The 72,089-nt window shown below is 39.2% G+C and overlaps 2 protein-coding genes across 3 annotated transcripts in view; both read right to left on the bottom strand.

Annotated features, from left to right (window-relative positions):
- The window catches only part of elovl6 (ELOVL fatty acid elongase 6), a 21,547-nt gene extending 10,397 nt beyond the window's left edge, over window positions 1-11,150 (bottom strand). The window contains exon 1 of the mRNA XM_082556144.1: window positions 10,875-11,150. Within this exon, the coding sequence (XP_082412270.1) occupies window positions 10,875-10,957 (83 nt within the window). The 5' untranslated portion in view covers window positions 10,958-11,150. The remainder of the gene's footprint in view (window positions 1-10,874) is intronic.
- Window positions 11,151-33,277: 22,127 nt separating this feature from the next.
- pitx2 (paired-like homeodomain 2) lies at window positions 33,278-43,303 on the bottom strand. Of its 2 annotated transcripts, XM_082556209.1 has the most exons (4): window positions 42,797-43,303; window positions 40,343-40,412; window positions 35,749-35,948; window positions 33,278-34,911 (listed from the first exon to the last, which is right to left on the bottom strand). In XM_082556209.1, the coding sequence occupies exons 2-4, from the start codon at window positions 40,386-40,388 to the stop codon at window positions 34,354-34,356; spliced, it is 804 nt and encodes a 267-aa protein (XP_082412335.1). In that variant the 5' UTR covers window positions 40,389-40,412; window positions 42,797-43,303; the 3' UTR covers window positions 33,278-34,353. The 2 variants fall into 2 exon arrangements, with proteins under 2 accessions (XP_082412335.1, XP_082412334.1); XM_082556208.1 differs by lacking the exons at window positions 40,343-40,412; window positions 42,797-43,303 and adding an exon at window positions 36,409-36,959.
- Window positions 43,304-72,089: the final 28,786 nt, after the last annotated feature.

Below are 72,089 nucleotides of genomic sequence, written 5' to 3'. Positions count from 1 at the left end.
AAAAAATATCGAGATATATATCTTATATCGCCATCCAGCTAAAAAATATCGAGATATGAATTTTGGGTCATATCGCCCAGCCCTAATTTTTATCGAGTGGAAGAAAAGTTGGCGTTCATCCTCCAGCTTTACTGTGCATCAAAACATTTTTTAACAGATTTCTGCACACCCAAATCGGTTCGAGGTCAGTAAGCACAACCAGAATTCATACATAAGGCACACTCGATTTTTGAGAAAATTAAAAGATTTTAAGTTTGCCTTATAGTGTGGAAAATACGTTATACAGAAGAAAAGAATATATCGCGATATATATCGTTACCGCACATGCTTCAAATTATATCGCGATATGGATTTTAGGCCATATCGCCCAGCCCTACTGGACATATCGTTTTCAGGGGAAGAAATGTTTGACTCTTATCATCCCCACAGACACAGCGGCCAGGGAATCAGAATGACATCATTACAAAAAGGCCATGAGTAAGTGTGGTTATCCCAGCTGGACATTTGTCAAAGCTGGGAAAGCACCTACAGAATGCTCCAGGCGATCCAGGAGAGAAGAAAGACAACTGCTGCCTAAATGAAAACCTTTAACAGAACAGCTGAGACGCATTTTGTCAAAACACGGTGTCTGTAGCTTTCAAACCCCATGACACACTATGCCAACAATTGGTCCACCTGACGGATCGGATCCTCTTGCACAAACAGAATAATATAGTGTACGTGGTGAAATGCCAGGAAGATTGCTGTGAATTACACATCGGGGAAACCAAACCACCTCTGGATAAGCAGATAGCACAACACCGAAGAGCTACCTCATCATCACTCTTTCAATGACGATGGTATGCACATCCTGACAAAAAGCAACACTGGTTTGAGTGGGGAGTCAAGGAGGCCATTTACAACCATCTCTAAGGATATATGTTTCACCATCTTACAGTACTGTGATTACAGCCATTCCCCCAACTGTAATGGTAATGCACAGACATTTCCATTGATGAATGGTAATGAGAATTAGCACAATAATGATCATGACTAATTGCAAGGCCCATTGGTAGTCATTGGTGGTAGTTTTGGTTATTATTAAAAAATATTATTTATAAGGTTGGAAAAAGCTGCAGTCACGCATCCTGTCACTCCATTGATGGTTGCAAACATGTTTCAAAAGCAAAATGCAGATTTTCTTGGTTCATTAATGTTAAATGTGAAATGCAAAATTAAAGTTTTGAAAAGAGTGAGAACAAAGATTTAGTAATGATTCTTCCACCTAACCAAAACTCACTGCACTCTTTCTCTGTTCTTAGTGCTCTCTTTCAACCAGCAGGTGACAAATATAGCACTAGCATGCAACTTTTTCAGTAAGTTGCTTGCTAGTGCATGCTTGAATGAAGACATAAGGGATGCTTGGCAATGCTCACAATGCCATCTACATACCACCTAAATATAAAGTATTGAAATCCACACAACACAAATTTAAAACAGGATAATCACTTACTTAAACCAATGTGTACTTTGTTTTAATAACGTCAAGCCAACAAACAAGTTACATTTTGAAAATAAATTTAGAGCCTAAGGACCAACTATTGCAACAGATTACTTCATCATCAGCAAAGAATTTTACATTTTATCTATTTATTTTTAATAATTAATTAAATTAATATTTAGCTTATATTTGTTTTGGCTCAAACACCAGTATGATGACCAAGAAGTCTACTGCATAATAATTTAGTTTGTAAACACTAAAGAACAATTATACTCTGTGGGACAGACATGGGCTGCTGGAGACAACACAAGAAAGTAGTAGCCATAGTGTTAGATCTTCGAAATCTGACTGAAGTCCACCTTAAGGGTGCATGCACAGTTGGTGCTCTGGAGTCTCCACTAACACGTCCACACTGTCACAAATAGCGATCAGAGACAGTCAGGTGATGTTCACTCAGAGCCTCGCACTGATCATGTGATGATGAAACTTTCATAGAAACTACAGTAGCCTCATGATGATTGTCCACGTCCAGTACACTGGCAAACCGTAGGCACCCACTGAGAATCCATTTACAAGTAGATCGCATCTGTTGGAGGCAGTATTCAAAGCATGTGGTTCAACCTGTTTGTGGGCAACTCTTTCATCGTTTTTAGTCCTTCAGCCAGCTGCAAAGTCCTACATACAAAGACCCAGTATTACTAACAATCAAGTGTCCACTGCAGTCACCATTTGTGATTTTCATTTCTTAATCTTTGGAGTTATTATCTTTGCTGTCCCTTCTCTCTTGTCCAACAATCAGCATTCGACCTACACAGTGTCATCCACATATGCATAGGCTGAAAACCCCTGTTCATAGGCTCTCCATAAGCAAATTCCTATGCAAATGATCACAACGGCAGTACCATAAAACAAGCCCAGCACTACCCTTGAGGAAGACTGTTTCCTCAACCCATTAGAGAATGCTCTACACTCAATTTGCTTAAGGCAAAGGTTAAAAACTGGTTATGGACAAATCAAGTGTGTGATCATGTATGAGTTGTATAGTTTTAATGTTTTATTTGGGAACAGAATGGTGTGTATGTGTAATTTTGGTGATGGAGTTTTTATTATGAATGAATGATGAATTTTTATGAATTATTATGTCTATTTTTTATGGTTAAGGACAACAGATGGAAATTAGCCCTTGGCTATAATCTGGTATGTTTACATTCATGTAATTTTTTTTTTTTTACATTTATGTTCATTAACATGCACTGTCCTAAATAAAATAAATTAAAAAAGATGGCCAAATGTTAGCTGAATAAGAAAATTCTTATTTTGCCAAAATGTAATTACTTGGTTGGCTGCAGGGAAAAAAAACCAAAATAAATAGCCTAATGTTAGCCATGTAGCACAGCTACTCACCCTCACATTAGAACCTGTCATGAGTGATTTGTTGCTGCTTTCGCTCATGTTTTTAAGACCTGACTCACGTTGTGCATGTGCTTGTAAAGATCACCGTATATATTTTAAGACTCCTTATTACAGTTTTCTGTTCAGTTCTCTCTTAAGTTTCCTCAGTCCTCGAAGTACGTCATAATGCCTCCCAAAATATAATTTAATAAATAAATTAAGATAGTAAACTGCACAAGGTAAAAACTACTTGTGCAATATATTAAAGGGTTGTGGCAAATGGCCTGACTCTGCTGTTTGCCAAAGTGGGCCGAGGCAGCACAAATAAAAAACTACAAAGTCAGAGCTCTTTTGGGAAGGATCAGCATGAAGCAGTAACAGAATCAGCAGAGATTTCTTTCTTGCAGCAAGGCTGGCAGCTGCATTCATCTAAATGAGCACAAGAAGCACTAGCTTAGAGGTAAAAAACATTAAAATAAGGTGAAATCTATGACTGCAGAGCCGGCTCTCTATGTAAAACTGTGCACACTGAGTGTAGTCTACAAGAGCTGCTCAGTCAAATCAGGAAAGCATCACACTCCCTCTCCCTCTGGTGCGTAACCATTATTACAGCTTCAGACGCTGGGCGTTGGCTCATTTTTCACTGCTGCCAAATGATGAACAAAAGTTTAAAAAGGGAATTTAATTTTGAGAGAATACTGATGATGGAGCCAACAAAGCACAGCTCCAGAGATGTCCTCTGACACTACAGTCTCACAATATTATCACCACCATAAAGGTTCAAATGAAAATGGTCTTTTAGCCTGTAAAAGTTGAGTAGTCTAACTTCAAACATGACAAACGGAGAGCCAAGCCATCCAGCCCAAATTACAGTTTTATAGCAAACAATTCGTTCTAGACATCAAGTTGAAGTATGCCAGCATATCCTACCACCTTATGGTTTTGGTTTTGTTGACTTATGTACTAACTTCTTTAGTACATTGCACATTATAATAAGAATGTTGATCCCATTGGCCATCCCCTCCCCCACTGACAGTGTCGTATAAAGCTGCTGGATAACCTGCTGTGAAACTTGGATCTGTATTAGCTTGTCCAGGAGATTTCATGTCTTATGTAATCCTGTGCTTGCAGTCTGAGGATGAGTCTGCATGCCTGTGACACTGAGCTGGTGTCTAACTGTGTGTGTGTGTATGCTATGTCACAAAGACATATACAACTATATACACACAGCAGAACTGTGTATCTGTGCGCACACTTCCAATATTTTAGTTTAGTTCAGGACAGTTAACTCCTTGGCAGTACTTTCTGTATCCTATAGAGAGTAAAAGGAGTAACTTTGTCAAAGAGCAGACAAGCAGAAAAAGAGAAAAAAAAGAAAAAATACCGCAAGTTGCAGTGAATATAATCTAACTATGTTACATAATAACCAGTCATCATCCAAGAATCACTGAGATGCACTTACAGGTCACTTAGCAGCATGTACAAAAGTCAAAGTTACTTTAAGAAGTTTGTGCATGAAGTATTAACATTTGTTGTGCAATAATTGACATTATCACACAACAATCACGCTGAAGCTGTGATTGTCATTACATAATTGACAAAAGTTGTAGGATTTATAAATTAATTAATTAATTATTAAGTAGCACTGATTTGTTTTTTTTTAAAGAAAGGATGGCTTTAAAACCTTTAGTCTGAGAATTGCATCACCAGTATGTTATCTATGTGCCCAAACTTTGTTTTCATTGGAACGCACATCATCAAGTACAACGTGAAAAAGACACACACTCTTGTAACTACAGTGAGAAGAAATGTAGTCCAACTGCATTCATTCCATATTGACTCATGTATGTAACTACTCAAGAAAAACTGCAATTCACCAGAGGAAATGGGGAAACAAAAAGTCCACCAACTAAAAACAAATGTAAGTGCCGTTTTGAAAAGATTTTCCAAACGATTGTAAAAAGTAAAAAACTGAAAATTCTGTAGAAATATATTTTTGTGTTAGTGGTTTATAATTTGGGCTTAATGTGTTATTTCCTAAATGTACATTTTAACCAAAGGTATCCATTATAAGGACAAAAAGCACTGGGCCACCTACATATTACACCTACAGAAGCTGGTGATTTACATGGCCACACTAACAGAGGGTCTGTTGAAGAAATGACAAGGCAGTCAGTTGGGTTGATCTCACCCATACCAATGTTCAGTCTTTGCATTTCTAGCTTGAACAAAATAAGGTAATAAACACAGGCTTGCAAAGTCACACATACACACTAACACAAAATAGCTGTAATATGAACTGCTTTTGCTTGCATTAAAGATTTTTACTGGCAGCCCAATAAAAACTGAAAGTGTAACAAAACTGCAGCAACACCGCAGGCAGACATCAGTTCCCGAGGAGTCAGCGCATGTCTCTACCTCGCCTCACCAGTGGTGAGAAGAAAACAGGCCGAACAAACATCAAGCCTGAAGCATATTCTTGGTTAACATGGTCAAGAAAGATTAGCATCACCATGTGCTGCTCTTGTTACAAAGGCAGCAGCATCCATTTACTTATAGCTACGGATCCAATTCAGGAAATCATCTAAAAAACACAACAAAGTGTCTCTAATACCTAAAAATAATTTCTTGGATAAAAATACTCAATATTCAAAAAGGATCTCTCTAACGTCGTCTGCGCTGCTTTGAATCATGAATTTTTTTTAAAAGTTGCATAAGAGAATGCACACAAATGCATATATTATTTTTCAAGAGAAAAATGAAAACAAGCTAGTTAACATTTCAAGCACTTTAACTTTAGTTTTTGAGGTGGTTGCCCAAGTACAATTGCTAAATCATTTTTGAATTTTTATTATTATTTTCACAGATTTCCAGAATAATAAATGAACTTTTTAGTGTAGTCCCTTGCTCATATTTTAAAGGTTGACTCACTACTAATCCCAGATCTTTCTCCTCATTTTGGTCGGACCAAACAACTTGCGAGTCATAGTAATATTTTTTCAAAAGAGCATCTCATCCTATCAAACATTGTCCAACTGCACCTTCTTGGACTGTAGTTGCTCAAGCATATGTGCATACTCTACTCAATACAAGTAAAAGTTTAAATCTATGGGAAATGCCACTATGCACTAACCACTGATGCAACATAATTTTTTAATCCAGTCCATCTACTGGTCTCATCTGTACAATAACAGGGCATGAGAACTCCGAAACAATGGAGAAGGCTGCACTTGGACTGAATAAGTAATATGAAACTGTGATGGAAGACAGCTATCTCCCCAACTTATCGAGTTCCAGAAACATGATCTTCAAGATTAGTCAGTGAGCCAGGATACTTCTGAATTGAAAGGCAAATGGTTAGCTAAAAAGAAGCAATGCTACTGTTAAAAGTAATATTCATAAACATTTCATGAAGGCAGAGTCTAAACATTATTATTTTACTCTAAAAATACGTTTATAAAGCAACAGCAAATGAAGCAAATTTTAGAAGAAACATTAACAGTCAGACCACACTCAAAATTTTCATTATTCATTCCCTGCAGTATTCTACGACTGTGCAGCCCGTGTTATCAATCCAAAGCAAAATCACCAGAGATCCATCAAAAGAGCAGAGACCCATGGGGATGCTATCCACACAAGGGGATTTTCAAAAAACAGAACATAAGGTTCTAAACAATCTGCATGCTAATGAGAAATGATGACGTTTGTGGAAGTGCAGACTGAGTCAGCAGGTTGAAGGTGAGTGTATAACACTGAATAATAACAAAGTGTCTTTTATGGATAGTAAGGAACACTGCAATCTTAACATACATCAGGCAATATTGAAATGGAGCAGGTTTTATCCATTGCACTGGATCACATCTGAGGTTTTAATATATTTAGGAAGATAAGTGTTTTCATTTGAAGTGATGACAAACCAGTTCAGTCACACAGTCACACCAGATGTAATAACCAAAGACTGCAGTCCAGATATTACCACATTAGACTGGACATGCTATCGCCTATCAAAATGAGAGAAGTGCTTGTTTATTCATTTCTTCCCAAAATTTGAGCTGCAACAACAAATACAGAAACCCATGCATGTGTTTTTAAACAGACTTTATTCAAAACAGTAACATGATGCACATGTTATGCTAAACAATTTTATATCAAAGACAAGTTTGCAAAGTTATGTTAATAAATGCACTATATGTGCAATTACAGTCAGGCATTGCATAAGGTTTACTGTGTGTTAAGTGATTAAGTGTTGAAATGGGTTGTGAAGGGCCAAGGAACTGAGATGAAGAAAAAAATGATCTTATATTAATATGATCTAGCTGACGAGTGCATCTGACTTCAACTGACTCAGGTCCCAGGAGAAACATGCTGCTGAGACTTCCGAGGTAAATGGAAGTCGTTATCTTGGGGTTTTTTAAATTTTAAACTGGTTTTCCAATTTCCTAGTGTGACTTAATCACAATTAAATTTGGGTTGTGCACCACAATTTCCTTACCAAAGTCAAATCAGACAATCTTTTGCCACAAGATTGAAGTGGAGAAAAAATGAAAACACCCTGCCCCTATAATATTTAGGTTTATATTGTACTGAATACATTTTGTTGTCAAAAAGGCAAGATGCTGATGTTATCACACAGTATTTAGTTCTTCCTCCTCTTCTTAGTTCTTCAACCGACTCTTTGACCTTTCTTATACAATACTGAGCCGTCTCCTGTCAGTGTCCAACAAAGACATTAGATCAGGGCACCAGTCTCCATTCATCCCTGCAGAACAATGACATACACACAGTATATAACAATGTACACTTATGTCTTGTCCTGTTTTAAACAGAGGGGTTACTTTAGCTGGGACTTGGCTGAACATGAAACAAGAAAAATAAACTTGTGCATATTTAACATCAAATAATACAAACTGAAACAGGCAACACTGACCACACTAGAAATAATACATAATATCTGACAGCCAAAGAACAGGATTCATGGTTCAGTTAACATACATTTTGCTTGAAATGTAAATGACCGTCATGACTAAAGCTGATGCTTTCCTATATTCAACAATGAGAATACAGTACATGGAAATATTAGGAGAAAAATGTAACAACAGTGTAACAAATATTCTGATTAAAGATATCTTTGCTTTTGACTAATAGAATAGTTTTAGAGCTGTTTGTTTTTCCAGCTTATCATCATCAACACTATTACATAACTATGTTCAACAGTCACAGTCTAATGGTGTTAACTTCAGGGCCAATTTCATGCTTTATCAATGACTCCTCTGTCATGCACACAAGCTTTTATATAACTCACGCGTCTACTCAATAGCCAGTTAAATGCAATGCAAAATAAACATTTATTGTGATTTCCAAAGATAAATATCAGATACATATGTTATATGATAAATATATGATCTGCCTTACCTTCAGAGTCTGAATTATTCCCTGGCACATCCATCAAAAGGGATCCTCCTGTTCTTCTAGTCAAACAAGACTGAAAACAGCCAAGCCAGAGATCTGTATGCAATTCTTGACATTTGCTTTTGCAAATATGAACTGAAATCAGTTCATATTTGCACTTGGCCTTGTTAATGGTTTGCAGGATAAATACACAAAATAAATACATAAACGCAAACTGTGCAAATTAGATTAAAGTTATTGTGTGGTGGTTTAAGTACTGCACTGAGCTAACCATTAAACAGAGGCATTTTTTTTTCTAAGGCACATGCTTTCATAAGAGCTCCTTATGTCTCACCCTTAAGCCATAAAAACATGTCACCCTTTATTACATTCCTAATGTCAACTCATAAACTTATACAGTCCCTCTTTCCATAGTTGTTGTCTCTATTAGCCATGTGCACTGGCCCTGTCTGACATCTTCCACTACAGGAATAGCAGAGAGAGGTCATCACAGATCAGCTGCAACCTGATTGGCTAATTCTCTGTCAGCAGACATCAGAAGATGAACGTTATTGGTTGGTTGTCAGTACTAGGGTATGGACAGCTCCTACACATTACTCCCATGTGGTCTCTCACTCACTCTCTCTCTCGCTCGGTCTCTTTCCCTCTCTCTCTCTCTCACACTCACACACAGGTTTAATTTTACTGAATAAGACTGAAACTGTTCTATAACTCATTCCAAGCACTCAAGGAAAATATGCTTTAAAAATAATCTGCCTTTTATCAGGCAGTTGAAACAGATGAAGCTAGACAAATACCTCTTACTTTCTGTGTGCTGCCTTCTAAAAACCCACTACCAGTGAATGAAGCTCATACTAACTTTACCCATGAATCATTTTGTTTTGCTTGGAACCATTTCTTGCTCAACCTGGCGTGGACCTGGACAAAAATAACCCTCTATTAATTCATGCAAAAGATGGGTGGACAGACCAGTACATGACCCACGATTGCAATGCATGACTGCACACAATCATGAAGAATATTTACTCATCCGTTAGTAGCAACAGGGAAATTTCAGCCTGGAGTAATGTTACAGATTGTGCAAAGCATAGCAGACACCACCCTAAGTAAACAATGAGACATTTTAAATATTGACGCTTCTTATCAATGAACAACGATGCCAGAAGATGACTTCAGCTTTAATTTGCAGCATCTTGTACTAGTACAGGGTATTTTGAGGACAAGCCACCTCACTCTTATTTTGAAGAAGAAAACAAGAATATTCAGCTGCCTTCCACGAAAGGATCTCATCCTGCTTTCTCATATATACTCCATCCACACCACCTTGGACAGCTGTTGGGAGAATAGTCCTTCTGTTCTGTAGATCAGCTGCAACTTGAAAGGCCACTCTAACAGAATCTGCAGCATGTGGAGAACTGCTAATCCAGTTTCTTAACATCACTCAGATTTTTGTTTTGCTTTGTTTTTCCTCCCCCTAACAAGATACTTAAAAATGAAATGTCTGTAAAAGGTCAACTTATACACTCTATTGTAAAAAAAAAGCTGTTTAAAAAAAATGCATGTTTACGGCTAGAGGAAGAAAACACATTTGATTTGTGGGAAGCTGTGATTCATCAGTGACTCCAATTAGTACGGTTAAAAAAGGCTTTTGCTGCAAGTTAGTCTCTTATATTTTGTGTAGCAATTAATCTTTAGGTTAATTGGGATTTCATATTCTTTCATTTGGAAAGGCGTCTTATTTAGAGCTAACAGAACTGGGTTATTACTCAATCAATAAAATATCAACAATTTTGATAGGTTAATAATAGTTCCAGCCATTTTGTTTAAAGTAGAGCTCCAAACACTTTCTCTTTTCATTTACATAGGAAATGTATTGGACCAAGCACGCTATTAGACCCCTTAGAGTCTGGGGTTTGTGATGACAGTTTTTAATCATTTTATACTCCATTGATTGAAAACAATCAATATATGACTCATAATGAAAAATAAACTGTTTTAAAATACAGAACAAATAATTCCTAAATTAATAACAAATATCTTTATTTTAAAGGACAAAAATAAACCATGACTGGTGCCCACTCTTGACCATGGAAAATCAGTCAATCAGTGGATAAAAACATACTGGATGAGTGGTGCGTGGATCCAGTGAGTGGATGGCGGTGCGACAGCTGGAGGAATGGATGACCTTTATAATACTATCGCGGCAGTGATGCCGGGAGAATAAATCACAGGAATTCAAGGACAAATCCTTCTCATGAAAGATGCACAATGCAACAGTGGAAGAGCATGTAGCATCCAATGAGAGCAGACAGACTGAAATGTGGCAGAGCGGCGTTTTCGCACGCGGCTGAAGGCCTGCATGAATTTGTTCATTTTATGAAGCAGTCAGAAATTCGCGGATGATGACAAAGAGGCTGATGTAAGAGGATACGGCTAGGTTTAATCCCGGTAAACGAGGTGGATGTATGTTCCACGCGACAGGCTCCAACACACATTTAGCACGAGCACGGCGCGTTGAATGTGCTGTAGAAAAACCGTTCATTGCTATATATGGGATTATAAACGGGGCGCTAAGATTACAGTGTAGCCTTACCAGTTCTCCTGCATCCATCGGATAGCTTCGTCCTCGTTGAACTGTCTCTCGAATTCATACTCTTGCAAAGCTAGCACCGACATGCTCACTGCACTGTGTTTCTTTTCACACCGCTGAAACAAGACGATACCCGGCTGAGGTGTTTCTCTCTAGTCTGTTTCCTCGCAGCCCCTGACTCGCATCGCTCGCGCCAATGTCCTGACCTCGCGGTTGTACGCGTCACTGCGCGAGCAGCTCGCCAGTCACAGCACCTTCCTCCTCCACCGGCTACCGAGCCGACGCCCTCTTCCTGAAGAAGGGTGACGTTAGGGTCCTAAAGCCGTCATATTACTCCCTTGAAAGTTCAATTTGATGCCTTCATATTTTATTCTATGGTCATTGTCAATAAATAAGAACACAGAACATGTGGGTAATATTGAAGCCCAGTTTATAGGATTATATTGTGTCTTGTGTAAGCAGTCTGTTTAACCAACATTAAACAATGGTTGAACAATAACTGCTTACAGCTAAACCTGCCAAAACAGAAACTGGGTGACTTAGGTTCCTCACAGAAACATAACCTTAGAAACTTGGGTGTCATTTTTGATGAAGCTTTTTCTTTGGAGGGACATTTAAATCAGACAGTAAGAACCTGTTTTTTTCACTTGAGGAACATTTCTAAACTTAGATCCATCGTGTCAACAAGTGAACTCGAGATGATAATGCATGCTTTTTATCTCTGCAAGACTTGACCACTGTAACAGCCTGTTTACTTGTCTAAACATGAAAGGGCTAGCCCGCCTACAGGTTGTTCAAAACTCTGCAGCGAGGCTACTGACCCGCTCAAACAAGGGTGCTCATATGACCCCTGTTTTAAAGTCGCTGCACTGGCTACCAATCAGATTCAGGTTCCATTTTAAAATTCTAGTTTTAACTTTTAGAGCATTACAGAGACGCGTCCCCCCCCCCCCATCCCCCCCCCCCCCCTACATTGCTGATCTGATTCATACACATACCTCCACTCGTAACCTGAGGTCAGCAAACTAAAACCTTTTAGTGGTCCCCCACAGTCGTTTTAAAATCCGAGGGGACCGATCTTTCCAAGCCGTTGCACCCAAATTGTGGAATGCACTTCCCCTATTTCTACGGGGTTTGGAGACCTTCAAAAAGCAGCTAAAGACATTTTTATTTCAAAAAGCTTTTAATTAGACCAGGGTTTTCATGGTGTATTTTATGACTGTATTATGTTTTTACCTTGTAAAGCACTTTGTGACATATGTCTGTGAAAGGTGCTATATAAATAAACTTTACTTTACTTTACCTACAGTCTCGTACTTCTTTTCGTCAAATTTTTGTCATAGCAAACATTTTCATTTTGTTTAAAATTAAACATTATTTTATATTCAATGAAATTTTTATTACTTTAGCATGAATGACGTGTCACTTTATTCTGCAATCACTAGGCCAGTAGCTGTTTCCCAACATTTAGAAAGGCTTTTGTAATAGCTGCCTTATCTGCTTATCCAGGTACAAGCAATTTCTATATCTGGTAAGGTAAATAGGTGGGGTGATGGGGTGAACTATCTTAGTAGTAGAACTCTCACCTATAAACAACAAAGCTGATACTTTCTCATGGAAGTTATAGAATTTCATCACTGATATGCAAACTGTGCTCTTTCACAGGCTTTAGATAGTGTGCTGATGATATTGCAGTTTTACTTGGACTTTTAGCACATTCATCCATGGTCCCATAGAGAAGATGGCAAATTCCCCACTACTTATGAAACATTTTTAAGTTACTGGGGAATTTGCAATTGAACTGCTTCTTTCTGGTGAGATTGGCCAATTTATAATCATCTTGTTCAAGAAAATGATTTGGTTGAAAGTTTATTTTAAAAAAGTTTACCATTTGTTCTTTCACGAATACAAACAATTCTGTAAGAATTTTTGAATTGTGTGGAAGAAAAATTGTACTAAAGGTTTTGTACAGACAAATTCAGCAAGTTGAATGTGATTCCTTGTTTTCTAAAAGCAGTGCATCACATCAAACATATAATTTTACATTTACATCAAACGTTGTTTCACCAGACTTAGACATCACAACACCCACAATGCAGGTGTAAGAGTTACTTGTACTTGTAACAAGTTGTTTTCCTGAAAAACGGAAAACAACTTGTTACAAGTAATGTGGCAGAATTGATGACCATAAAGCTGCTGAATGCATGAAAATCAGAATCAGAATACTTTATTAATCCCTAAGGAAATTATGTGGATTAAAAACTATCCACTATCCACTACCCCTTATGATAGTAACTCACATACCTAAGGGCTTGGAAACTGCCAAGCAAAGACTTTCAGCCTAAACCTGCCAATTGAACCTGAGAAATTGAAGCTAGGAAAATAAACCAGATGTTCTCCAATAAATCATCTAAGGTGTACTCTCAGCGGTAGGTGAACAACATGAGAACAAGTACCTAAACAGGATCCTGTAACTATCATAGTGGTAGACATTTAAGACACAGTCTTAAGTATGAAGAGTTGGACGGCATCAGGCCCTGACATGATTCCGCCTACTGGTTAGAGAAAGTAACTGCACTCTGGCACCACAAATGAACCAGCTGCTCATGGATGAAATACAACCAGAATGGCTAACTGAAGGCCGGACAATCCTGTCCCCAAGAATCCCCAGAAGGAGCGAGTCCCATCTAACTACTGGCCAATAAAGTGCCTCAGTACCACACAGAAGCTTCTGTCAGTCATAGCAGACAAGATTTAAAGATTGTATGATAATAAAAACAAAACAGAGAAAAACATAATTGACCCCATACGAGTAAGTGCTTTGGTGACCGTGGGAAGGAAAAACTTCTTTTTAACAGGAAGAAACCCCTAGCAGAACCAGGCTCAGGGAGGGGCAGCAATCTGCCACAACTGGTTGGGGTTAGGGAAGGAAGACAGGACAAAGACACGCTGTGGAAGAGAGCCAGAGATTAATAATAACTAATAATTAAATGCAGAGATGTTTATAAACACTTAATGAGAGAAAAGGGTGAAAAACAGTGCATCATGGAAATCCCACAGCAGCCTAGACCTATTGCAGCATAACTAAGGGAGGATTCAGGGTCAACCTGATCCAGCCCTAACTATATGCTTTATCAAAAAGTTTTAAGAATACTGGCACATGGCTCAATACATGAGTGGGGCTCAGAAATAAATTGTCATGAACACAACATGGAAAAAACTCCAGCTCCTGGTAGGTAGGGCAGTCACTTCAAGCCAGTTGCAAAAGTCAACATCAAGTGCAGGATTCACCAAGGAGATGCTCTGTCCCCACTGCCGTTGTACATAGACCTCAATCCCCTCACCATATCAAGCCATATCATTGACAAGGCTTGGTACGGATACTGACTATGGAATGGAGAAATGGTCAGCCACCTCCTCTACATGGATGACATCAAGCTGTATGCCAAGAGTTAGCAAGACATCAACTCAGTAGTCCACACCTCTAGGATCCAAGTGTAGTCAGATGGAAAGAAAGGGAAAGTAGTTAGAACTGAGGAAACTGCACTACCAGAAGGCAGCAATGCAGACATCGAGAATAGCTACAAGTACCTGGGGATCCCACAGGGAAACAGGAACTGTTAAGAGGAGCCTAGGAAAACCGCAACCACCAAATACATGCAGATAGTAAGGCAAGTCCTGAAGAATCTGCTGAATTTGAAGAACAAGATCCAGGCAAAAACACCTGGGCCCTTCTCATTGTCAGATAGCCTGCTAGGATAATCAGTTGGCCAAAGAAAGAGAAGCCACTGACATCAAGACAAGGAAACTCCTTGCCATGCGTGGAAGGTTTCAACCCAAGTCCAGTACTGTGAGACTGTATGCTAAGTGGAAGGAAGGTAGCCAAGGATTAGTGAGTGCCAGAACCACTGTCCAGGATGAAACAAAGATCCATGGGTACATCAGGAAGATAGCCTCAACTGATAGTGTGTTTCATGAATACCTCAAGCAACAGAAACATAGCTGGAAGAGGAATAAGAAGAGGAACCATCATGGAAGGAAAGGCTGCTGCATGGGATGTACCACTGGCAGATAGATGAAGTGGCTTATATTGAAAAATCCTACCAGTGGCTTGACCAAGCTTGCCTAAAAGACAGCACAGAGGCACTAAGCATGGCAGCACACGAATACACCCGAAGTACAAGATCCACACCAGGTGGTAGACCTGATGCACTTGTGCATCTTTGCACAGGTGCAGGCTGTGCAAAGAGGCCCATAAGACAATCCAGCACATAGCGAGCTAAGATTCTGTGGGACTTCCAGATACAGAAAGACAAACAGGTGATGAACATAGTAGTGGTGGATAAGCAGAGGAAGGCAGTCGTAGTGGCAGATGTAGCTATCCTGAGTGATAGCAACATCAAGAAAAAGAAACACGAGAAGCCAGAGAAATAGCAAAGGCTGACAGAGGAGCTTAAGAAGCTGTGGAAGGTGAGGATATCAGCAGTCCCCGTGGTAATTGGAGCACTCAGGGCAGTAACCCCCAAACTGGGTTAGTGGCTCCAGCAGATCCCAACAACATTTCGAGATGTCCATCCAGCAGAGTGTAGTCCCAGGAAAAGCAAAGATATTGCCCAGGACCTTCAAGTTAACAGGCCTCTGGTAGTGGGCTTGAGCTTGAAGGATAAGGGGTGAGTTGGAAATTTACATAGCAATGTTGATGTTAGTATGGCGAATAACAGCTGAGAATGTTAATAAAACATGTAATCTGTCATTTAACAGTTTCACATGAAGTAAACAGGAACATGACTATTTCATTATTTTTATTAATGTTTGAAAGAGATAATCATGAAAATGTTATTTTAATGTGATTGATTAAAATCTTAATATTAAAGTCTGACTTGTACTTTTCAAATATATCTTAAAATGAAATTTTCCAGAAATGTGTATACAGTTGCACTCATTTAGAGTTCAGGTAAGTGTCCTACTTTTGCAGACAAGCTGTCCTATTAAACCCAAAAAACCTCACTGAAATAGGAGGCAGCTGGATCTTTTTCAAACCTTTACACAAGCATGTTGACAAAGGTTAACCCATATCAGAAACAGCTAATTGTGTAAGTGAATTTGGAAATGATGTTAAAATTTTACCAGATTATTATACCATATGAATTCACACTAATATTATAGCAATATTGGTAGAAATATAAAAAATGACTTAAGTTAGTCTTTTTCTTTTTTATTGTGTATTTTTTGTCTTTTTCTGTCAAATTAAATATACTACAAAAGTGTATAGAGAGTTGGAGAGAATGTGTGAATCCTTAGCTGTGAAAAGCATTGGTCTGAGTACTGTTAAGCTTATTTATATAGCATATTTAAACACAACAGCTGTTGACCAAAATGATGCACAATAAACAATAAACCAAGTACAATCAGTAAAGGAATAGAAAAAGAAAACTAAAATGCAAAACAATGACTATGCTTGAGTGTGGGCACTCGGCACAATTCTCCGTGGTTTTCAGGGTTTTCCATTAAGTCATAGTACCCGGTACCAAGTACGTTTTTTGTTCCTGCTCAGCCAGGGTTCCAAGCAATCTGAGCAGGTACTAAAATGTGACATCGTCAGACTGCATGCCACTGATTGGCTGGTCAGTAGCGTCACTCGATGATTCATGAGAACATCTCGAAAATCAAGGCCACCATTCATGAAACCCAGCAATGGGGGAAATGGCTACGAAAAACAACACTGTGGTCCCAGAGTCTGACGAAGCAGCAGGTATATTCTTGCCTTGACATACACCTTTGTTGTAGCGCTTGTGTCGCATATTAATTATGTCACGGACGCTCTGACACCTTTGGCAACCCGCAAAGTAAAAACTTCATTGCTCTGCCTAACCATTTGTGTTTTGCCGCGTACATGACAATAAACTTCTTGAATCTTTAAACTTGACAACAACCACACACATAACCCCTTTATCTTGCATAAATAGGTTGCTGATTTTCTTTCCTCGTTTCAGGTATTACCAGCAAAATAGTTGCATGTTTAATCATCTGGGAATTTACCCAGATTTATTTATTTATTTAGACAGAGATCTTGACCCCCCCCCCCCCCCCCCCCCAATGTTCAGCACAAAGTTACGCCGATGTTAAAGATAACGGTTTTTCTGAAGGTCTTTATAGAAACACCAAAAGATGAAACGCATAGAAAAAAAATCCTTTCGATGTTTTTTCTTTTTCTTTTTTAAGTTGCAGAGGTACATTCGCTACAACGTGACTCGGATTGACTGACTTTCCATTATAATCCAGTAATGTGCATGGTTATTGTCATAGCACAGGAGTGGGTAACTCCAGGACTCGAGGGCTGGTATCCTGCAGGTTTTAGATGTGTCCTTGATCCAACACAGCTGATATAATGGCTAAATTACCTCCTCAACATGTCTTGAAGTTCTCCAGAGGCCTGGTAATGACCTAATCATTTGATTCAGGTGTGCTGACCCAGGGTGAGATCTAAAACCTGCAGGACACTGGCCCTCGAGGCCTGGAGTTGCCCACACCTGTCATAGCAACACTGCCGAGCTTCCCGTAAAGTAATTAGTTTGGAAAATGTGAACGAGGGCATACATTTTTGGATTATTCATTGTATTTTAATACGTTTTTGCAGCTGCTGAAAAAGAATATGTGGCCCACCATGTAAAATGAATTTGACTTCCCTGGTCCACATGGACTTACACTCATCAGAGACTTTTTTAGGTACAGCTGTTCAGTTGCTTGTCAATGCAAATAAAGTCCCAATCAAAAGTTTAAGACCACTTGAAAAATGGCAAACAATCATATTTTGTGTGGTTGGATCTTAACAAGGTTCCAAGTAGAGCTTCAACATCCAACAAGAAGAAATGGGAGTGAGACAAAATATTTTTTGAGCATGCAATTTATTGAGAAAAACGCTTCAACTGAAACAGGATGTTTTACAGCTGCTCAAAAGTTTAGGACCACATTGTCATTTTCTGTCAGGTAGTCACACTGCCATGACATTCTGATGGCAAAGGCAAAAAACTTTCAGTTTTTTAACATGGTCAGGTTGTTGAACAGCATAAGCAGGGTCTCTCACACCATCACTGTTGAGGTGGGACATAGTAAGACAGTCACTTGGAATTTCTTAAATGATCCTGAGGGTTATGGAACGAAAAAGTCAATTGGAAGACCCAAAAAGATTTAATCAGCACTGAGCTGGGGAATCCACTTGGCTGTCCATCGAGACACCCAACGACCCAAATTAAGGCCGTTACTGGTGCCGACTGCAGCCCCATAACCATCAGACGGCATCTGGGACTGAAGGGCTTCAAAAACAAGAAATGTCTTTAAAGGCCTCGTCTCCTGTAATGCCATAGAACTGACCATTTGGACTTTGCAATAGAGCACCAAACATAAGACATTGAAAGGTGGAAGAAAAGTTTATTCTCTGATGAGAAAAGAATTTAACCTTGATGGTTCTGATGGTTTCCAACGTTACTGGCATGACAAGCAGATCCCACCTGAGATGTTTTCCATGTGCCACAGCGGAAGAGGGCGCCATAATGGTCTTGGGTGCTTTTTCCTTCAGTGGAACAATGGAGCTTCAGGAGGTGCAGGGACAGAACACATTTAACCTTAAAGCAGATGGGCCACAGCTGCACAAATCAGACAGACAGTCCAACATGTTCATCTAGCATCTCCTTGTCTTACAGGATTGCAGCACTGTGTTCATTCCATGAAGTCCTTAATGCAAATTAAGTAATTTGTAATGAAACAATTTGTTTTACTTGATTTCCAGTTGATTAGAATCATTCTCTTAACTGACTGAAACTCCACTACCATCAAATGCAGTTCTTTTTTGCAGCCTGGGCATTTTCAAACCTGGACAAAATTTGATATCTATAATAAGAATACTGACCAAAACTGCTTAACAAGAGGGCTTTACAACAGCAAATGCAGGTGAGGTGTCCTTAATGTCACAACCATGCCGCAGCAGTTTTGATGAAGTATCATCATTAATGTGCAGGGTGTGATACAAAGCCATGTATACTATTCTTAACTGAAGTATATTGTATTGATTTTGTTCCACTTTGTTTGTCATTATCATTTTAATCTCAGTGTTGTAGTTTATGTTCCTATTAAACTCAGCCAGCCTTATCTTATATCTATTCTAGCTGTCTGATGATAGTTGGAGCACACAGCATTTGTAGATTTTCTGCTCTTCTCATCTGAATGTGAAGTGAACAGTTATTAGCTGCATTGCTGCCATATTTGGGCACATATTATATAGACTGTTAGGCTTAAATGTAATAATTTCTGTTATGCTTTCTGCTTCTCTTCAGGTTTGCTGGGAAAGGGCCAATAGAAATAGGTAGCATCAACTCACAAATGATATGTTTCCTCTTGGTTGGCACCATACTCTATAACCTATTTTTTTTCTGTCTAAATTGGGAATATCTAAGCTTGTGTGGAGTGGATAGAAGGCTAGAAGCCAAATATCTCTGTATTCGTATAAATAAATCTATCCCCCTGAGCCAGCTGACTGAACTGCACTTATGTTTCCTCACCTTTTCACCGACACTGTTCTTCTCCCTTGTTACTTATTTACACTTCCTAAAATATCCAGCTTTTGGTTTTCGTCATTAGTTTCTCACTGATCTCTTTTGTTTTTAGTCAAGCTATAAACATGGAAAGTGTGACTTCTCACCTGTCTAAGTGTGTCATCATCAAGTCTCCCGGCAGAGCATCTGAGGACAGGTGTGATACAACATCAGTTCATTTCTGTTCACAGTTCATTCTCTCCTTATCAAACAGCTGTAAAGTGTTGCTGCAGAAACATGCGGGGTGTAAAGATTTCAGCTCATGGATGACAACGTTTCAATATTTTACAGTTTCACAATAACAAAAGAAAAAAAAAGGATCTAAGGGAAAATTTGGAATCCAGAGATGGTCATGAGTAGTCACACCCTCTTTTATCGAGTGTTAAAACTTGTGAAGAATTCTTGCAACCAGGTAAGAGTCTGATCATTCTTGCTCGGGAGACTTTCACCCATTATTCATGCAAATAATTCCTGGAATAGATTCTGCAAGTTTTGTATCGTTGTGTATACTCTGCACTTCTGATGTCCATTCATGGATTTTCAAAGCTGACAGGCCACTGTGATGGCCATAGGCCTTCAGGTAGGGTTTGATAGGTTGTTTCAATACCCTGGACCCTGCAGTTGTCATGGAAGAGGCATGTGGCAGGCAAAAGGTGGACCCAGATGCAGGACTTATCAAATGGAAGTTTAACTAAAAAACACAGCTTTTATCTGCAGGTAAAAGCTTGGAACACAGCTGGAACAAATCAGGGGTAATGAGACAAAGGAAGTTTAACAGAACACAATACACACCAGATGAGAGGCTATGAAAATAAAAAAGGAAGTAATGAACACACAGACTCAGACTAAGAGACGCAAACTTGACACAGACAGAAGCCAAAAACATGGAGACAAGACTGAGGGAACAGGATGGGAATACAAAAGGGAATAATCAGCACCATAACATAAAGCCTGAATTACAACAATACAATATACAGAACTATAATATGACAATAAACAAAACCCCTAAATATTCCCCAAACTCAAAACTCTGGGTCAACGACCCAAGGGATCATGACAGCCTGCTCAAACAAGCGAGCTATATTGGTGCCACATGGTGCAATGTTTGCCAAATGTCCTTTTTTTTTTGAACATTGAGCATTTATTTTGGACATGGAAGAACAGAGAGGGAGCAGGGTAAAAAACAAGAAAGGAACTGGCCCAGGGCAGGATGGAACATGGGCTACAGGAATAGGATTTCAGACTTGTCAGCTCAGCCTGCTGAGCCATACTGGCACCCACATGGTGCTGTTTTCTATTTTTGCTACTCCTAAACTGTGGGAAAAAAATATTCCCCTGATCTGTGTTTCATTTTAACTTTATGAGTTTGGGAGATCGGCTCATCTAACCACTTTGATATTCATAGTAACAGAGTTGTTGGCAGGTGCATTAGAGTACTTGCTTACTCGTGTGCTGGTTATGTTTTGTAAGTTCCTGAGTACACCTGTGTAGTTGGTGTCCCCTCAGGGGGGAAGGTTTTACAGGGATTCCATGTTCCTGGAAAAAAGCTTAGTTGACCTGGAGTTCAACAAAAAGTTAATGAGTTTTTTCATTGCAACGATAATAATAATAATAATAATAATAATAATAATAATAATAATAATAATAATGTTTTGATGTAGAGATGAAATCATCTAACTCTACTCCAGTTTTTTCAGTTCATCTATTTACATAATTAAATGCTAACATTTTGATTTAGGGGCTAATGTGGCATTTTTTTTTGCATTTTATTAATTTATTTAACATTCACATTTTTTTAAATGTTACTCTTCAAAAAGACCATAAAAGCCATAATTTAACAAAATAATCCTCACTTTTTTGGTAATAATATAAACATGGCATCCCCAGAGACTTCAATAAGTAACATGAGTTAGGCAAATAACAAACTCCGACGCATGCAGCACTTTTATTAATGTGCTAGGTAATAGTGGTATGGTGTCCCTTCTTCATGCAATAATGTATCTTTTGTGATATAATAATTTAGTGTAGTTTGTTGCCAATGATTGGAATATGATCTGTATCCAGGTTTGTTCAAACAGTGACCATATTATGCTTGACTGTTATCCATCCATATTTCATTTTAGTACAGAATCACCAAACATGAGCTTCTGTCGTTAACTGTTACTTTAGATCAGGAGCACAACGTCACAGATAAGATGAAATACCAGTTACAGTAATCTCACTAGATAGCGTATGACCATGAAATGACCTTTGATTGTTTTGTGCATTGTGTTGTAATTTTGTGATGTTTATCTGTGCACAATTGTGGTTAGGAGCATGCTTTTTCCCCTTCCTTAATGTGTTATGTAATGTTTTTCCTCTAAAACAGACATCTATTTTCCCATGACCCCCACACACATTGCACCATACATCATTATGACACACAGTCTCTTCTAATACCCTCACCCTGTGGCTTTGTAGATTCAGCATTTCCTACCTATACATAACGCCTTGTCCTGCTCTTTTGCGTTGTGTGCTTTGAATACAAAATGTCCTTGAGGAATAAAAAATCTGTCCTGAAACAAAAGTTTATTAATACATTTCACAGGCCATCTGGATCCCCTGCAGCAATCACACTGTGATTTACGACCTCACAGAAACTCCAGCTTCTTAAATGTGACACATTGCTACATTTGTCTGTTATGCTTTTGAATTGTAAATGGAATATTTTGAGCTAACTCACTTCTTTTATAGTCTGTATTTCTTAAAGAAATGACTGGATAAACAACATTTCAGCCATAACTTTTTTTTTCTTTGATAAACTGTAAATGTTATGTACGACTCCATAATTTTGGTAATAACCTCCAAAGCCACCTATAAATCCACACGGCTAGACCACATATTGTAATCCAAATAAAATAAAATTCCAAATACAGTAAAATCAAATAAAAATGTATGTTTCCTTTTGTGGCAGTACTACTGAGGTCAATAAGATCATTTTGAGGCTGTATTTTGTATTTTAGTGAGTTTTTTAAAAATATTATTCTTATATATTTTTTATCTTTCAGTTTATTTTTTCTCTTCCATGTAATTGACATACAGGGTAGAGTCAAAATAGCAAGAACATTTAATATAATAAGGTATAAACAGATTCTGGTGTTTCACTTATGTCCTGATTTGCTTGCCTAAGTGTTACCTTGACTTCATAGTCACCGACATGTTGCCATCTAGTGGTCTCTTTGTGAATTTCAGCCCAGCAAAACTATCTTCCACTCCAAATACCCGATCTCACCCAAACAAATTGGATTCATAATGTATGGCTTACATTACACGCTGTTTATATCATATCTGAGGCTGTAGACGAGCCCTGGCAGTAAATCTATTCAGTAATATCTCCCAGTCCTCTGTGTGACATTGCCAATAAGATGGAGAATTTGTGATGTGATGTATGAGTGGCCAAGGTGAATGTATTGTTTTAACCAAAAGGGCACCAGCTGCATTCACAGAGTTGTGGCGTGGAAAGTGGAAATCTGACCTATTGGTTTAGAGCAGATAACAACACATTCCCCCTGACCTTTCCGCTTCATTACTTGCCATGATACCTAATAAATTGAGAAGAATACAGCGCTGCTGTCACACCAGAAGAAAGCAGGTAGTATTTTTTCCTTCTATGATCTGAAAGTCGGACAGTCAGTTATTTTTGTCATTTCTGAACCTGAAGGTCAGTGATACATGTTAAATTACCAAAATGTCTGAAAAGACAAGTCGTGATCAAATAAAGAGGAATAAAAATAAACAGTTTAATGATGTTCAGTGATATAACCACTGCTGGTGTAAAATGTACGATCACTTTACTACAGAAGAGTAAAACATAATTGATGATATTATAACCGCAATAGACTTGTTGATTGGTATAATCCACAAATATGAACCCTTTTAATAAGTGTTGCAAAGATGCAGTGCAATTTGGGGAACACTCAACTGAAACTGTCCACTGTAATTAAATACAAGTGGAATATTTTCAAAATCACAATGATTCTGAGTTAGATTTAAAAATAAGACCTCCGCACTTTTAATAAATTAAATTATATTTGGCGACCTCTGCTGGCCAATATTGATTAAAGTACAAGGCTAAAGTTTGTTGGTGATGCAGTTACAAAATTACCACCTTGGAAAATCAAAGGTTCATTGTCGTTATACTGAAGGGAACGAGTGAGAGTGTGCGGTGATGCATTTGTTGTCACTGTTCCCTGACATCAAGACGGTTCTTGGTTCAAGCCTGGCCTTTGTCGGTGGAGTTTACAAGAGAGTACAAGTTGTGTTCTTGCATACACAACACATAAAAATGCTGAAATACTAGTATGAGTGACACAATAAATGCAGTGATTAACGTAAGATGCATGAAGCTGAACCTGATATGGGATTTAGAATTGATCAGGTAGATTTAGGTAGGCAGCAACAGCATATGTCACTACCAAACCAGTTTTTAACCTATCCTATGAATAAGTTTCCAATAAAAATATTTTTAGTATTTAGTATTTAATATTTTAAAAACAAATAAGAACAACCCATCCCTATAACGTGTTTCAGAGGATAAATCTAACATCCCCTGCAGAGAACTATAAACCTATATCCATAGTCTACAATATGCTGTTACAACACACCAGTCATGGCTGGAGATGTATACAGGTCTATGTGCATGGATGGGTTTAGTTTCAGTAATGGCGGTATGGTGACGCCTTCCAGCAGGGATTACCACACTGTGTGCTCTGGCTCACCCACTGTGCACGGTAATGAAGGAGCGCTGCGGAGACTGGAGGCACTGGCGGCAGGTCGCTTTACACGGCAGACGATAATTCTGGACGTGACTGTATTACCAGAGATTAAAACTGTCTGAGAGAGACATATATATATATGGAGAGAGAAACGAGGGGAGGGAGATGTGTGGCTTTATGCACTTTTTCCCCCTTCAACCTGTTTGTACAATTTAACAGCAGATCACTGGCTAACAGTCCAGGAAATCAAAGGAAAACTATGTCAAAAATGTCTGTTTTTTAAGTGCCACAGCCCTTGATGAATGCAAGCTTGGACCAAAAGCTAAACAATGAAATTGGTTTGACAAGCAGATACATACCTTAAAATTCAAGTCTTCATCATTTAAATGGGAGCACAAAATGTTAGAGGATACTTGTTGAGAAACACAGCTTTTCAGTTTTTGTGGGATCCAAACTGAAACTTTAATTTGGTCCCTAAGCTTACTTCACAACATATGACAAGTACTGACACTCATTACCATGCAATATAAGCACTGATCACAGAGATGAATAAAGGTGTGTGGGATGTAGGTGGAGCGCTGTAGGCATTGTTGCTTTGACATGTAACAGGTAATGTTTTGTCTGGTTGCAGAATGCCTTGCATTTTACAAAGAAATCCCAGTTAGGTCATGTGTAACTTTATCATCAAGGAGTAATCTGCAAGGTTATTGTTTTTCTTGTTGGAGACATCTTTGACGCAAACCGATTATTACTGCTGTGGTTTTGAAGTTAATCTACCCAGAGATGAGTTGGCAAGCAAACAGTGAGTCAACAGTGAGTTTGGATTTTCTGTTGCCACAGTTTGAGTTGTTCTAGACATCATTCTTTTCTTTCGCTCTCTGCAGACATTTTTTCTTGTGCTGCTCTCGGTTCTGCCTCAAGTTATTTCAAATCACTGTGAAATGCAACATGCATTGTCCTCATAGGATGGTGAGATTTGTATCTGGAACATTATTTATGTTGCACAGCATTACCTCACCTTTAACTGTTAAAGGTAAAGTGAGATTTCAGCAACTCTGCTCCCCTCTCAGGTCTCTGCAGAGAGTGAGATCCTGTGGAGATCAGGCAGAGAGAGCAGATCTTAGAAAGATCAATACTCCTTAGTGGATTTCCTATATCAACCACACTGAAATCCTACCATCTGTGACATATAGGTTGAGAGTATAAGTCACTGCTGGGTGGAATCCAATCCCATAAGTCGTTCTTCACACCGTTTGTTCTTGTAGGGCTGGAAATGCTGGAAGCTGGCAGAGGTGGAAGAGTGGAGGTAACTTCACCAGGTGGAGTGGTTACTCTTTTTCATCAGTTCAGTGTTTGTTTTACTTTTCAGTTTCTTTAGATGGTGGTTACTGGTATCCTTACTTGGCAAATATACTGATAATGAAGCACACACATTTAACATGACCCGAACTATCTATCTATCTATCTATCTATCTATCTATCTATCTATCTATCTATCTATCTATCTATCTATCTATCTATCTATCTATCTATCTATCTATCTATCTATCTATCTATCTATCTATCTATCTATCTATCTATCTATCTATCTGGTAGCGAAAGTAAAGGCTGGCTATTTTGTGCTTGTAAAATGGAAATTTAGCTAAAAGTAATATTTAAAAACAACAAACAGCTAGATTGAATCTGTCCATCGACTGCTCACTAACTTATAATTATTATTTTTGACTTATATCATTGTCATTGCTGTGACATTTCCAGGAAGGCAATGGCTCCTGGCTCCAGGAAGATATTACAGTCTTTTATTTAACCATTTCACATGCATTTAACGTGTTTTACTGCACAGACAGAAGCGAACGACAAGATTAATTTTAGTAGTGCATGACAAGATTAATTGTGTCCCCCTGGCTGAGGTGCAGTATTAGTTAACTACTTACTTTCGTTTATAGGGTTTTTTAAATTTTACTTATTTATTATTTTACTTATGTTATTGAAAAAAAGTAAATGGGTCATGAAAAGTTTATGGAAAGACAAATGGTTTCTTTTCAAATGTATTTATTCAGGTCCTTTAGCCACCAAAGGTGAGTGCCATCTGGTACCATTACACTTAGGAGAAGCGAAACATCTGTACAGCTGGTATCTCCAGAACTGGACAACTCACAACCAAAACAATCTCTGTGCACTTCACTACAAGACAGAGGAGAAACAGGGTGAACTGTCCCTTTAACTTGAGTTATTTCTTCTAGAAAATTAGTTTAAAAATAAAATGTCATTCCCGATATACACAATAATATTGATTAACATTTTAATATATATAGCAAAGTAATGTTTACCCCATTTCTGCACTATATCAAAAATCTTTAAAAATGACACACTACATAGATACATATACATATATTGCAATAAAACAATAAATAGAAACCCCCCCCAAATAAAAGATGCATCCTAAATGTGCAATGAAAACAAAAAATCAGCAGTATCACATAGAGAAATCAAGAAATCAATCAACATTTATGTCATTATCTTAAAAATATTTTTTGTTTTTTATGATTTACATCTTTCCGCAAAGTTATTGCATTTAGAAACCTGCATATGCTGGACTGTTGACCACTGCTGTGTAGAGATGGGAAAAATCAATGCCAGACATAAATACATATTGAAAAAAGCATGTTCACACCAGGGAAAATTGGAGCTTGAAACATCTGGTTTTAATAAAAGAGGAAGCCAAATAAATGTTTTTACAAGGAGTAAACATTTTACACAGCCAACACTACAGAGACTTACAGAGACTTGCATGTGTGAGTGAGCTTCATGTTTTGCAGCTGATGTGCTCGCCATTATGAGGGATGGCCCGCTGTACGACGGTAACACACAGCAACAGACGCTGGAAGGAGTGGAGAAAATCATATTTATCTGGGCAGTGAAATACACAATTAATAAAAGTTATTAATCGACTGTTTCTGGGTGATGAAAACAAATTCGGTCATTTATTTGTCTGTGGGTGTGGTTCAAATTTTGTCCTTACATGCAACCCTGTAAAGACAGCTCACTACTAAAGCCATCAGCCTGGAAACAAGCATGTTGATATATTGTATCACACTGTCATTGTGTGCAGAGAAAAAAAAGCCACCAAGTGTAGAATACAGAAGATTTATACTGCTTTCAAAGAGAAGTAATGCATGAGTCACTGTAATGAAGGTTTCTAGAGTTAAGATCAAATGTGCGATGTTATAATCTATCTTATTGTTTGGCTAAAAGTTTGTAGTTATTAGTAACTGTGTCTCCAGCATGCAACAAAGCAGAAGGATGATAGAAGTCATAAATATTTGGTTGCCCAAAAAGAAAAAAAGAAGCTAAATTTGTAGTTTAATTATTGCTTCTGACGTTTCAGTTTGTTTAAAAGAAAGCAAGCCCCAAATAACAGGTGTAAAAATAGGATGGTTAAGGGTTAAGATGTCAATTTGGTCACTGTTTGTTTTTGTTCTTCAGTGCTTTGAAAATGTTATAACACCAAAAAGACGACGGTCCCCGTTTTCATTTTGGTGACTCATGTTAGTATCTAAAAATATATGTGCATTCAGTTCTTTTTATTTGGATGTGTGCTGCTATAATGCCATAGGATATTATGGAAAATAAATCTGAATTTGAATTTATAAGGTTTTATTCTGTTTTAAACACAAAATCTGTAGGTGTGCTTGGTTTTCTTCAATTTGCTTATTTATAGCCACCAGTAACAAACAAAAGTCTCATAGCTGAAGAAAGTGCTGTGGGTTAAAATGATCATCAGGTAAATGCAAATAAGACTGAGCTACGGCTGTGGCAGAAAGTTATCCACGGTATCACGGCATTAATGTTTAACATTTTTCTAAAAATTCATCTTTGGTTAATCATCATCACACAAGCAAGTATTTATGAAAACCACTGGGACATACCTCTAAGAGGGTGAATATTTTTGGTATTTATGTAAGAGATGGAGCTCACAATAGTTAATTGAAGTCATGTGGGTATCCATATTTCTTCCTTATTCTTCCAAACAGCACCATATGAAAGCCCAGAGGTTTTATTTAGGAAACACGCTAACCACCAGCTTTGGACTTAACAAGGCATTAGATGAATAAAAGATGATATAAAGCATCTCCCTGAGTGAGTCTCTCAATAATATTTTGCGTTTTATGCCCAAAGATGCCATGTTTGTACAGCTGGAAAGTCAAATCAGCCTGTGGAGTGTGACATTAAAACTGCAGGAATTCTGGCTTTTATTTCCACCAGAGCGCTCTTGTATTGTTGTGCATATAAATTTCCATATAATTCTGTATATTGGTCTTTATGTCCTAACTGGAATATTTAACCTTACCCAGGTGGAGTGGTTGGGATTTTTCCACCCCCAAGTCTTAATACATGCATTTGATATCTTGTGGAAAAGTTTTCATCAGACGCATTTGAATACCAGAATGAACTGTTATTAACCAGTCTTTTGATTTCTATACAATAAAGATTTGGGACATAAAACACAAAGTACTGGATAAGAGAGAATAAGAGTAGAAAACCTCTCCTCACAATTTCCACACTATTTCTTAAGTCACGCTGCATGTGAGGATTGTACTGTACAAAATGAAAGAAAGACTAAAACAAACAAATGTTCTCAGGTGTAATTTTCTATCTGAAGTTGGAGCCTGGGAAACTGTTCTGCCAGGTTGCTTTTCAGACAGAGACTCTGGGTGGCTGACAGCAGCAAACTGAGGTAAACGTCAATTAAGACGTTACAGTAGATGACAGGCCTAAAGAAAACAGTGCTGAGATATGCCATCTGGGGCAGACTGTGTAAACTGAAGGTGTCTGAACATGACGCTTCAGATCAGGCTAAAATGTTAGCAGCTTTAGACTTGTCGGGTTAACATGAAAAGGCATGAGGAAGACTTCAGGTAGCTGGTGTGCCTGGAGGATGTGTATTTATAAATTAGTCTCTTTTTCTCGCACATCTGATAGATGTTTCTCTTTTGTCACTATTATTATTTTTATTGAAAAAGAGAATTTTGCAAATAATATGATATAATTCTAGAAGTATTTCATGAGCCCAGTATTTACGGCCCTGCTGTTGTTTCAAGCAGCTTCACAGTGTATCTGTAGTTAACCTTATTACGATTACATTTGTATGCAGAAGCGTTTAAGCAGGCATGCTTCTTGTCTGCTGCGGACATGCACAAACACATCACAGAACTCCAGCAGCAACATTACTAAATGGATAAAAAGTTAAAAGTTTCAGATACTCTTGCCAGTTGCTCTTCTGACTTTCACGTTATTCATAAAACTCAGCTCTTCATATGATAAAACCTGCAGACAAACTACCCATGTCTTCATTCTTAAAGATTTTTTTAAAACCAAAATCGGGCACTCACTCTGTCAGATAAATTCACAAGTCTCTGATGATGGATCACATTTTCCTGCACTACTCTGAGTTTTATGGGAGCCATTGCTGCTGATCTTTTTCCAGCATGTTTAATGTGTAGAAATTGATTTGGAGAGAAAACATCTCAGATGTGTGTTTTGTTTTCATCCTTCTTTAACACAACTTCAGAGAGCAGGAAGTGTGTGCGTCAGGAAATTTGCCCTGGTTATCTGCTTTCACACGCTCTGGCCAGCCGCCTGCCCTCAAACTGCACCAAGCTCCCACCGTGAGAGGCTGATGCACAACTTATCTACGCACTCGTACACATACGTGTAGATTCACACAGAAGATGCTTATATATTCCAAACAGACATGCAGATTACGCTGTGAGTATTCAGCTCTGTGTGCACCTACTCCTAAGAATACTGGCTTAAATAAAATATATGCACTGTTACATAAAGCCTTTGGCAGCATGCATGTGTTTTTTTCAATTTGCAATATGTAAACATGCATTGATGTTGCAGTGAATGTAAAGCAAAAATCTACAATTGATTTTGGATAAGCTTGCTAAAAAAAAACAAACAGACAAACAAAAAAACCACAACTCCACTTTGAAGTTGTCATGAGTTTTGTTTTTTTTGTTTTTTTGCAGTCGAGCTGAGCAGCAATGCTTCTTGTTATGGGGAACTTCTTCTCAAGCCCTAGGTGAGGGTGAGAATGTGTGAGGTCACTCCATGTGACCTTTAGCTGAAGCCGCTTGGCCGTCATTGGTCGAGAGCCATAACCCTCCTCCCCCCAGATACACAGCAGCCCCTCTCTCCTGCAAAGTGCTGAAGCTAGTTGTGTGTTGGCACCACCTATTATCTGCGTGGCCTTTATGCTACAAGTCTTCTGGAGCAGTTTTTTTGTAGCCTCCTGCTCCAGAAGAATACAGAATGACTTTTGTATATGTCGATGTGTTGCAGCAACATCACATGTGCACGTGTGAGGACAAGTTTGAATCTATGCATGGATACAAAAAAAGGTGTGCATGTGTAATTTTGCATTTTTTTCCTGAGACATAAACATGCGCAGATTGCGAAAGGCCAGTTTTCTCCCTAAGGAAAACTCTCTGTACGGCCTAACTTATGGGCAAATTTGGCTTTAGCAACAAGAATATTGCTGTCCATTTAAACCACTGCCGTGATTTACTTTGGAAGTCTTGCACCATTGCAACCCTAAAAATGAAATATTGGACAGCATTTTCTATGTTTATCTTAACCCATATCCCCCATCTGACATATCTCCTGCTTCATCTTAACATATATTAAAATGTGCAACTAAAAAAATAGATTCATTGGTAAGGAGAGCAGAACGAGCTAAATGTTCCGTTTTAATAATTATATACATTAAAAAAATATGGATGGAATCTCAGATTATTTTTACTGCAAATAGCAGGAATTAGTGTCTTGATATGAACATTAATCCAGACACATTTTCAGTTGAAATATTATGCATAGTTCCAAAAATATTATAAAAGTTGAAAAGCAAGCCTCGTTAGGGTGTAATTAAAAAAAAAAACATGCTGCACATTTCGACATAGCATGCAGCATTAGGCTGTTACCAAACCGTGTCATGTCTCCTGCAAACCCGTCGCTGTATGAATATTGAGAGCCTGTTAATTATTTAGATTGGCGCTGTAACGATACATGTTTGGATATTTGCACTTCTTCGCTTTTTATTTGAATTCCCAGTGGAGACGAGGTGAAAGCTGTCGACTAGCAGTGTCTCATCACGTTGGATTTTTTTTAATCAGATGGCGGAACAAATCTCGCATCAAGATGTACCGGTGTGTTTTAGGAGTCCTAAAAACGAGGCAAGAGAAGCAAGAACTTGCTATTTTTTATTTTTTTTATTTTTTTTTACAGAGAAAAGGAATTGCTTACTAGATTAAATATGAACTACACGTTAATAGAGGTCATATATGTATGTTTCTGTGTTTCCCTGGTGTCATTAAGCGTAGTTATGTCCAGAACATTGTTTTCCGCTTTACACAGCCTTATTTTGATGCATAAATGATGCACTCCCTGAATTTAGAATCTTTATTTCACTTAAATATGAGCAGATTCAGTCACGATGCAAACAAAGGGTTTTTTAATGTAATCTTGCAGAAAATGTATAAAATAACACGTCAGAAAAAGCGCAGACACAGCAGCTTAAAGTCACATATGTTGCATTCATTAAACTTTAATAAGCTCTTACCTTGCAGAGGCTCACAGAAGAGAAGAGGGAAGCACTCCTGAGCGCCGTGTCAGCCAAATGAACAATTTCCCACTCAAGCCTCTTCTCTTCAGGTCACCCTCTGTTCACATGTTGATTGTGTGGTTGTGTATTGAGGCTGCAGACTTGTGTATTCGCCTAGGCTTATCCCCTGTCAGCTGATTATTGCTCCGCGTTACCAACTCCATCAAAAGGTGACACTTGCAGCTTTTGAGAGGAAAATTTAATTGCGGAGGGTGTGGAGTTCAAGCCGCTGGACGGCCACTTCAACTCAAAATGTAAAAATAGAAGAACACTTATCTCGTGTTTGTTATTTGGCGCTTTTGCAAAAACACCCCAAATTTGGACCGTGATTGATTTTTCCTCATAATAGTTAACACCCTCTCATAAAAGATGACTTGAGTCATCATCCAACTTGACATTACGCTTTTTCAACCTACATTTCTTTTGTTCTTTTAACACACTGTTTAATTTTTATTGTGAAACAGTGTCATATCGGCCCATTTATATAATGATTTTTTAAATACTGCTATCAATTTTTATGGGCGACACTAGGAATAAATACAGGCTGCCCGGACTCGGATAATTTATTTGGCTTGTTGTGTGTGGAAGTGTCGCGGTGTTTCCTCCCCGGTGTCTCCGCTCTGGTTGCAGCCATGAAGTTGCACACATCCCCCGCCTCCTCCAGGCAGCACCGGCCCACATACCTCTGTATCTCTGTGTGCTCTTGTTTGCTTAAGCTTGCGAATCACGGTTTGTTTTGCTTCGTCGCGTTTGCACAACGGAAAGCATACCTCAAAAAAGCGCAATGTTACAAAAGCAAATACTAGAAAGGCAAATATATACACGTATAAATCAGGTGGGATGCACAATTAGAAAGGATTAGTTATGGGGGCAGAAAAAAAGATGTGCGGCTGGATTTAGAATATGTAACTCTAAACATGATTTTGTTAAACATTGCTGATTGATAAGTTACTAGGTGATAAATTCAAACATATCGTAAAATCCATATTAAAGAATGATGTGAATCAGATCGCGGGCTGTACTTCAAGTTTTCTAATAAGCCACTTCAGAAAACTACCGTCTCTTCTGAGATCAAAGACGGGGAGCAAAAAACAACCTCTAATGGACTGTTATCATTGTTGTGTGGTCCAATGCCTTTTTGTGGATTCCCGTGTTATTTCAAGCACCAGTGACCAGCCGAAGCTCTTGGCTGGGCAGGCAGACATGTATTCAGCAGTTAATCTGACGGAGCATCTCGGAGTTATGTGTATTGGAGCGGCCCATTGTTTTCCTCTATAGATTAGCCGCACAAGTACCTCACATAATCGAAAGGCTATAGACAGACTGTCATTGCTTTACACTCCACTATCAGACAACTAGCACAAAGATTCAATAAAAGTCCCCCAGCATGATGTTTTTGAACAATATATTTACTTCCATTAAATAAAACACAATAGTTTTTGAATGCTGGAAAAAAAACATAGTTCCGTACCAAATAGTATACACAGAGCAAAAAACCAAATAATTTGTCGCAGGAACATTTTGATTTGAACTTTTTTTTTTTAATCCAGAATTGCTATTCTAAATCGATATTCACACAGACATTAATAATAAATTTATAATATGTTAGAAACACACAACTGGTGCGTTTTAGTATGTACATTCCCTTTTGTTTGCAAGCAAAACATGATTCCTTTTTAGAGATTTTTTTCCACATGCGTTGATAAATTGAACCTGGAGAGGACGTGGGGTTATAGCGCATTCGCCTCGACAAACAGGAGATGATAATTCAAATATATATACAACCTTTTCAGTCAATAGGTACCGTCCAAAAATCCACCAGAAAACCCTTATGAGGAGTTGTGAAAAATAAAACAGGCCTTTTTTTCTTTTCTTTTTTTTCTCCGTTTATTTCTTTTTTTCTTTTCCGCTGAGGCGCAGTGTGAAGCAGGCCTGAACTCATCAAAAGGGGAACAAACCTAAGAAGTCCCATTTCAGTTTGACTCCGACCTGTAGTTGAGCTTGTTTCAGTGGTTCAGTCTTCTAGTGCCCTTTTTGAAAAATGAAAAAGTACTTGTAGTAGTCTCTTGTTCCTGTGGCCGGCTGTTTGTGATTACCCTCACACTGCAAAAAATGACCACCATAGCAAGCTATCTGGGATTGTAATCACCCTCAAATCACATTTGCCCCTTCAAAAGAAAGAAAATGAATGTGATGCGATGGGATAATCCCACATGTTTCCTATAAGATTTTAGATTTTTACCGGAGCAAGTGGCAGTGTATTAAGGAAAAGGGTCGGAATACTGCAAGTAACATTCCAACTGGCAAAGATCGCCAAAAAATTAAAAAACAAAATCTTGATACACGCAAAAAAGTCTATAACAATCGCACCACCAGAGATGCCCACTGTCTTTAGAGAAAAATGTAACTGTAAGCGTCCCTACTAGCCTCTTATATCTTGCTAAGATGATTATTTTTTGCAGTGCAGGTAGGTATTAGACTGGCCTGTCCACGGCATATTGGCAAGCACTCAGATTAGTGGCCGGATTCTGCACACTGGCGTATCCAAAACTCGAGTGCTGCTTGGCTTTCAGTCTCAGGCTGGCCAGGCTGGAGTTACAAGTGTCCCTGTACACATAAGGAGGGGTCGGAGGGGCGTAGGGACACGCCGGCGTGGGCACCCCCGAGTTGAGAGACGGGTTACTGAGGTTATTCAAGTTATTGAGGCTGTTGAGACTGGAGCCCGGTACGCCGGTGACCGCCGATGGCACCATGCTGGAAGTCATAGAGGATATGGAGTTGGGCGGTGAGAACATGGTTTGCGAGGATAAGGGGTTGACATTCATGGAGTTGAAGAAGGGGAAGCTTTTTGTGGATAAAGAGGCAGATGTGAGGCCCTTGGCAGCCCAGTTGTTGTATGTGTAGCTAGGGTACATGTCATCGTAGGGCTGCATGAGTCCATTGAACTGCGGCCCGAAGCCGTTTTTGCAAAGCTCTGCTTGCTGGTTTCTTTCCCTCTTCCTCCACTTGGCTCGCCGATTCTTGAACCACACCTACAGCAAATGAAATGCAGAGGTTTAGACATAGTATATTGTTAGGCAACAGTATCGTTATCAGTATGATATATTTATATGGCTCCGTGATAATATGTGAGCTTTACAAGTTAATAAAATTAATTTAATTTGTAATTGTTCAAATAAAATGACTCCCGTCTCCTACTGTTTTAACACTTCATTAAAACTGTAAAAACTCCGTGTTTATCTGAGCAGAATACACACTGCGGTCTCTCTGCATTATCTTAATGCGCAGAGGACGTGTATTCCTCTGCATGCTTCCATAAACACGCTGACCTTAATCACACAAGCACAGGGCGACAATCGCAAAATACAAGCTTTGCACCTCTTTCACACGAACAGCAGAACACGACTGGTATCTGTCACCGACTAATGTCGAGCCCCTCAACTGCTAACAACATTGTAAGTGTTTAATTACACTTCATTTGGAAACGGGGATGAGTCATTTTTTGGCTCTTTTAAATAAAATTATGCGCCAGATTAAAATATGCCGAGAACTGTGACTTGTGCTAAAACTGATTATTTTTTCATTGTGTACAAGGGGTTCAAATTCCATTTGGCTTAATATAAACATATAGCCTAACGCTCTAATTAAATTGAGTTTTCACCAGAAGTATATTTAAACAAGACTCCGGTTATTTGTTTTTCATTTTAAAATTATGTTGTACATTATTTAAATCAAATTCCAATCGTGCGTAAAATTTTCAGTGCGTGCGTAATTATGTTAAAGTATCGGATATTTATGGGAAAATTGGCGCAAATTACTTGAATTTATACACACTAGTTGCTTTTGTTTACACCCAAGGGAATACTCACCCTGACTCGGGCCTCCGTAAGGTTGGTCCACACGGCTATCTCCTCCCTTGTGCTCATGTCCGGATAGCGATTCCGCTGGAAAGTGGCCTCCAGCTCCTGCAGCTGCTGGCTGGTGAAGTGAGTCCTCTGCCGCCGCTGTCGCTTCTTTTTGGAAGGGTCATCTGAAGAGTCTTCATTTTTATTTTGTATCTTCTCCTTTTCTGTGAAGAGGGAATGAAGTACTTAAGTCATCACCCAGATTATGGCCTGAACAATGCGAGGAGAAAAAAAAAACGATCCGAGGCTCCCGTGGGAACAGTATCACTTAAAGGATTTATAAAAATAAATCTTTTGTTTACTTCATGTTTTGGGTTCTGAATTTCCGTTGACTTCTAGGGTTTTAGTTAACCTTTTTTATTTAACGCAATTACTGAGAATATCAGAAAAAGTCGGGCCAATTTTAATTGGCAACACAAGCTGTTTTCATTTACATAACTGAAACTTTTTCACTCAGCGCCACACACAGACAGATGATCTTTTAGTAAATGACAGCTGTAATCGCCTATTTGCATGCATGTAAAGCTCCCTTTACTTTGACTGATGAGAGCCATCTATTGTTTGAAATCAAGATGACATCTGCGGCGTCTTGCAGAGAACATCTGCACTCCGGGCGGTTCTTACCGACAGACTCCGGACTTGATGTGTCCGACACAGTGTGCACTTCTAACCGGTGTTTAGAGTCCACAGACCGCTGCAGTGGCTGCAAACTAGAGGCCATCGCCAGAGCCGTGTGGTGTGTGGAGGCAAGTTTATTCCCTGTTAGGTGATGATGGTCTATGTTTAATGGATCCCTCATAGAGTTCATCGGTAAAAGATCGCACAACCTTTAGTACTGGAAGGGTAGGCGGAAAGTCCGACAGCGGAATGTGCTCAGCTCTCCAAAAAACGCACAACCTCGCGGATCCTCTTGCGGTTGAGATAAAGCCTTCTTTGTGTTTAAATTGGAAAACGCTTTAAAATAGGCCATTGAGTTTTGCCATAGCATCGGTGAAAAACAGCGGCTACCTCGCCTGACTATCAGAGTGACAAGGACAGGTAGGTGATATTAGATCCAGAGGCATACACACACTACACCACTCACTGTTCATTTCAGCTGTTGCCTGAGCACTGTCTATCCAACTGCGCCTCTCTCCAGACCTCCACGTCACCATGTTGCGCCCGCCCATATTTTCTCTGACAGGCACATCCATGTGAATATGACGGCGTGCCCAACCAACCAGAGCTTGCAGAAACAAGATATGTCTGCCAGTGTGTTTATGCCGGCGCTGGCGCTTATTTCTCTCTTCCAAATAAAAGCATGTAAAGAGAGATGGGACGCACGGTGTACCCGCGGCGCTCCAAAACGCCGTTGCGCAGCAGCCCGAGACCAAATAAAAATGAAAATAACACAGTTTGGTCTCATTTTATGAGATGGGTCCAGTGGCCCAGTAAAACGATGTAGTTCTATTGATAACCAAGTTGAGCTTCAGGCTGGTAGGCTCTGTCAGTGCAGTTTACTCTGGGACTCCGTGTGAATAAAGCCAGCCACTGCGCGGATTGTTTTGAAACCACAGAAAAAAAAAAAAAAAAAAAAAAAAAAAGCGCAGTGAATATCAAACACAAGCACCTCCTGGACCACAAAGAACCCGTGAAAGAACAAACAACAAATGTAACTAAGGACTGTGCCAACTTGACCCCAAATTGTCTGTGAGCACTTGTCAACTGATGCTAATTGCCAGGCGCGCGCATTACCTTAAAAAAGAGCACATGTGCACATTGTGCTTTCATATGGACACGAAAATGCTTAATTTTAAGTAGCATGTTTTAACTCAGTGCTAGTGCTCAAATTACATAAAGGTAACCGGCAACACACTGAATGTATGCATTTTGCGCCTTCAGTTTTATTGTGCATTTACATCACGGTCCAAAAACGTGACCAAGCTGACTTTAACTGGTTTGCTATTCCCTGAATCCCGTATCCATCCCACATCCATCCTGGAAAAGCATTTTCAGTCATACTAGTTTTCAAATGAGGCGACTCTCTTGACCTTCCCAGACTTGAGGTTCACATATTCATTAAATCAACTGACTGGAGCTTTGTACCACGCAGTCTCAGTTTGTTGATGACAGATTACTTTATCTGGGTGCTTAACTGGATCTCTCCTCACTTTGTGTTTGGAGTCCATAGCCGTTGTCAGCGAACCCCCCCGAAGTGTTCTTTTTGGCAGAAAACCTAATAAGACTCTTAATTTGACTAATTATTTCTAATGGAGCACTTTTAAAGAGTTTGAGCTGATATGCGAGACATTTTTTTAAGATCTAATTCCTAAAAGATTGTGCCGCATTAAGGCAAAGCAAACATGTCTAATCAAACAAATGCGACTTTGATTTTCATAGGCGGGTGGAGAAACGTCAGCTGGGTAACAAACAGGTGGCTGAAGTGATGGAGCGACCATAAAGAGATAGGCAACATCCGCGCCAGTTAGTGCGATCAGGAGTGCAAGTGAAAACATACATCTAAATATAGAGACACTCTAGTCACATTTCATCATAATCATCATCAAGATCATCATCATCAAAATCACACTTCCACCCTCCACGTGGCCAGACTAAAGCCCATTCAGCCAGCACATTTGGGACTTGGCGCTGTTAAGAAGTTATTGGGCTAATCCCGTGAAAGCCCCTCATATATAAATACCAGCAGACCGTAGACTGCATGCAACACACACTCGCATACACTCAGACACACACTCACACGAACAGCCTCTAATGTAGAGCAATAAAACCTTGATCATAATTCAATTACAATCCATTAACATTAAACTGTAATGATGGTTTTATTTATCATTGCAATAACAAAACTTTATAAAGGGTAAAAACCAGTAAGCCAAATTTCATGTAGATCAACAACAACAACAACAACAACAACAACAATAATAATATTAATATTTATAATAATATGTATTACCTTTATATTGTTAAAAAATAGCAAATAAAATATTATTTAGTGCCTTATTTTCCGTTAAATAACGGACGGTCTGTTGCTCCTTTTTCTTCCAGGCGCATTGTAATAATAAACTTGAAGTGGATTATCGGTTTCCTCTTCATTTCTACCTTCTGAATGCTTTATCTCTCTTCTGCGGATTACTGCGTGCAATAGGCCTCCACCATAGAGGGCCATTAATTAGCAATTCAGTCAATATAAGGGGAGACGACAAGGCTTTTTACATAGGATTAAGCAGACATCAGATTCCTCCATTAGGATATTCCTCCTCACGAATTGGCTTTCATTATACATGTAGTTTTCCCCGGAGTCAATCCAACAAGCACTGCATATATTATAGCTGGTGTGTCTATATTTGCCGGCATCTCTCTCGATCACCCATTTTGATTTTACTTATCTTATTACTCTTAATCAGTGGTGGTTCACGACGAGCAGCTAAGAAGCTACAATACGCGACCGTCACACATACCCAGCAATGTCGACTAAATGAAACACAATACGACTTATTGGTTATTCGTCAAAGACACTAACAAGACCTGATGTAATTTCCGTGTCACATGAGAGAATAATTAATAATCCCATCCTTTTGTCGTTCAGGATTGCAGCTTTAAATTAGTCTGATATCGGTTTTAAGGGATTTTGGAGACTACCATTTATATGAAAGGCTCTCAGCATATTACAGGAGAACTGACGATTAAAAAAATCTGTGAAAACTGCCTTCCTGTGTTAAATGTCATTAAAAGTAAAATTAACAATACGGTGTAATTTGTCATACATTAGCATATTTTTAAATTAACTAATTAACTTTGCTATGCGAAGCGGCCATCCTTTTCAAATCCCGGATGATCAGAGTTGTCTGTGCTCTCCTTTTTCTGCTCTGGTGCCGTGCTGATCCGCATTCGACCACCAGGTGTCCCTCTAACATAGCGAACCAACTCGGCTGTCTCACAACTTCTCCATATTGAGGCGTAAAAGGGCCGAAATACAGGCATATAAAAAAGGCTACACCAATATAATGAAATAAAAGAAAACATCAAAATACCACATATGCGCACAAAGCAACTTTTAAAACACGAATAAACAGATATGGGCGAAGCCTTGAAGATAAAATGTAGGAAATCAATGATATTTCTCTGAAAAATTAATCTGGTCTTCTGATCAGAAACGGCACAAACGAAGAAGTTGGGCTCGCTGGTAAACCTGTTGCCTAACATGTAAATATCTGTTTGTTAATATTGACATGTAAGTATCAATATAATCTGTGGTACTTCCAAAAAAGTGCATTAATAATTGTATATTATTGTGTTTTACGTTTTAAGATTTTGGGGACATTTAAGATATCTAAACGTTGACAAATATAAAAAATATTCACCTTTTTCATATTGTTACTAGGTTTGTAAAGCATTTTCTTAAGATTTGGAAAGTAACACACTCTTTTTCGTTATGTCACTAAATGATTTTCTTTTAATTTAGGTGAAGTGAAAAATTGTATCAACCTGTGTAAACTAATACACATTTTTGCAAAAGCTTTTTATTTCTATTAGAATGAGAACATTTGAAATTGTTACTCACCTATTTGTGCGCAGGTGGTGACCAGTTTACGGCAATGGGAGTCCATTCTGATAATTCAAAGAAACAGCTTCTGTAAAAAGAAACAAAAAAGCCACAATTGGCCACAATTTGAGACTGCGAAAAAGTCCTCTGAGTCGTTTATTATCATCAAACTCTAACTGTGCAGTCAATAATTCGGGAGCCTACGTGAGGACTTTGATGTGGTCAAGGGGCAATCCTTTGATTGTAACAAGAAAGAAAAAGAAAAAGAATTCCTTTTGAAAACTCTTATTTTTGAGTGAATGGCAAATGATGATAATGGGACAAACATAAAAGCAAAAATATATAAGAGCATGGTGGGATTTCAGCGGCGGTGCATGATGATGACACTATTGCAAAATGTGGATCTTGATGAGATTTTTTAATTTTTTTTTTTTTAGTTTGAATGTGCCATTTTTGAAAGAATTTTGAGTTTAACTTCCGGTGTGCACGAAACAAGGAATATATCGCAATAATCAAGTGAATAATCTCTTAGTTTTGAAGGTATTTTTTTACTTAATTCTGATAAATTACAGTTCAAAACTCATCGTGATTTTACGTTATGTGTTTTTTTCTTATTTTTGCACGGTGTGGAAAACCCTTCATGTGTTTTGCTCGAGCCGGATTCTGTGTTTTGGTGCTGCCTGGTGCAGTTGGGAGTGGAGTGATTCCGTAGTAAAATCATGGGATTAGAGTCTGATTGAGATGTCTGTCGGTGGGATATTACAAAATTCATTATCGCAGCCCTCATACTACCTCGATATGAAGTTACACAGATGGGATTTTATTAGTCCAGGCTCACAATGTTTGCTTATGATAATTCAAGTCGGGGGAAATTTGCATCCAGTCATGCTGTTAACCATTTTCCTCAGTTCTTCTCTTCACCTGCTCTACATCATCTGCGAGTTTTTTTCTTTCTCTTTTTTTCACCCTTTAATTCAAAAGATGCAGATATTGGAGGTTAAGTTTTACATGCTGTGTACCTGCACAACCGTTCTTCGCATCCCTCCTCTATATCCCCGCTGCAAAATGAAATAGTGGGGGTCACGCTGTAAGGTGTAAGGTTATTGCATGCGGCTCGGTGTTACCTAATCAGTGAAATTTAATGAGAGGTTCGTCCAATATTTCAGTCTGTCGTGCTGCTCCACAGTCTCTGAAGTTACACACATTTTTTTTTTAATTTATTGTTATTAATTTTGTTTTATTGTGTGAAAATTTAACTGCAATTTCAGCTTTGAATTAACGACTTGAGCATTTTTTTTTCTTTTGTTGTCTGTATTTTGTTCAGGACGCTTCAGATTTCGAAGAGTGCCTTTTCCTTTAAAGTTAGAGAGAAAAAGCATTTTTGTTTTAAATCGGAAGTTGCTCATTTAAGACGAACATCACCTTAGTATGATCTTTAAACTGCCTCATTCATTAAGTCAAATTTGAAAAGACATATGTGGGCAACTGTAATAATAATAATATTAATATTAATAATAATAATAATAATAATAATAATAATAATAATAATAATAATGCAAAATATTTCTAACGGCAATTGAACCTGACAACACGTATTTATTTAGATTTTGCAGCAGTTACCCCATAGGAGCGGTTTTAAAATAGTATGAGTATTATGATAACTTATATTAATCTCGTTCATCCATTCATTCTCACTTCATGGACTCTCTCTTCTTTCATCATCAACAGTTGATATGAATCAGTGACTCACATGGCATCAGGCCCAGTGCAGACAGCAAACTGGCATTGCCTCTCACTGGCTTTACTTCTGAAATTAACACAGTAGGCTAGAGCATGAGACTGCAGCCTTTACCGGGAGATGAATCGACTAACCTCCACCATATGGTCCTGTATTAATTAAAGGCGTGAGACCGTGAACGTCGCCTCTTTTACCCCCGTTACTTCTTTCTCTCAGTTTCGAAAACAGACTCGGGGGAGGGTGAATGACATCTAAACTCTTTTTGGACACTTTCTGTTAAAATTGTTATTTGCAGCTTGATTATTTCTTAGTTTCCACACTGTTTGTCAGCTTTTTTACTCACAGTTTATTCATTATCTTTGAAAATGCATTTTCAGCTCTGGTCTGAAGCTAAAAATCAAAATAAAACGTATAATTCTGAAATCAGCTTTAATGGCTTATGTGATATATTTTATTACAACCCTCGCCGGCTGAACATTGATTTATCTCGCTCTTCTCCTTTTTTTATTTCCCCACACTCCATCACTTCTAACGATACATCATTATCATCCACTGACCTGTAAGGCAAACTCTGCCCTCACATCACTTCATGCTCCTTTATATTGCAACCATGGCTTTTAAATTTACATCGGAAAGGCACAGAGCGCACAAAGCGCGAGGTGGAACAAATTCCTTCACTCGCATTAACTCACATCTCACTTTTTTAAGCGCCTCCACTCTTCTACTGTACTTACCAGTTGTAGACACCGGTGGGGAGGTTGCTTTTCCCGGCCGTCGGCGTTTTATTCTACAGAGATGAGATAAATTCCACCGTCCAAACGCACTGAGACACCAGTAGTTCTGTCTACAGCGACAAACCGAGCAACTTCAAGATCCAGTAGCACTGAAGTTTACGTTTCTGTCCGGGGAAAACCAGAGCGTAGCATGTGCTCTCCCACTATGTATCCAAAAAGAGACGCACCACTACCTTTAGGATTGTTTCATTTATGCGCATAAATAACCATCTATTTACAGTGAGGAGAAACTGCGAAGGAGGCGCTTTCATTCGAGTCTCCTCTTGGTTCGTCCTCTTCTGTCTTCCTCAACTTTTTCCCCCTTGAAAGACGCTCCAAGAGTGGCGCAATTTTTCCTGCTTTTGAGCTTAGAGAGGGACCCCGTGTGCGTATGCGTGTGTGTGTGTTTACGCGCGCGCTTTTAAAGGGGTGTGTTTGTGTACGCTCATGTGCCTGTGTAGTCTAGCAGAGGGCAACTCGGAGCGTCTCAGCTTTCAACAATAATCAAACACACACACAAAAATTCAGTGTCATCTTTAAAAAGAGCGTGTTAAAAAAATAAAACACGGAGATTCCTGATAGGCCATCCCGACAGGCATGCAAAACACAGAGCAGTTCAATTTGCTTAAACCCAACCTATTTACAACCAGCCACTTAACCGCTTATTATATAAACTCTGCCCGTGCAAAAATAAACAGCGAGCATGGCTGCAGATTCCTTATTTAACCAGCTCACTGGCCTTTATTTTAAATAAAATGCTTTTTAAGGCATTTAGTGATTTTTAAAATTTCTTTTTATAATCCAATCAGCAAAATGAGTCCATTTTACACAAGCTGGTTGTTGTGTCATTGTGGATTTATAATTTAACTAATTTACACAACGCAATATTTTGAATATTTGGAACTGCAAAGTATTTAAATTGATGCATTAGGCTCCTTCGGGGCCAGATAGCGCTATCGTGTTGCGGATTTATGTGCAGATGAAGTGAACAGCTGGCTCGGATGCAAATGTTCTTTATAGATCCGTTTCGTTAGATACAGGCTGATTTTCCATTCGCATCTTAAGTGAGGCAAGCCGACCGGACGTAGGCCTGCATTCCCCGCGCCTAATCCTTGTTTTACATTTTTAGTCATACTCCCATTAAACAAGTAATTAATGCACCCATCCACATGGGAATTTCTAGGCAAATGGGGACACTGAAGCAAGTGCGCATCATCTACACGCCATCCTCGATCAAAATTTGTTGAGTAAAGGATGGCTTGATTTCTGGGATCCAAGCACATTTCTGATAAATACCTTATATAGATAGATGTAATGGAAAAATAATAAGAGCCACCATAATGTAATTTTTTATAGCTTATTTGGTCTTCTTATGTAAGAGTAAAGACATCAAATTAAGCTGGGCTTTAGTCAAGAGAAATCCCTCTTAGTCTTCCACAAAGGCCCGAGAAAACCATATTTTATTAATTTTCCTCTCGCCAAACACACATGCACACTGAGCACAATGGGTCAAATGCGAACCAATATGGGGAAAAAATAAATAAAATAAGCATATTTGCCAAAACAGCTCGCTCTTTCAAATTTTGACCTCTGTGCTTTAATATTAGTTGTTGTATTATGGGACAGTCATGCACAAACACTCCAACACACATGCACCATCGCATAAAATGTGAGTAAAAGGACCCAGAAGCCAGAAGAGAAAACATCAGCCCTGCATGTGCACATCTTCAAATCACGCCCCGCCTGCACGGAGAGATAAAGAGGGTGAGTAGCGTCTGGAGAGGCATGATGGTTCGGTTATATTCTCCTCTTACCTTCTTATACAAAGAGAAAAAAAAATCAGTCAAGAGCCTCCTCTTTCTCACGCAGAAAGGTGCAGAGGAATGCCTGAAGTTCAGAGAAGGCTGGCGGGTATGAAATCTTTCGCCTCGGGGGCAAACCGACGGCTTCTTTTCATTTCAAGCGCTTATCGATTCGCCGTTGTCATCTTTGGCGACGCAGAAGGACACTTGAAAGAATTTCTGATGGGGCTGTGATGTGAGAAACAGGGTGACCTGCTCCGCTGATGCTCTCTCCTGATTCTTAACGAGCACATCAGCGCGCCAGTGTCAGTGTAGTTGGACATTTCAACTTTTCCTCCTCCTGCATACTGGAGAGGATTTTAAAACACTCTTTCCGGCTTTTATGTATATCAGCACGCATCCCAGCCTCCACTTTAAAGACGAGAGTTGATAGACTTCCCGGCCTGTCAGCCACAACAACCACACACAGTCTGAAACCAGAGCCGTACTAGTTTGACTCAGTTTAAGTTTTATTTTGAAGGAGTTGTGTTTTTCTTCTTTTACTCAAACTTTCACAAGGACTTAGTGCAGCCCCAGAGTGTTTGCTATTGCTGACTTCACTGTGTGCGTGACACCAGACAGGAAACGCAATATATTTCACATTTGAACCAATATTTAGATGTCTAAGGCCTGACAGCAACAACACCATTTAAAGTCGCTATATGCAGATTTTGTAAATATGCGCAAGCCTTATAACCAAATATGCCACAGCCCCACATTTCTGCACAAATAAAATCTTTTTCACATTCACGTGAACCCTCTGCTTTACCAAACTGCACTGTGACACAATAGTTGTGCTGTGAAATTAGGTACACCTTAATTTCCACAAGATGCAAACACTAATTATCTTGGTACAAAAGATACCTTTTTCCACAAACGAGCCTTTTGTATCCTGTCCATTGCACGAGGAATAAACAAAATTAGTGTCAAATGATAAAAAACATGTCTCTAACTTCTGCTGCTTTTATACCGTTGTTAAAAAGCTAAAATAATCCTCTTTCCCATAACATTCAGTGATGTATATGACTGTCATCATGGCATTGGGAAGCTTGAGTAATGCAAATGTGAGGTGGTTTCATTATGCAAGGGTTTCTTTGCCTGAGAAACCAGGCTCATTTTCGCTCTATTTTTTCAAATTTTGCCTCAAACCACATGTGATTGTCGCCTTGAGTTCTGTCTGGCCAACACTCTGTGGCCACATAATAAAATTTTAAGTCAAATTGGTGTTTCCAAAGCCACAAATCTTTAAACAAATCAGTTTATGTGCTGCTAATATGCTAGAAATAAAGTACTGGCCAGGAACTTTGTTTTATTGAAGGTTGTGACTTCTATACAATTGCAGGGGAGATAAATATGAAGAAAAACGCACGAGTCAAAGATGAAAATAGAAGAAAGAGAGGAGAAAGAAACAAAATGAAAGGCAAAACATTAGATGAGGCATTCTCCACTGAGACAGAAATATCCTGTATGTATTTCCATTTGTCAAGTATCACTCCAAGAACGTTATTAGTGAAAAAGCTGCCTGTAAATTAACCAAATTAAAAGGGTGGCTTTTTGATAGCTCTTGAGCTTGTTGAGCGGCTTTATGCCTGATCCTTACTATTCCAGCGCTGTCACAGTACCAAAGGGAGATGAGCTACACCAACGCTAAGCACTCCAACTCAGCAACATGGCTTGTGGTTTAGGACGTAATATGCAAGGCCAGTAAATGACTTACATGTTAGGCTACCCTCACTTCTCCCGACATGCCCAACTAACAGGGTGTATATTTAAAAAGTACTCAGCTCTTCGTCTTTGTCTTCTTCTGTAATTATCCTATCCTCGGCTTCCAAAGAAAATGCTTAGCTGATGTCATTGTGGTTTTGGCCCCCCGACTGCTCTAATATTAATCCCATGCATGAAGCAGCTTAAAATGAGTAAGGACTACTTTGAATTAAACTCTCGGTCGATGTTTTTATGTGAACATATTAACTCCTGTCATTGTGGGTCAGTCAGACAAGGCTGTCTCTATTCCTCTTGACTTTGGACATGACATGGCTGTGGTCAAGCATGATTAAAAATGTCCCTGAGACCGGGACAGCATTCATTACGCTGACAGTCACAGACAGACAGCAGAGCAGCACTTTATGGCACACGGCTGATCTCGGGGATAGTAATAGCCGGTGTATGCATAAACACATGTGGCCTCAGCCTTAATCACAGGTGCGAGTGGGCCAATAAATTGCTCAAGCAGGTCTCTGATCAATTACATGAAAAATCAATGGGAAGCTGCCATTAACCTGCCTAAGGGGAAATCGGCCAAGAATGAAATTGGTGTGATAAAATGACTATGATGCCTCGCACCCCGTCGATAACATGTAAAACAGTTCAGCTACACGCTAACTCGCCTGTCAAAAGACTTGAGGTGGAACTAAAGGTCACAACTGGAATCAGATTAGTCTTAATTGGTCTACTGTGATACGAGGAATGGATGCAAAAAAACTGCACTGAGCAGAGGATAGAGAAAATGTGTAGAACATGCCCTTAAGATCTATATGAAAGACAAGCTGTACAGGTTCATAAAACAGAACTGTGCAAGTCAAAATAACGGCACAATCATGGTGCTTAACAAAAGGTCAGAGGATCATTAAAACGGTTTCAATTCATCCTCAGGAAAATATAGATATCTGCATCGTATTTCACGACACTATTTTCAACAGTTAAGACATTTTACTCCAATCCACCAAAGCTAAATTCACTCCAAATTCCCAGGTACTGACGATGCCACTAGCTCTCTGTCAGGCTTCAGTTTAGCTGATTGGAGATACTGAACTGGAGACCGTTCTTGAGGTGCTGCTATTTTTTTAAACATCTTAATTTGCTTGTACCACTTTTTGTGAGTGAAATTTTAGTCTGTATCAGTTTTTTCTTTAGCACTGATTAATAGGCATCTCAGCTGTCTGTCTGTCCTTTTCACCTGACACCTTAGTACCTTACTCCACCTTGGTGTTCAAATATGGTCATTTCTGGCACAAAAACAAACAACAGCCAAACTGGGCCAAACTAGAGCTCAATGCAGCGATGTCCATCTTAGCTCAAGACCAGCTGGTGCTGTTGTTGTGAGAAAGCTTTTGATGATGCTAATACATAACCACGTCATCTCAGCAGCCTGATTATCCTGTAATCGCATGACCAACTTGCTATGTTGCTCAGTGTCCCAAATTTTAACTACAGGTTTGTTTAAGATCCCCAAATCTCCTCTTTGGAAAGTTCTGCTGTTCATCGCTGTTGAGAACTGAGAGAACTGAATTTGTAGACAAATCTGAAAGCCACAAAAATGTTTGCCTTAAAAAATATAACCTATGTAGCTTTACGGGTAGCTGCAGGTTGACTTGGGTTAGGGATTGGGAACCTAAAAAAATATTATCATGTAAATTGGATGTGCTGGGCTTGAATTGATGTGAATAGTAGCAATGGCAGAAACAAGAGATAGTTATGAAAAGATTTCAGTTGAAAATTAGCACATTTTCTTTAGGGAGATTTTAATGATACAGATCAAAAGAACAACTCTACGTAGCAGACAAAGGCTGACAAAGATAAAAGATATAAAGACAGAGTGAAAAATAGAGAGCAGGAGGGAGGGTGGATAGGATACGGCTAATCTAAAATCAGGATGCTAGTCCCGTGTCATGTGTTCTGATTAGTTCCAGTGTTTCATGCTCGTCTCTCCTTTTCATGGAGCCGCATCGCTTGGCTGCACAGTACACGAGTGCACCGCAACACAAGGACCAAACCCACTATGTAGTGATCGCATGGGGGAGAAGTTTAAAGATGATGCATCTCAGTGTCATACCCCAAGCATCACAAACCGTAACTGTGTAAACTGATTTATAAGAAAGAGCATTGCAACTATTAATCTTTAGAGAACTGTGGATGGTTTCACATATAGACCTCAGCAGCTCCTTGGCCTTTTCCTTCAGATCTGTACTTGAGATTCACTAATCCGTTGTGGGGAAACATCATAGAGAAAGCGACGGAGGGAGGTAGACGTGTGTATACTCATAACCCTACATGCTGGATGCAAGATTTGCTGTGCGACTCTGTAAGTGTGTCTGTGTGTGCAGGGGTTTCTGTGCAAGTGGCGTGGAGGAGAGAAAAGGAAAGGAGAGGGGGGACGAGGCTGTGCGTGAATGAGGAGGGTGAGGTGGGGGTGTCTAATCCAGTCCCAGTGTGAAACTGTTGACATTTGTTCTTTTTTTCCCTTCATTATGTGACTGGGGCTGTTTTGCGCTGGATTAGCTACAAATCTCCCATGCAGCACATTCAGCATGCCACTAGTAGTTTAACTTCATTAATAATGGATGAAGAGATTGTAATCCAGGAGTAAGAGAGCATGCAAGCATACCATGTGCAGGGAGAGACAGACAGGGAGAGAGGGCACCCCTCTTGTAAAATCCGATTTTTTTTTCTTTTCCTGAGACAGTCCTGTGCTGGTGATAACATTACTGATTACTGCAACCTACAGGTAGTATTGCATCAATACTTTTGTCTCAGGTTGTAATTTGCTCGAAGCCCCTCAGTGGTAGAGGTGTGTAATCGAATACGTGGAGGGATGAATAAAAGGAAGGGGGGAGACTTCGGAAGTCTCTGTGGTGCATATGCTAGTGTCTTCCATTGATTGTGTTTACTCAAGCTTCTCATTGCAGACTATTATAGTAGACCAGGGGACACACCCTGGCCTAACAGCAGGATAAGGGGGATTAAAGGTATACATATTCACAATTTCTGTCTCCACTGCCACTTTTGATTTCTGCCACAACAATGGAGATATGGCCTGAACAACAAGGGCCAGCGATTGGAAGTTTTGCCGATGCAGTAGAAAAACAACTGTTGACAACGATAGTTAATTATCTATCGTGGTATATTAATTTAATTATTTCTATTTTAATCATCTATTGCCACTTGATTTGTCCTCGCGACCCTGAATCAGATAAGTGAAAGAAACAGGATGGGTGGATGGACTTTTTTATTTCCATATATGCTCGAATACTTTGCAGTATTATAATTTTGCATTTTCTTTCAACATTTCTCTAAATTCTGGTTAATATTTAGCACAGGTACTGACAGAAAGTAGAGAGCTTTTTACAGTCACAGGTATCCATCAATTCATTGTGCCTAATGACAGATCAGAGACCATGAACCATTTGACCTCTGCTTATTAGACAGAAGCTTGTAATCCTTATGAGAGTCCACCACTGCCAGTTTGTTAATTATGTGACACTTTGCTATAGTGGAATTATTCAGGTCAAAGAAAGATAAAAGGACAGAAGATCAACATAGAAAAGAGAAAGCCTTTGATCCTACTGCTATGTATCCCAGGCAGATGGCCAGTTATATAGGAGAAGGTGCCGTGTTTTACTTTGCTCTGTTGTATATTAATTTAAAATGAACTGGATCCATGTTATTTTGGCTACATTTGATGACGATTCTAAGAATGACAAAATTGACTTTAAATTTGCATTTTGCTACCCTCCACCAAGCAGCAGTAGTTCAGTATACAGATACAAAATGACTATAACGTGATGCAACATGATGTATCACTAAAACAACGGTGAGAACAGTGAGAAAAGCACCCTTCCCTTACAACTATTTCAGGTGTAACAACACCCATATTTTACAGTTTCACCGGACAGCTCTTAAATGTGGGCTCTGTGTAACTGATATGTTTTGCTGAAAAGCGATGTGATGCTAAAGACATTTTTCTGATCTTGTCATTTAGGGACGTGTTGGGTACCCGGAAGCGTAATATGTTGACGATTTGTCACCTAGAGTAAAATATTATGCTTTGGGAGTGAGAACGTGTTGAAAGACAAGGTGTCTTTACTGTCTTTTGTAGCTTGTGGACATCCCTATCAATATTTGAAAGTCTGATTGCTTTTCCTGAAGTAAAACAAATGAAACTGCTCACCACAGCCACAAAACCTGCACAATGTCGTATATTTGCAGCTTGAACCCCTTTAATGAGACAAGTGGACATGCTTTAACTTGATGGTACTTTAACTTGTACTTTAATTTGTTCATTACTGCTCTTGCTATTTTAGCACATACTTTTCTCTGGTATTAATAAAGTATTGTGATTCTGATTCATTTTGGCGTGAGTAGTAAAAACCTGAAGTGCTTCTGAAAGCCACCTGTTTGAGAACTTCCTGTTTTAGCTGAGCAGAAATCTTGTTTGTTCTTGTTGTGGAACAGTGTTGCTCCAGGCTAACTTTCCTTCCTGCTTGAAAGTGACAAGTAGTCAAAATCAAAGCTTTTGCCTATTTATATTTGAAGATCAAAGTAGCAGTATAATTAGATGATTGAACTGTATTAATCCCACAGGGCAAATTTCAGTATTGAAATGCGAAAATGTGATGTAAGCATGTTTTGTCCTAAAAGGAAATTACAGCGATTGTATCGCCACTCCTTGTTACATTGACTGAATAGGAATTGGAGGACCAAAGTTCTCCTTTTAAAATGTCTTTGTCGGACATTCAATAAGATTATTTTTTATTTCCTGTCAATTCTATTTAATCTTTTGAAAAAACATAAAATCATAATAGTGTCAGACTTGCCCTAGATGTGGTTGACATCTACTAAATACTAATTGTTGGCCAATGAGCAGCTACTGGGTTGTGTGGGTTTAACACTTTGCTCAAGGGCACAGCAGCTGTTGCTGTTGTTGAGGTAGCGGTGAGCCACCTCAACAACATCGAGCACCCAGCAGCGTGCATCCAGTCACAACCCTCCTTGGGTAACCATCAGATCATGTAATTAGCTACAGGCAGTTGGAGGCGCAGGGAATACCGGGCGGACAGCTTTGATCTGTGAGGTGCCACATTGCTGCAAATCAATGCTTAATGGGCTAAGCTTAGGTGATGTCATAGTTCATTGTAATGGCAGTTGCCATCTCATAAATAATACTTAAGATTGTTTCCAAGTACATCTTTTGACTGACATGCTGGTTTGCTTCAGGCTGGCGCTGCTGACCCCTGGCATGTTGTGAATGTCACACAACAGTTTCCATTGTAATGAACGGAACAGACACACACAATGTAAGAGATGACTTTCATTGCTAAATGAATTTTCCAACATAAGACACTCTGACAGATGGCACAAATGTATAACAGCGGCCGTTTGTCCTTGCAAGAATAATGTCACATTTATAGTTTTGAGATGCATGAATATAAAAGACATCAAATTCCTTCTGAAGTAGACACTCAACAGTTGTGACAAACACAGATACATATTACACACGATAACTGTTGTGAGAGTATGTAAAAAAATCCAGCCTGGCCTAAACCCTCACACATGGGTACACGGAAAGAAAGAAAGTTTTCAAGTCAAGAAGAAAACGTATTCCCCCTTTAGGTAAAAGCTTTTAACTGATTACTTTTAAAACACTACAATTAAAATAAACTGAAACCACATCATGACATAAATAAAGCTGGGATAATTCGCCCTGAAGATGTCCCCTGTAAGGATACGATGTGTGAGAGTGATTAATAATTTTCCAGAAAGGTTGATATGCTGAATCTGTTTTTTGTTATCAGGAATTGATCAATGATTATAAAAAAAGGGACATAAAATAGTGAAATTTGCCTATCACAGTTAAAGGATGAGCTTCCAATTGTATTTGACAAATGCTTAAAAAAAGTTCAGTTTATTGTCATAAAAGATTGAAAACAGCAGCAAATCCTTGACTTTAAGAAGCTGAAGTCAGCAAAAGCTGAAGTTTGAGTGTTTTGCTGGTGCATTTGACAGTATAATAAGTCATCATTTTAAGTGCGTATTGAACAAAGTGAATGCATTCCACAGGTTGATTTTCTTGCTAGAGGACACATGAGCAGTGGTTGAGATAGCACATGCTGCCACTCCCTACTCGGTTCTTACTTTCCAAAAGCCCCTTATCCTCATGTAACACACGAATAAATCATATGAGCGCCAGAAACTAGATGTCACCATTTTGGTTCTTTTATGTTTAACACTTTCAAAATAATACACAGCAGGGCAATAGCCTCATCACGAAAGGGACATTTACTTGATACATGTGCTAATGCTGAGTACAAAGTTACATCTGGTTCCCCCTGACTGGGAGAAAAGCTAGCCTGCTGACACTGAGGCTAGGCTAAGCTGCCGCTGGACAGCTCAGGCTTTCCGTGTCTTTTGGGGGCTGCAGTGCATGTGACTCGTCAGCCAAGGCCACATGAGCCCAAGAGCATTCCTTGCTCTCTCTAATGTTTCAATTAATTTCAGGGCTGTCACGAACTGTGTTTAGCTAACAGGAAACACATTGGCATTGACGTGAGCTCACCGATTGTTGATAGATGTAATTAGAACAGCTAAATCTCGCTCCACATTGTTTCACACAATCGGGCCCCTTCACTATTCCTAAGTCCGACAATCTTCATGTTTTTAAGTTATAGCGCTACTAAAAATATTGATTACACATCATTTTAATGACACTTTTGTGCCAAAAACAGGTCCTCAAATGTGGAGTCTAATTGTTTATTTATATATATATATATTAATTCTGGAGATATTTAAAAGTAAGACCTAATTAAAGAGTGTTAAAAATGTCCTGAGCAGCTGCACCAAAGCCAAGTAGTGACATGGCACGCAGTGGAAGTTGTGACATACTCATACAGTTTTCCCCTCCAAGTTTTCCTAGCAAATCTGGCAGATTTCAAAAACTGTAACCTACTGATCACAAGAAAAAAATCTTTCACCTTCAGGCTAGTCCAGCATTGGAATACTTTTGTAATGAAAAAGGGATGAGATAGTTTATTATTTGGAGGAAAAATCTGAGGAGTGTGAGAGAAAATAAAGCATGGGAGTGGAACCAAAGCCTTCATTATATGACTGATAATGCCTGATGTGACGGATCACGCAAACACTGTGCATCCCTGGTGGTGCACATTACTTCATTTTGCATGTGTGGCGAGACAAACATTCACTCGAGGCAATTTCATCGCTTTCTCCTCGCTTTTGCTTCACATGTTACTTTAATAAATACAGCACAAGGAAAATCTGATTATCAGAATTAATCAGTATGTTACTGGATCCAATTTCATTTCTCTGATATTCAGCCACAAATGACCCTTTGAACTCGCCTTGTATCCTGACAGAATTATCTGAAATTGACAGTCAAGGATAAAGTGTGAATATTTAGGCCAAACACCAAGAGGTTATGCAGCTGATGAATAGGACCTGAGAGGCTTCTTAGAAAAATCACTGTGTGAAACCTGAAATGTGCATAAAACAAACAGCGTGCAGCGGTGGTGGCTATGAATCAGATATGTTAGGTGCAGTTAAACAAATATCTTGCCTCTTAGTGAAGATGATGAAACAGATTAATCAGAGGAATGTGATTAGGAACCGTATTGATTTTCAGACCAGAAAGAAAGCCAACACTAATGAAGCAAAATTTGCTTTGTTTCCTTTTCCTGTTACATTACTTCAACACTTCATCAAAGCAGCGTTATAATGTTCAAAGAAATTAATGTTGCTGTTAAGGCACAGATCTAAGTTCTGCTTCAAGTTATACAAGTAGACTTTTTTATGTGAGACTTCTAACATCCACTCACCCATCCATCTACTTCCCATCCCAGCACACTTTGAGGGAGAGGTGGGATACACCCTGGGCAGGTTGCCAGTCCGTCACATGGCTTGCAAAGGACATAGATCTTTTTTTCAGTGCAGGTAAATTACTGACCAGTTGCTGTAAATGCACATAAATACTTTCAACAGTACTCCACTTTCAGTTTTATTGCTGAACAGAGCGAATAGGAACATATATGTTTTAATCACTATAAAGAACGGAATCTTTAAAATTTAGAAGTGTGTTGGCTGTGAAAACACACTGAAAGAAGATTGTTTTAAAGGATAGCCAATGTTTGCTGACAGATAAAATGTTTACAGAATTTGCTGCAATTGAATGGTGGGCTTCAGGTAGTGATTGATTGATATTTTCCACTGGGCAGTGAGACATGAATTCAGCAGAGGTTGACAGGTTGCAGGTCCATGATCCTTGCAAAGAGAACTGCGGATGCCCGAGTATGTTGAAGGCTTGGCCCTTGTAGACCACCAACTGAGTCTTAACCCCTTCTATGGTGCTCATGGTTATAACACAGTGCATTCTGATCACCGGACCTGAAGGGCAGTTCAAATACCGTCAGGTCACCGGGGGCACATATTAACAGAAGCAAGGCTTTGTCACCAATCCCACTCAACTTCAAGGATCTTTAAGGGAAGCAAATCGATCAATTCCTGACTCCATAACTGTTCTATGGGCACAGAGAAGAAAAACACTTTGAAGAACATTTGGGCTCAAGAACTCAACTTTACCTGCACCTCAAAAGAAAAAAGAAAATATAAAATCTGTTAAATGAAGGATCACAGTGCCATAAAAATAACTACTTTGAAATAAACTGGCAACAAATTAGTAGAAAGCATGAAAACTATGTCATAATTTTCACTTTTTGCCAGCTGACATAAAAAAGAGCAGGAAAGAAGATGTCTCTGTTTCACTAATAAACAAAAGAAGATTTGTAGGTTGAACATCTGCTCCGTTCTCTCCTGACGCTCAATTAGGTATCCATCCGATTACCTCAACATACAAACCACAGATCACTTTACCTTTTGAAGCAACTGAGCCAAATCAAATGATTAGTTGGAATAAAATCAGATTCTCCATCTTCAATAACATCTACTGGCTACACCACATAAAAGTCATTTGCAGAGGTTGTAGAATCACTGACACAGGCAGAAATGTCAGGCCCAGTAAATAAAGGCTGCAGTGAAGGGAGTCAGGTATATCTCTTTTGTGTTGCGCTGACCCTTTGGTTTTAATATGGAGTCCACTTGTCTTCATTTAAATCTCTCTGCTTTGTCTTTTTCCGCTCATTAAATGCCTGAAAAAGTATTTCACTCTTTATGTTGCTATTTTTTTATCAAGTCATGAATTAAATGAAACAATGGGAGGAGTTACTGAACTACTGAAAGAGTGAGGCAGTACATTCAGGCTCATGCTAGATTATTGTTCAACTTTAACAGCCATATGATATTGTAGGTATAAGATCCATTCTTTTTTCCTTCTGTGCTGATGCAATATATATAGGAACACAGACATGCTGTAAAGGGCAGATAGCTATTGGTGTCTCAGAAGGTCACAGATAAGGCTTTTATGTCCTCCCATACTCTGGCGGCATGCTGTCCTGTTTCCTCCCTGCTGGGACACGAAGTAACTTTGTCCTGGCCACAAAGCAGGAACTCAGAAAGCGAGGGTGTTAGATATGCAGTTCCCAGCAGGACCAGTGGAGCTAGCAGTGGGGTAGCAGGGTCGAGGAACAAGGGTGCCACCTGTTCACTTCAGCTAAACATTCAACCCTGGGCAAAGGAGAGAGCGGGTATTTCTGTTTAAGATCAATGTGTACAATACCATTCAAAAGCTTGGACACACCTTCTCATTTAATGGTTTTTCCTTTATTTTTACTACTTTCTACACTGTAGATACAAACTGAAGACATCAAACATATGAAGCAAGATATATGGAATTATGTGGCAAAGAAAAAAATGATAAATTACTTTCAATTTGTCGTATATTTTAGTTTCCTTAAAGTAGTCGCACTTTGCTTTGTTGACAGCGCTGCAAACCCATGGCTTTCTCTCAATGAGCCTCATGATGTAGTCATCTGAAATGGTTTTCACTTCACAGGTGTGCCTTGTCAGGGTTCATTTGTGGAATTTCTTGCCTTCTTAGTGGGGTTGGGACCATCAGTGGCGTTGTGCAGAAGTCGAGTGGTACACAGTTGACAGCCCTATTTGAAAACTGTTACAATTATATTATAGCAAGAACCAATCAGCCAAGTAAAGAGAAACGACAGTCCATCATTACTTTAAGAACTGAAGGTCAGTCAGTCTGGAAAATTGGTAAAACTTTGAATGTGTCCTCAAGTGCAGTCACAAAAACCTTCAAGCGCTACAACTGGCTCACATGAGGACCGCTGCAGGAAAGAAAGCCGAGGAGTCACCTGTGCTGCTGAGGATAAATTCATCCCAGTCACCAACGTCTGAAATTGAAAGTTAACAGCACCTCAGATTAGAGCCCAGATAAATGCCACATAGTGTCCCATTACCAGACACATCTCTATATCAACTGTTCAGTGGAGACTGCGCAAATCAGGCCTATATGAACAGCTGCTAAGAAACTACTATTAAGGAGGAGCAGCAAGAAGAAAAGATTTGTTTGGGCCAAAAACCCCCCACAAGGAATGGACATTAGACCAGTGAAAATCTATGCTTTAGTCCAAATTTGAGATCTTTGGTTCCAACTCTCGTGTCTTTGTGCAACGCAGAAAAGGTGAACGGATGGTCTCTACATGCATGGGTCCCACCAGGAAGCATGGAGGAGCAGGTGTGATGGTGTGGGGGTGCTTTGCTGGTGACGGTGTTAAGGACTTATTCAAAATTGAAGGCACACTGAACCAGCATGGCTACCACAGCATCCTGCAGTGACATGTCATCCCATCCGGTTTGAGTTTAGTTGGACCATCATTTATTTTTTAACAGGACAATGACCCCAAACACACCTGCGGGCTGTGTAAGGTCTATTTGACCAAGAAGGAGAGTTATGGAGTGCTGCGGCAGATGGTCTGGCCTCCACAGTCACCTGACCTAAACCCAGTCGAGATGATTTGGGATGTGATGGACCAAAGAGTGAAGGCAAAAGGGCCAACAAGTGCTCAGCATCTCTGGGAACTCCTTCAAGACTGTTTGAAAACCATTTCAGGTGACTACCTCATGTATCGCATGACAGAACCGACCACATATCAACGCTTTTTAGCATACACTTTTCTTTATTGGGGTTGCTATTCACAACAATACACATGTCGGCAGCTTTCCAGCTCACAGCAGGTCATACACCACCAACAACAGTCAGGACCCAGTTCAATCTGTTTTAAGCTGTCGAGGCCTGATTGCAGATGCCGCTCATAGTTTTGATGCCTTCAGCGAGAATCTACAATGTGAATAGTCATGAAAATAAAGAAAAAACATTAAATAAGATGGTGTCCAAACCTTTGACTGGTAGTGTATGTGTTATCTAATTTATTACTCACCATAGCAATGATCTATTAATTTATTCATTACTAAAATTTGAATTAAATAAAAGAAAACAAAACATTAAAACCTACCCTGTTGTGCTTTTTTAAAGTCTTGATTCTGTAAGTAGTTCTGACTCAAACTAAATTCTGTAGCAAATACAAATTTTGGTAACAGCTAAATACAGGTAAGACACACTGAACATCACACATGAAACAAATGCAACATGAGCTGAACATAATATACATATATCAACATCAAAAGAATTGGGATATATAAGAAAATGATTAAAAAATGCTAAACATTGCTGTGTGTGATGATGTTTGTGAAAGGTTTAGCTAAGATAGGCTCACCAATTAAGGAGGATATAGGATGCATACAGGCATAGTATTATGATCAGCTGCCATATTGTGTTGGTCCCCCTTTAGCTATCAAAACAGCCCTGAACCACTGAGACATGGCCTCCACTTGATCTCTGAAGGTGTCTTGTGGTATCTTATACCAAGATGTTAGCAACAGATACTTTAAGTCCTGTAAGTTGCGAAGGCAGCACCCAAGGTCTCCCAGCAGAACATTGCCCAAAGCCTCACACTGCCTCCACTAGTTCGCCTTCATCCCACAGTGCATCCAGGTGCCAAGTATTCCCCAGGTAAGCGACGTACACACACCCAGGCATCCATGTGATGTAAAACAGAATGTGATTAATCACACCAGTCCACCTTCTTCCATTACTCCATGGTCCAGTTCTGATGCTCATGTGCTCATTGTTGAAACTTTTGAAGGGGGACAGCGATCAGCATGGGCATTCTGACTGGTCTGTGACAATGCAGCTCCATAGGCAACAAACTGCGATGCACAGCGTATTCTGACAACTTTCTATCCAAACCACCACTTTTTCAGCAATTTTAGCCACAGCAGGTCATGTGTTGGTTCAGGCCATATGGGCCAGCCTTCGCTCCCCACGTGCATCAGTGAGCCTTGGCTACTCATGGCACCATCGCTCGGTCACCACTGTTCCTTCCTTGGACTAGATACTGACCACTGCAGATTGGGATCACCCACAAGAGCTACAGTTTGGCGATGCTCTGAGCTAGTTCTTTAGTAATGATATTTTGATCCTTGTCAAACTTGCTCAAATCTTTATGCTTGCCCATTTTTCCTGCTTCTAACACATCAGCTTTGATAATATATATCGTACCAACTAACAGATGCCATGGTCAAGAGATAGTCAGTGTTATTCGCTTCACCTATCAGTGGTCACAATGTTATGGGTGGTGTATATACATACTTTCTGCAGTTATTATAGTAAGATATCACATTGAGTAGATGATATGGTCCTGGTTTGGAAAACAACAAAAGCATTTTAGAAAACAAAAATTAACAAACAATATTTCATAGGAATGTCAACTTAAGAACATGATGTGGCCATTTCACTGAAAGCAAAGAGCCATTTTTGTGGTAGTATAAACACGAGTGTTATTGTCACCTTTGTGGCTGATTTTTATTTGGAGCTCAGTTTAGTGTTTTGGGAGGTTAACATTTATAAAATGGTGCTATACACACATTACTTTTGATTGCCACGGTAGTTAACCAATTTTAATTTTAACCTACCATTAAAACTCAGACGTTCTGAAAAGTTAACACAGGTGACTTTGTGTCACCAACAACATTTGCAGCAATTTCATCTAAAACTATAAATGTCAATCTCACCATGACGCCAAAGGAAAATATTCTCATGGGGGAAGAAGGATGTGTATTTGTGAATGGCATATTTACTTTTTGAAACAAAATTGCAAAACAGTACCTGCTGAATGTCTTTAAAGGTTACAATAATTATACTTTCCTAATAATGATTTTAGGGACAAAACATAAAATACTGAGCAGCGCTGTTATGTTGCCATTTAGTTTTGATGCATGAGTTGCTGGTGCTACATTTGCCTTAGCATTGCAGTCGAAAAAGTTACCAACATTCTGACTCCGTTAACCCTCTCAGGCTCAAATTAAGTTTTTGTTGCTAATGCACAAAAGAATACATGCAGTGGTACTTCTGAGTAAAAAAACCTCATAAAATATGTATGTGGGGTAATCAGGTTGTTAGTTTTTACTTGTTGCAAATCTGCAACGCCTGCTTTGAGAGGGTTAATGTAGTGATATCATCAAAACATTGCAAAAGTTGTTTACCTACAGCAGCTGTTTGGTCAGAATATGTCATCATCAAGAACTGTCCTGTTTATCCATTGAAGTTTCACCACTCAGTTACTTTTCACACTTAACATCCTCTTCTTTCAGATCTATGCCTTCTTTCATCTCAAAGCTCTTTTACAAGGTGAGAAGTGCCAGACCCAACAACAATCGAAAGCAGAGCTGGCGAATCAGCTGTAGCCATCAATCATACTTCGATCAATCACTGTCGCCTGGTCCCACGCCAACCTCACACCAGTTTCTCCGCCACACCCTCAGCATGCAGGCCTCAGGAATGCTGGGTAATGAGGGATGGCAAAGGGGCATCTAGGCATCCGATTACAACCCATGTTGGGAAGAAAGAAAAGATGTGAGGGCGTGGAAGCCTGTTTACATTTACATCTGAGGTATTTAGCTTCTGCTTTCATCCAGAGGACCAGTGGAATGAGCTTCATGCATTGCAAACATTGCAAGCAACTTTGAAAGTAGATGAAATGTCACAGCAAGAAGGTGATGCAAGTTAAGAAGTTTGTGATGAAACAGGGATTATTGTTAACATGTAAGGTGATAAGCAGTCATCGCTCACTTCTTAAACATGTGATCACCTGTTAATCCCTTAGTGTATTGGCCTTTTATTTTGATTTTCTATCAGTAGTGTGACTTTTTAAATGCGCAAGGGATGTATTTGTCTATTAACGCTAACGCTAATAAGTCCTCCAATCACACATTGCTAAACAAAATTTCCACTTTTTTTTTTTTTTTTAAAGAAGACGAGGTTTCCAAACACACTCAACTATTAACTTGGAGACCGTTTCCTCTCACTAGCTCTTTGCTTTTGTTGTATACTTTTGGATACAACTTTGTACTAACATAGAGTTGAACAATAGTTTTCTCTCTAACCCGCTGATACCCCAACTTTCACTTTCTAAGCATATATTTACACAGCTGGAGGAATAATGTATCTTCTCTCTCAATTAATGTTACTGTCAAAGCCAACACACCTGCATCCACAGATCTCTACAGCAACCTTTTGGGGTGTTTACAGTTGTTACACCAGGTCCGGCACTGATTGCTTATCAGTCCATAAATAAAGGCTGCGCTGTTTGCATCCTGTATCCAATCACTGGACCAAAGGTTTCAAAACCAGTTTTGCATTGGTCAGATTCAGGTCAGAGTGAATGAGTTGACCCACACTTGGGCAGTTTAACCTAGTGATCTGAAACTCATTACTGTAATTTACTGTAATTTTAACACAGGCAGGTGTGGAAAACAAAGACAATTAAAACTTTGACCTGACAAATAACAACTGCTTTCAGTACCAGTATTTGTTGATATTTGGTTACAATTTTAAAGGAAGTAAAATCTATGGGAGTCATCAGCAATGTGCCACTCCCATTAACAAAAGCTGCATGAAAGCTGAAAAGTCTACAAGCTTTGCTGTGTAATGTTCAATTAACAGCAACCCTTTTGCTGTATTATATGGAATATAATTATAATATATACTATAATAATAATAATAGTCAAATATTGATAATGCCACTAAAATATTTGGTCCTTGCACTGCTACCTCCTCATTTAATCTTCTGCAAGCAAGCAGACAGACTTATAAAGACATATTTGGACCTAAGATATTTACTTGCTGTGATTAAAGTTTTGCTTTCTGGGGATAACTTCTTCAATTCTGTCTGGACATGGAAGGTTTGCGTCCTCAGACTAATGAGTAACTTCTAAATGGCAACAAATATCACATCGTGACATGGAAGAAATGGAGATCTCCCCATTAACCTGCGCTACAAACAGCAGCTGTTGGAGGGGGCATCGTGAGGTATTAAGTATAAATCTTCTTTCCTGAAAATTGTTCACAGAGCAAATGGAAATTCCATCAGAAAATTCAGACTCATTTATTATTCATCATCGCCCCTTTGCCAATTCCACACCAGAGGTGATAAAAAAAACGATGGCGGATACGTAAGTATATCATGTGGAACTCTAATATATTGCTATCAAAACCAGTGAACTGGAAAAGACAGGATTTAATATGGTATCTCATCCTAAGTCCTTACTAATTCAATAACATTATGCCAAAGATTTATTAGGCATCCCATTTCCCATGAACACATCTGTGTGCTTGAGTTTTCTTGCAGGCTGTGCTGCAATATGTAATGCATTTCAGAGCTATTTACTGAGGAACAGAGTGAAGCTGATTGTTCTGAATACACCCTTAAAGAAAAACCCCAAAAGCCTTTCACTACACAGTTTTTCTTTGCTTCCTTTTGACCACTTATAACATATATCATGTTAACAATACTGTAGATATGCAGTTAAATACTTAAAACCTTTATACTCAACATATGCAGCTTTATAGGTACCGATTTTTTCAACATATGGAAGTGAAGCATCATTTTAAGATTTTCAGCCCCTTGATCTCCTTTGATTTATATATAGTAAATGATTTTCCCTTCCGAAACGGCCACATTATTTCGAAGAAGGCTACAGCTGAATGGAGAAGTGATCTGTCAAATCTGTAGTGGAAGAGTTCCAGTTCAGCAAAGTGCAGATGTTGCCTCCTTCCCTTATAAAACTAGCTGCAATTTCATAAATAAGAATCTTTATGACATAACTCACATTGTCAGATGTTTGAAAATGTTGTTTTGAAATAAACAAAACAAAATGAAAGATATCACTCTGGGACTGTTACCAGTTTCTTGCAGAGACGGTCATTCACCTATCAGACCATAACTAACCTCATTACTGAGGAATGTCTTACTTACAGTGAAGCTGCCTGCTCGCTGCAGTATATCTCCGTGGCAGGATGTGCTACCTTAAGATTAAGAAAAAAATGTGAATCTTGGGTGGAAAGTAACACGGGACTGTCTTTCTGAGGCACACATGTGATAGTCAAGAGTCATCGTTTCTGGAACCCATTAATAAAAGTATAAAATGCCTTCCTACCAGTTTGATTTGTAGCTAGTGGGTTAACCCCTTAAATGTCTGTCTGTGGTTCTTGAGAATTTGAAACCCCAGTACTGAGTGATTGTTTCAATGTAAATGGGGCATGAAAGCCCCTCTATAACTTTTCGTTTGGGTCATGTCATGCTTGATTATACATCCTGTAAGTGACTCTTGGTCTTCAAGTGGCCATTTTACAGTTTGAAAGTTAAACAATACTTTTGATTCATCAAATATACTTTTCTGAAGAGGTAAAATAACATTTTAAACCACTGATACAAATGGTGGTAAAAGGAGTGGGTCCCTATGTCAACATATCTGCTTGTTGTGACAGTGGGGTTGCTTTGTGCACAAACACATGGCTGAGTCGGGAGGTATAACTGAGGCCAGCACAGTGTTGACACCTCCAGCTGTCTCCAGGACTGGAATAAAGATCTGACACCCGCAGTGGTCCAGCACAGACACCAGCTGGGCCTAGAGCCAGAGAAAATGTCTTTCACCTCCTCTTTCAACACCACTATTCACTCTGCTTCACAGCCCCAAGTCTTACTCGTTCACCTTTTTTCACTCCCTTAAACTTTTCTTTTATCTCTGTATTTCACTTTATTCATCCAGCATTTTTTCCTCACTCTTTTTTTAGTCTCTCCAAAGCATCCCTCTTCCTCTGCAGCCCAAGTTGCTCTCTCAACCCCTCCCCACTTCCCCTCCTTCTTCCTCCTCCCACTTGCAAATCCTTTCCAGTGACACAACTCTGATTTTCTGCCAACTTTTCTTCCCTCCTTGAACACATCAGTCTCTGTGGCACAGTAGCTCTTGACTCTTGTGATGACTTCATACTGCCTCTCTTGGCTTCGGTGGCGGTCAACTCAAGCGGAGAATGAGGACTCTTGAGAGTCGCGAGTGCTGTCTGCTACAAGTAGTCCAGAAGATGCATCTGTGGGATAACATTATCAGGCATTTCTAGTACATTTAAATGTAAAGACCCTGTATTTTCGATTTACTTGGAAATGACTACATGGCTGCACTGACCCTAGAATGTACACAAATGATCTGTTTATTGTACAGAACTTTCATTCTGTTGCTTGCAACACATGGCAACATCCAAAGCTGAAAAATAAAGCTGTCACAGATGTGCCCAAATCTGCATTTTCTGGAGTGGCCACTTGGGGCTGGCTCAAAAAAACAAGTCAGTCCCATTAGACCCCTGTGCGAAGTAGCCAAACCTCCATGAATTATTTCACCCCATATAACTGGGTTGTTTTGACGCAATTTTAAGATTTGGAGTTTGAAGTCTTAAAATTATGCAGCTGTAGCTGGAAGCTGTAGCCATCACCTCAACTCACTGAACTGATCTTCCCAACTGTGTTGGTGATGCTGGTAATTTTTCTGACAAATAATGTGGCTTGCTGTGAGGCACAGACAGTCCAATAATAAATGTACTGTCAGTAAAATTCCAGTACCTTATTAGTCTGTTACGTACAAATATGTGTGTCTGTTCTTTGTATCTGCATAATTTATGGAGACAGTCTAAATATGGTCACTTTTGATTCCAAAAAACCCAACATCGTGGTGGGAAAGTTCCTAACACTGAAGTTTGAAAAGCCCTTCCATAAAGTCCAGAAAGCAATAGCCCATGTCCATCTTTTATTTACAGTCTATGACTTGAAGTTGTTGAAAAAAGGGCATTAATCAGAACAGTTAAATGATAATCTTGACACATCAAGCGGGTAGCACATTTTTAATCAGTATAAATATAAGCTCATGTTAAGCCGATGACAAAATGGGATTCCTGACTAGAAGAACCCAAAATGGTATCATTGCTTTTTAGCTAGACTCTTATAATGCTTATCTAATGAAGTATGAACTACCTCATTATAGAGTAATGGTTCTCAGGGTGTTAAAGCCAGGTTGAAGTGCTGATGTAACTGACCAGCTATGTTACATATTAGTTTGACTGAAACAGTATTTCAGGAACTAAGCCTCCAAGTAGCCCATATATCAGCAAGCTTGTAACATATGCTATTTATGTGAACAAACGGTGCTTTGCATTTTGTGGTTACAGATGGTCTGTTAGCCAGCTCTGTCTGGAAACCATCCTCAATGGAAAATGTTACTGAGCTATAGTACAATAGACTGTCCTTGCTTGAAATTATGTACATTCTACTTTCATGTGAATATATATATAAGTAGAATGTACATAACTTACATACCATGAAGAACCTGGACAGAGTGTGAGACTCTAAACTGGCTAAAAACATGGGCGACATTGTCATTCAGTTTTCATAGGAGGGCATATTGTCTCAAGTTATAGTATAGACTGTGACTTTAATCTTTCTGAACATTTCAGAAATTGCACAAGTTGCACTTTGAAGACAGCTTGAGATGGCTACACCATTATTTAAACTTAATATGTCAATCATTTCAGCCCGGAGTAGTTCTGTGGGAAAAGTTCTGTAACCACAAGATATCAACTCCTGCCATTGCATATTTACACTGTGTTCCAGCTTAGAAATTCTCTCAGTGTGTACAACCCCAAGAACATTACTGTAGACATTGTACTCATGCTTGGAGTAAAACTAAATTAAAATAAATTCTATATCAGTGCAGGATATATGGGTAACCAACAAATCATTAAAATGACCAGTCTTTTTCAAAATATTTTATCAAATCACACATTTAATCAAGGCAAGACCCAATGTGGATCCTGAGGTAGTTATGTTGAATCACTGACTCATGATAGAGACTGCTAACTGTACTCTGAAGAGAAAAAGCTCCAAATAAAGTAACAACAATTGTAAATATCAGTTGGTGAGGTAAAGAGAGACGTATTCTGTATGACTTTAGCTCTGAAAAAGGTGTGGAAAGGAAAAGGAATGCCTTCAGATTTCATTAGAAGTGAAAAATGCTGATGTAGTGGTAAATGAATGCAGACGAAAAGCTGGCGAAAGGAGTGAAATAATGATCACAGTCTTGACGTGGTTCTCAGACAGATTTTTGTGGTCACCCGGCAGTGTTACAAAAGCAATTCCCAGTTTCGACTCCTTTCCCCAAATGTTTTCCTATTGCCGCTCTTACACTTGCATTTTATGGGTCTCGGATTCTATAGCTGAGCGTGGTGTTTAAAACGTTAAATAAGGCTGATGTAGAGGAACTTGAACTGAAATTAACTGAGTCTAAGTTGGTTAGAATTTAGAGTTCCACGTGTTAGCGTTTCAAGAAAATGATTTCAGTAAATCCACAAAGAAGCTATTAGCAGCTTTGAATTTTATGGTTGTTGCACTGCACTGATTGTAACAATGGTAAAAGTTGTCATCTAAGGAAATTAGACCTTGGAGAGTATTACAACTCAGTCTAAATAGTGGCTTACAGTCATAAAGTCAGTACCTCACTGGTTATACAAATCATTTTAAAACCTTTTGACCTGCTTGGCTTTTATACGAATGGAGGGAGATTCTTTGGTTTAAGCCTCTTAGTGACAGAAACTCTGGGCCTTTGGCCAGCAGTTATGACTGATGGAGAGGGTTGTCTCCTCAGCTGCCCATGTACCCACTGAGAGAACAAGCTAAAGATGTAGAGGCCAAATATAGAAGGCTATTTGTCACCCTGAGTTGATGGATTACACTAAAGCCAAACTATGTACAGTGTCCAAAGAGGTAACAATGTAACATATTCATAGGATGGGTATCTGTTATCACACACGGTAACTGAACCTTTTTTCACCTTTTCATTTTATGTTGACCCGGTGCATGTAATACGTTTCTTTTGCACTTTACCACTGTACTACACACAGCTCTGGAACTGAATAAGACCTCGAGCAAATTATGAGAGAAGCCAACTAAGTTGGTGGCGTTTGCTTTGAAGGCTGTCTGCTCCCAACTTATGCAGTCTCCTTAGCTACGTTTTTGTTCTTTGGAGCTGAGTCCAACCAGATGTTTCTCTTCCAGGCACTGAAACTGATAGCTCATGATGCAGTGTCATTTTTCACTGCTGTATCTCCCAGCTCCACTCAACACCCACATAATGCTTCATTTCAGCAAGTGGAATCAATACCTATTTTAAACTATTATTCTCTGAGAACAATTTTTGGCGCATAGCTGGTATCTTCGAACTGTCAGAAAGTGATCTTTCAAGAGCAAAGCCTGTGTGGGAGGAATTGGCTATGAGTGGGGGGATACGAATCAAAAGAGGCAGAGATCAATATGATTTTGAATCAAACAACACAACAGTAGTTCCCGCTGTCTGTTTGCACCAAACTCAAAACTGAATGACTTGTGTGTGTGTTTGTGTGTGTGCGTGCACACCACAGCAGACAATATGATTACAAAGATGGGCTTATTCAGTTTGTAGTAACGATTGACCTTGTTAATTTAATGAGAACGGCTACTATGCATGGCATTGAACTATTAAAGATTTCACACAAAGTTACAGAGTAAACCACAAAAATCAATACTCAGCCGGGAGGAAGATCAAAAATTGCTTGATGAAATGCTTTTGCTTAGTTTTCTATTCATGACTTCCCACTCCCACTGCTCAGTGGCTCCTCTGGTATGTTTATATCTTTTCAAAAGTATTGATTTATAGATACCTCAGCATTGTAAATCATCAAGAAATCAAGCACCCACATGCTCAGTATCTACCTCTATGGCCAAAAATACTTCAGCTTTTTCCAGGAAACGTTGCTCCTTTGTGTTAAATCAAGACGATTGTCTGGTCAGACAAAAGTTCAAAGCTTGCCACAACAACACAAGAGTATAAGGTCCAGTCAGATGCTACACCTCTTCTAAGCAACAACACAAAAAAAAGACAGCAGTGACCTGTGTATCTACAAAATTAGGACATTTTTTAAAGTTTGACGTAGCTGTTTACATGCAGGGTGTTTCATTCATCCATCAATACCTGCCAAGTCAAGTTTCCTACAGCAGAAGACAGCAGTGGAATTAGATTTTATTAGAACATCCTATAAAAAATAATATAATAGTAAAACAGCAGCCACAACAAAAGAGCTTAAACTGAATCTAATCTATTACAGTATCTAAAGATAATGACATTCATGACTTTTCCACTATGAGTCTTGACATTTTCAGTGTCAAGGCACTGCAAATGGTACATCATGGTACATCCGTTGTACTTTTCCTGACTAGGTCAAGTTCGTGCACCACAGCTTGCTCGTTGCACCAAGCTCTCTGTTTTGAAATGTCAAGGTCAAATCTGTGTGTAGGTCACACCAAGAATTTTAGAAGACATTATTTTTAGGAAACTGATGCCAGTAATGCTGGCAGCAGATGTTAAAGGGCCCAAACACACAAAACCAACAAAAATTCACTTGTCATACTGGGTTAGCTTTACTGAAACAGTATCAGATTGTATAAAAACTATGTGTTGTTATATAATGAAAGAAAATGAAGATAAGTAAACCTCACAGTTTGTGTTTTTGTCATCATAAAACAATAACTTGATGGGTAGTTTTATTCTTTCAGCATTTCCCTTAAACGACCTCCCTCAACCTCAACTGCTACCCAAACTCACAGGAATAAAATATTTGTAACAATTATAATACAAGTGGGTGCTTGTACTTTTAAATGCATTATTTTAAGACTTTATATTTAGCCCAGTATCATAATCCCTGACATTGTTCTGTTGGGAGCAATGCTAGATATGCGTTTGGACACACAGCACCCACAGTTTCAATGTGGAATCAAGTCCAGGCCAAGTTTACCTAGTACAATGTGTCATCTGCCTGACACAGAGATGACTCACTGCACAACTGGAATTGAGGAGCCCGTGGTGTCGGGTGTCCCATATGCTCAAGAATAACCAGTCAATGTCAAGAAACAAAGGAAAGCACAAATGGCCCGGCACAACTGTACATTGGATATCTGTCTATATAGAGTTGCATTTCCTGAGTTAAAAGCGTTTCAGAAAAAAGATGTGTGGATGCTTGAGACCTAATGTGGATTTTTTTCACCACTTCAAAATTAATTTGTAATTTTCTTTGCCTACATTGATGGAAAAACTTTATTGAGAATTCCATCACAGCACTGCGGTGTTGCTCACGGAAACCCCTTAAAAGACTAGGCATGTCCGCTTCATTCTCCTAAAACTATAAAGAGTTAAATTACATTTGTTTTCACACATGTTAATCCCAGCTTGTAAAACTTACACAAGCCCAAAGAGGTGTGCTCATGCAAAAATTCCTCAGTGGGTTTGTCAGGCGGTGAGTGCGTGGCTGGAGTGAGTGAAATTAATGAAGTCTGTAATGGGTTATCAAAGAGCGTAACTTGATATCTGTGGCAGAGAACCCCACCTGTTTATGGGGAGTGGTGCACTCGGTTGACACACGTACACATACATACACACATCACAGTCTACCAGACCAGTGAATTGCAGGTGGGGTTCAAAATGGCCCCCACCCCCCCAACCAATGCCAGAACAACAGGTGGATAGGCATTTTTTTTATGATGTCTGCGGTCTCCATGTGTACGTTTCAAGGCGAGCAACATGAGACATCAGAATTTCCTGCTAGAAATAATGACAGAGAGCCTGCAACTATATACTTTCTAGTGCGTGAAATACTGACTAAGTTCTACTTGATCAAGAAATGCTGAATATCTCATTTGACATTTGAAAAATCCTGATACAGATATGATTTGACAAAACCAAAAACACATCAACAACACCAGTCACCATCAATAGCCACCAAAAGCTAGTCATGATACTTCCACAATAATGAGGAGAATCTTCAGGCAATTCTTCCTTAAAAAAAGGCTGTTTGAGTTTATCAGGTGTCTGAAGAAAGCTTGATTGAACAGTCCCATTCAAGTCACGCTATATCATTTCCACTGGGTTAAGGTCAGGACTGAATTGGAAAGAAATTTATTGCTTTTGTATATGCTATATTTTATAATATCTCTTTTAATGAGGGCACCACAGCAAACACTTCCACAACATTTACCAAGTCCAGAGGCAAGGATTGAGTCCAAGAAGCAGAGAGAAAAGAACCAGGGTGGAGAGAGACTATAAAACACCCTCAAGGAAAGAGGGCGCTACGTGAATAAGGTCACCAATGCCATACTGTAGCACTCACACTCACATATCCGAGGCAATTTGTATGAAGAATACTTTGGGAAAAGTACAATGGTTCAAGTGTTGACCAGGGAGGAAAAGACTGACTGTGAATGAAATTGAGGAACTGGATACGAGATTGTGGTAGTTTTAAAAAGAGTGGAGAAAGCTAATACAAAGAAGAAAGGAAGGCCAAAGTTGCTGTGAAAAGGCACAAAGAAGAACCTAGAAGAGTCCACTGAAGGCAAAGTACATCAGAAGGAAGACAGATGAAAAAAAAGGAATAAACTTGTAACCATGCAAATAAACTACTAGAGACATAGAGAGGTTAGATACCAGCTAGATAGAAAAAGAGCTAAAGTTCAGCAACATATCATTGCACAGTAAAGGTTCTCCAATTTACAGCTCACGCTCCTCCTCCAGCCTTTCTAAACAACACCTTTCTTCCCAAGCTAGAAAGGTAGAAATGCATACAAGCATTATTAAGCAGGTATCCTAAAAATCCCGTGGAAGTTTGCAAGGTGCATCAAAGAAACAAACCATCCTGGATTTCTTTTTCCAACTATTACAACATTAGAAACTCGGTAGCCCATTACAGTGAGGACCACCAAGTAAGCTATGTCCATCTGGTCTTCTTTACAAGTTGGCAAAAGTTAGAAGTAGCCATCAGGGTAGGACAGATATTTGGAGTAAAACTGCCATCAAAGCAAAGACCACTGCATGGACAGCGTCACTGTCATACTCCAGCTAGAACAACAAGACTGCTGAAGAGGATTGCCAAGTTTATGCATGGGCATGGATTGAGATCAAACCCTGAAACTTATAGTGTGTTAGTTTAGGACAGGACCAGAAGCAAAGACAGATTTGTTGGCAGAGTCCAAGGAGGTGGAGCAGACCTCAAATGGAGCAAATCTTTCTAATCTGGTCAAAGGCCAACCATGGTAGAAAGGTCGTGGTGGTAGTAGAAGTGACAAGTGCTAAGCAGGAATGCTAGCAGGCCAAAGTTGCCTACCAAGACCAGCAGGTTTGATAGACAACATTTTATGTTATGGTCTTTGATGCATTACTCAAGGAAATCTTAGCATGTGGGGCATGACTGAGGAAGTTTTTGGAGTTGATTAAGGGATACAGGGCAGATGCAAACAATCCTTCCTTTCCAGCCAAACATTTTGTCCAGGTTACTAGGTCTGGAGAGCACATTAAAGCCTCCCGACTAAAAGAAAGAACAAAACTTCTCTCACCAGACATGAGTAGAGCATAAGAATTGACCTTGGGAAGCAGCTTCAGTTCCTACTGCAGACTACTGCAACATCGCTCTGGTCTGACCTTGTAATTTGTTTCTTCTCCATTCTACTTGTTGAGCTCATTGCCCCAGGGGGAAAAGGGCTGGCACAGCTGCCCATGAGCAGAAGCAAATAAATTATTACGACCTGGCTGCTGAGTCCAGAGAAGATGGTTGGAGGACTGTTATGTATCCTGCAGAAGTGGAATCCTGGGAATTCGTGATTGAGCACAGTATCGAAAGGTTGTGAAAGAGCTAGCTGAGGAGGCAAATTCTAGTTGCGGTTGAAGAAGAAATGCAAGAGCTAGGAATTGAACTACATTTAGAGCATTGGCAGGGGTAATAGTAGTAAATTTATGTCATTGTTGCAGGGCTGGAATAGAGGAGTAAAACACAGTGATCCCTAATTACTGACCAGAGTTATGGACGAGTGGAGAGACACTAAATCGTTTACTTTGTAGCTGGAAATTGGTCACTAGTGGACAGTCTAAGACCTGACCTCATAGGTATTCTCAAATATTCTGATTTACATCATATCAACAATCAGCCAACAACAACCATTGCATCCATTGGTAGTCTTAAACACGTTGCCTCAAAGTTTATCTCAAGTCTATAAAAATATGTCATAGCCAAATGGTTATGATACCAAGTACTTCACTGTGCAGCTACACAACAGCCCTCTGAAACCACTTAAAAAAGCCCTTTAAAATAACAGACCGCTGTACACCTTGCTACATAGGCAAAGTTCCCCAGCTAATATGTCTAAAGTGACTGTTAATCTGTAGAATATTAAAGAGTTATTTGCACTACTTGTAATGTC

This window comes from Aulonocara stuartgranti (genome assembly GCF_965226115.1).
Source record: "Aulonocara stuartgranti genome assembly, chromosome: 2".
NCBI lineage: Eukaryota > Metazoa > Chordata > Actinopteri > Cichliformes > Cichlidae > Aulonocara > Aulonocara stuartgranti.
This window is presented reverse-complemented; position numbering and strand designations above follow the sequence as displayed.

What these genes read in the sequence shown, in the direction of transcription:
- pitx2 (XM_082556208.1), bottom strand. Translation starts at nt 36,592, where the DNA reads ATGAACTCTATGAGGGATCCATTAAACATAGACCATCATCACCTAACA. An exon ending in ATCAAGTCCGGAGTCTGTCG is followed by an intron (nt 35,949 to 36,408) that starts GTAAGAACCGCC and finishes CCCTCTTCACAG; the next exon opens with AAAAGGAGAAGATACAAAAT. An exon ending in TTACGGAGGCCCGAGTCAGG is followed by an intron (nt 34,912 to 35,748) that starts GTGAGTATTCCC and finishes CATTTGCTGTAG; the next exon opens with GTGTGGTTCAAGAATCGGCG.